The following is a 72089-nucleotide window of genomic DNA, read 5'->3' as shown; positions in this document are numbered from 1 at the left end:
ATGAATCAGATGTAGCCCTCAGTCACTCAGAGGTTCACATTGATCTTGGACAGAAAGAAGCACAAAGTAAGGAGTGAAAACTAAAACCGACTAAACATTATAAGAGAGGTATAGAGGACAGACAAGTAAGCTTGTCTGATAGATGACCTCCCCAGGTCCCAGGTAAAAAGTTAAATGGGACCGATGGCCCTCCCTTCCCCTAAATGGGAGACGTTGTACAGTGCCAACTTTCCAAAAGTCTCCAGATGCTGTCAGCATCTTCCCCGGGGAATCAGGTCACAGCAAGCTTATCCTCCCTTAGCAAGTTCTCTCTCTCTGTGGTCACAACGTCAGGTGGGTGCTCTCCACTCCCTTCCGAAGTGCCTGACACAAATGAAGCAGTGAGGAAAAAGTACAGCTGCTTCTGTATGAGGTGCTATAAGGCTAAGGAACCAGTGACACCTGCTGCTCCTCCTCCTGCTCCTGTGAAATTTGGGGGTTTATCCCAGCCTCTGCTCAACAGATCAGGAACAATTTGCCATGAGAGCTCAGAGGAGGGGCTGATAATTGTATCCTGGAGGAAAGATATGGCTTTGAAGAAATGACAGTCGCACAACAAAATGTGGATTAAATTCAAAGTGATCCAAGTGACCTTTGGAACTACTGCATCACTGGGTTAATTGCAAGCTCTGGAACTCACAAGTGGCTGCAAATGCTGACGTGACTGGGCTTCAGAAAACCTGGAGCGAACGAGTCTCTCCTCCTAACTGCTAATACTACTCTGTGCCCATCGATACTGTCTTCCTTTAGCTGGTGTTATTGTGCTAAAGTAATGATTTATTCTCCTCTTTCATTTTAGGAGGTTCTGATAGAGACTGCCCAGACGTTCACCAATCTTAGGTCCTCTGCTTGGGGAACAGGAAGGCTACTTTTCCCAGCCCCCCTAAATGTGAATGGCAGATATAGAACCTTCTGTGAATGTTTCTGTGCCGTCAATATTTACTGAGGATTTACTTCTCAGTAGCTCTTTTACTTCAATTTGGTATTTTACCTTGAACTGCAATTTGATATTTTGCCTTGAATTATTAGAACCACAAAACTGAGTTGCATTCAGTGAGCAGAAGGGATAGGCACACAGCAGCTTCAGGCTGGCAGCAAGAAACCCTCTCTCTTTGGCATGTACATCGCTAGAAGCAAAGGACCCTGACATTGTAAAGCCACAGGAAGAAATCACCATATTTGGAACAGTCATTCAACCTACACAGGCATTTGTATGCGTCAAAAATAAAAGCCTCTGAGATTTGGGGATTATTTGTTAGAGTATCTAGGGAATATTATCTTGACAAAAATGAAGACACTGATATATATATATAGATAGATATATACATTTAAGTTTTCTTCAAAAAAAAAAACAATTCCTTATTTCATCTCTAAAGGTTATATATAGTGCATATATATATATTTATCATGGAGCCATCCTGGAAAAAAAACAGGGCAACTTCTTCGTCACAACTCGGTGTTATTTAATTCCCACATTTGGCCGAGGTTATCTCTCTGACCTTGTGATGTTCTTCGAGATAGAGCTGCCTGGAAAGGAGGATGTGAGCTATCGATGAGAACAATATGTGAAAAGCTTATTTCAGATGAGATTTAGAATAGGAAATGCCAAAAACAACACAAAAAAGTGGGGGCAGGGGTTCAGAAGTAGGAAAAGAGTAAGTGGTGGAAAATTTTGCAACGGATGAAAACATTAAGTGAAAACAAGTGGACCATACAACATGTATTTTCCATTCACTCACTTTGACTCAATTTAAGGCTACATCTCGTATGGATACAAATACTGTGAGGCTGAAATTGGTCAATTGCCAAGTAAATGTCAAGATGCCAAGCAAACGCAGTGTGGGCCCTGGAAAGCATGTGTGTGGTTAAGGTGGAATTCAGACAGGAAGTGTGAATTCCATGCATACCAAAGAAGTGAACTCACCAGGGCCAATTTTCTTGAGACCAAAGAACTACTTTGAAATAATTTATCCTCAAAGAAGAGAGTTTGTGTGATGTATAAATGGCCCTAAACCCAGTGGGATGAAGTGGTAGAAGCAGGCTACTCTAAGGACAGCAGGCCCCTGACACTCTTACTGCCCTTGATGCAGCTCCGAAATCTGAGTGAGAGCAATGAAAAGGGAACAAACACTAAAAGCACAAATTCCCTGAACGTTCTGTAAATCTGTGAGGAGGACACACGGGAACAGTGGATTGTTTTGGTGACGGTGAAGCACTCTCCCCACTTGGCGTTCGCATGAGAGTTCTGACAGGACACAGCACACTGAACTGGCGTCAGTCCGCGCTCATCTGGAGGGAAGGAGTGGGAGAGGGCACGGTGCTTCAGTAGATGCCCCCATCACTGCTGGCAAACATTTCTGTAGGTGTGATGGTCTTGAATGGGGCTCTTGAAGAAGAATAATGTCCTTCTCCCTCCTACCTCAGGTTCTGATGATTTGAGAAGTAAAATGGAATGAGGCGGAGGTCAAGATACTACTGATTCGGCTCAGCTTGAGAACAGAGTATTGGGAGGGAGTGAAATGGTCTCTAATACAACCCCAGAGAAAGATCAAATTGCTACCCAGCTGCAGGTAGTATCAAGCAGAAGCACAATCTCTGCACGGTGTGGGGAACAAATGTCCAGCTGTCTTGTCTTGATCAGAACAAATGTGAAGTCAGCCCAGCTCAGAGCTCCTGGCATGTGATGGAGTTTAATAGAGGCGGGGGTTCTGCTCATTATGAGCTGGGTTCCATCAGACCAGCAAGCCATAGATCTCAGTGCACTGAGAGATGGAAATGAAAAATCCAGGACCCAACATGAGCTTACTTGTGCCCTGTGGCAGCTTAGGGCTCCCTTATGACTAATGATGGAGGCGGGAAAAACACTGTTTCTATGCACATGGTAGGTAGGTGAAAGCTGAAAACATACTGATACTGCATTACAGTCCTGCGAAGGGATGGACCTAAAAGACAGCAGGGAGGAAAAGTCCTCCCCATGGGCAGAGTTTGGGGCAACAATGCACCTGATCATCTACTTCCTATGGAAAGAAAAGTGACTTGAGACTAGAATAGATATTAACTCATGGACAGTGGAAACTAGCTTAGCTGGCAGATTAGGACCTAGATGGGAATAAGAAGGTCTACAGAAGATGCATGTGGGTAGACCTCTAAGAGGACTCAAAGGTTTGAAGGTCTTTGTATCACATGGTAATGCCCAGCAGAGACCATTCACCACACAAAAGACATAAACAACCAAGCAGAGAGAATGACTGTGCCAGCTGACTCGTTAGCCTCTCTCATCAGCCAGCCTGTGATGGGTTCATGAGCAGGACAGCCATGGTGGCAGAGATGGATATGCATTGGCCCAACAGAATGGACGTCCACTCATGAAGGCTGATCTCTCACCTACCCTTGCCAAAGCCCAACCATCAAGAAAAAGAGGGCAATGCTGAGCAGATGATATGGCGCCCTATTTCAAATGGGCCAACCAACCATTTGATGGCAAGTTCATTACACTGGATTTCTTCCCCTCCGAAAGAGGCAGTGATTCATCTTGACTTAAATCAACATATATCTGAAGTTTGGTTTGCCTTTCCTGCTTGTAGGGCCTTAGCCAGCCAGTTTTTGATCTGCTGATACAGGATCCCATATGACATCACATCATACTAAGGTACCTACTTCACAACGGTGGACACATGGCCATAGCATCCATGGGCTATATCTCATGCCCTTCTACTCAGATGCTGCCAGCCTGATGGAATGATGGAACGCTCTTTTTATGGCACTGCTAAGGCACCATTTTGAGATAATACCCTTCAAGGATGGTACATCATCCTCTAGAATAAAGAATATATTTTTAATCAATGACCCATTATATGGTACAGTGTCCCTAATATATAGAATATGTGGATCTGAAAACCAAAGAGTCAGAATAGGGGTGGCCCTATTTGCTATCACTCCCAGTGACCTTGTTCCCAGAAGGTAAATACTTCCATCAAGGCACAAAACCAGAGTCACAGGAAACTTTAAATTCCACCAAGAGACCAGCAGACAAAGAAAGGAGTCATCATTCTGACAGATATAATTGACCTTGATCATGAAGAGAAAATAGGGCTGCTCTTACAGATGAGGATTAAGGGAGGATATTTTTGACATTCGGACAATCCGGGAACTTGAACATGGACAAGTGTAGCAGCCAAGCCTCAGAAGCTATCTTGCCAGGTTTATGTCCTTCTTTGGGAGAAGACTGCGGTCAATGACTGGTCAGTGCAGGGTCCAAAATTCTGGCCTCTTTGCTCCAAGTGGGTCCACTATGAAGTGCTATTGCACCTGTGTCATCTGAGACCTCTGATGCAACTACATCCTTTAACTGTTTAAGGTTTATAACCCATCTACTTCCAAAAACAGAGCTGCATCAGGCTATAATATTAGCACATTATATAATAGAATCAATTACAATGAAATAAGGCAAAACAATTTATAGAGAATATTCATTCATTACTTACAACAAATATATTTTAGGGCTATCCTGCAAATAGGGTCCTGGGTTCGACAAGGTGCTGTGATCAGCCAAGCACGTATTCTGCCATCAGTATGACTACAGTTTGATCTAGAAGGTGGCGTGTGCATAAGTCAGTATAAGGTGAGGAGACGAGGACCATTCATAATATTCATGACTAACTTATATCATTTCATCGATTCCAGCTAGAGCTATAAGACAGAAGAGCTGTAACTAGTCCCATTTTATAGACAATAAGCCAAGCTTCAGCACGGAAAGACAATCAGCTCGGCTAATGGCAGAATTACTTTCTACTTTAAATTCAATTGTTCTTTCGCCACGTTATGATAAATACTGTTAGTTTAGATGATGGTATCACTCAAAGAAATGATAGGTTTTCTCTGTCATCATCAAAAAACCTCTAAGGGACATCTATTTTCTATCATTTAATCATTCAGAGAAACTACTTTATCTTGCTTGGAATCCTGCATTATTGTTTTAAATATTTTTAAAATATAAAATATTCTCCGGGTTACAATGGATATTATCTGTTAAATGAATTTTTCAAACTTCCTAGCTTAGAATGACAACTTGGTTATTTGCTGACTCAGACCCTAGATATGTCCACTATTATGAAATTGCTCCTTCACAGAGGATGTTCACTTAATGATAATCAACTGTAAAAATAAAGACAAGAATTCTGTTTTAAAAAGACTAGATTCTAAGGTTACTCTTTTGACAAAGAATCTTGCAGTGGCAAGTGAATCATCAAATGGAGAAGGCTTATTTGACTTCCCAAGAAAAGGAAAAAGAGTGAAAAAAAGTAAGAAAGAAAAGGAACTGCAGGAAAACTCCTTATTCTAGAGTTAGGCTAGAAAGAAATAGAACGGATGCTGTTCTAAGGTAAGGGAGAGTTAGCAGACACAGTAGCTGACTAGAGGGTCATTGTGGACAGGGAGATGGGGCCACCTCCATGGATAATAATTCAAGGCATTCATTTGGAAAACAGGCAAGAGATCAGGACTTGGAAATCAATGAGAAGAAGCAATGTGTATATAGAAAGAGCATTCAAACTACTTCTGAGCAGGATCATGGGAAACCCCAGAAAGGGGACGTGTGATGAGTTTTGTGACACGGAGTCTCAGACACTTGGAGCATCCTTTTAACTTGCTGGTCAGGGCTTTGTAGTAAAGTTTGTCAACTTCTCAAATGTAATATATATATTTATATATACATATATATTTGTACAACGACCAGCTACTTCTGCTTCAAGATGTTAAAAGTATGGGAGACACAAGCAATCCATTATAGATAATGTCATTACAAGCTCTTTCCTGTGGACAAAATGTCCAAGAGGCTTTTCAATTTATATATATATATATTTCTTATATATATCTCTTATATATATTTATTTATATATAAATAAATAAAATGAACTTATGTTCATGCCACTATTTGAAGTAAATATTGCTAAAAGCAGTGACTGTCTGTTTGACTCAGTTTATACAATCTTTTCCTTATAAAAAACCATTTGAATTTATAACACACCCCAAATGGCCCATCTGCTGGTCATCTAAATACTTAAACATTCCAGTCCAGTCCAAAAGATAACTAAATATCTCATCAATAAATCTCGTAATTCCTTACCCATGTGCTTGTATTTCTACAATAAACATTATTAATGAGCCAAATTCCAAGTTAGTCCCAGAATATTGTGTTAGAGAGTTTTGAAGCAGCCTTTTTCTCTTACATAGAATAACTTCTATTTGCCATTCAAATCTTACCATTCCTTCAAAATCCAGCTCATATCATCCTTCCCAATAAAGCCTTCTTAGATGATCAAAGTTCATGTACCCTTTTCTGAATTACTGTGTTACTTTCTGTCTCTATCTTTCCCCCAGAGAGTTATCTCTATAGGAACTTGCTTTGTGTCCCTTCTAGTGTCAACTTAAGCGGGTATTTTTTTTTTTTCTGAGTTTCTATCTTCTATGGGAGTTTCTAGAGGAAAAAAATCTGTTAATTTATTTTAATCTTCTAAGCATTTAGCACAGAGTTTTCAATAACAACTGCTTATAAATTTTACTTTGACAATATCCGAGAAAGTCTAGCTGTTTAATTAATAACCTGGCCTTTGTAGGGTAAAAATAAAGAAACATGTATAAAAGTGCTTATAAACTGTAGCTGCTTCTTATTAAAATAGAAAGGAAAAATGATAATCGTGCTGGAGAGTGCTAGGTATTCAGCAGAATCTGTTCTCTCCTCGTCCTGGCCAGTCAGGTGTGGCCATGCTCAGTTCTCTAAAATGAACTGTGAGAAGTGCTGGTTCCACTGATGCCCAGGGTATACGGTACTGGGTGGGCTTCCTCCACGCTTTGTTCCACTTCCTGCCAGCTGGAACCTAGACAGGTATCCATCCAGTTTTAAGTATGCACATGATGACAATGGCCCAGAGGAGGACACAGTTACCCTTCTAGCCTAGGTCCCTGGATGACTTTGGGAGGTAGGGGATGTCCAGTTGACCTATTAATTGAAAATGTTCCACCATTGCCTCTGGAGTCTCTTTGTTATAAACTTTACTCTAGACAGCACTGTAATTTGTTTATTATTGTTGCAAACTTTCAAGTGAATAACATCTTGGCCTTCAAGTATGGTCAGGTTCCAGAGCTGGCTTATCACAGTTGACAAGGGATGTCGCCAAGCATTCACCACAGTGACGTGGACAAATTTTAACTTTAAGTTTTGCACTATGATGTGAAAAGAATAGGAAGGTGTTAACTTAGAGTCTCTAAACATGTCCCCAAAATTCTTAAGGCTCTTCTTTAAAATGATGACTTCGTTTTTATCCTTCACATCCCTACCTCACCCATCATCCTCTGTGACATCCATGCAACCTCATGGCAGACGCTGCATATTAAAACAAACAAAAATACTAGGTGAAAGCCATTCTCCCTTCCAAAGGTCTTTCTCGTCTTTTCCTTGATTTTCTCTCTTTTCTGCATGAGTCATGAGCAACAGGGAAGATTTCTCTTTTGACTATAAATGGCAACTAAAAGACCCCACATAATTCATTTCCTCTCAAACAAGCTCCTTGGAAACTATACAAAGGGAGATTTCATGACTCCTCCTGTGGTCACAATTCAAGTTCTTTCTTTCACAGTTTTCCTGCTTCTGGTGGTTCAGAGCCTTGTTCTATCACCTGTGGTTTCTGTTTCTCTCCTGGGTATTTGTTCATCAAGTTTCTAGATAGAATGGCGTTGCATTTTCACTAAGTTCTCTTTCAAACATGAATCTCCTTGGTCTGGATTACTTTACTTTCCCAGTTACCAAAATAAAACCATATCCCAGCCTCTATAACATAATTATAACAGAAAAAAAAATCTAATTACAGCAGTTCAAATGTATTCCAGGAAAACTTGTGGCAAAAACAATTTTACTCACATGCCTCGAAAGCTAAATCCATGCTTTTAGTTGTAACATAAAAGGGATATCATTGATGAAATAATACCCTAGACTCCAAATCTGGAGAATATTTGCAAAACTCTATGAGAACTTCTGACCATCTAGAAAGAACATCACTTGGTGAACAAGGACCTATTAAATGTCTATTCCACTCATATAGGAAATCATGAGATGAGAAAAAATATAACTAGCTTTCTATCTTGCCAAGTACTCTCTCATCTACTCTGTAGGAGGGAAACAGAACCCCATAGCATTGTGCCAGGCCGTCAGGAATCACAGACTGTCACATCCAGTGTTGCCAAATTTACCCTTCCTCTTTGTAGATTATGAAGTCCGAGCACAAAAAAAAATTGAAGTGGTTTATCCATGGAGACCCAAGGAATAAAGACACAAAATCGAAAATCCACAAGTAAATAGAGCATAGGAGCTGGCAGGTGATCTGAGAGTTTTATAAACTGCCCCATGCTATCTACCTGATGAAAATTGGCACATATGACTGTAACTTAGGAATATTTCAGTAACACTTTAGTAAAACAATACCACAGTCATATGTCAGCAATACAGTACCCCAGTAATACTTCAGTAATACAGTGCTGCCAGCCCGTCCTCTGTTTCCATTAAATGAGTTAGAGATGACAGTTTGCCATGTACAGAATTACATGTCAGTAGCAAATCTGTGACCTACAAAGCTTTTCAAGGTGGAACAGAAAGCGTCAATAACACTATATGAATATTCTGTTGAGTAATAACTTATGGAGCCTCTATTGTGTGTCCATCCAATGACTCTTCTGCATACCAGCACCCTATAAATTGCCCTATCTTGACTCTACAGCCACCAACAGCAAGTGTGCTAATCTCCACTTTCGTTCCCCCATGACCTCATACACGGTCAGTGCAGATTTGCTGAGCTTTATCCTCAAAGCTGGAAGACAGAAAAATTCCACTAGAAACTCAGAGAAGTGCCGCCAATGGCTTGAATGTGTTATAGCAGACTGAATAAATTGAGAAAATTTTCTCTTCCCTTTCACGTTTCCTTCATCTTTAGTCTACCTTTCTGTTGTCTCACCTTTATCTACACCTGTCCCTAACTTTAATACCCACCTTGATTCATTAGAAAGCATTTCCCATTTCCCCAACATTGAACCGCCTACCTTCAGAGCATTTAATAGTTATTTATTTTTCAAAATGGCCTGTGTGGCCTGTACCCAAACAATGTCAATGAAAAATTGTATAGACTTTTTGGGGCCCCTCTCTACTCTAAACACAGGCTTATCATAGCACTGACAACATATATCTGTATAACTTGTTTGAATGATAATCATTGGACTGCAATGTCTCTGAAGGCAAATGTATTACTGTATTACTGATTTTTGCATCTCCATTCCCTATTAGCCCTGATAAATATGCGTGATTGCTGAATAAATGAAAATATCATTCAATCCATAAGCTTGAACAAGAGTGTTCACTGTTATATATTGTGTAGGGAACACGGGATAGGAAGACAAACACTAACGAGTCCTCATGGGCATCTGAAAAAGAGGAGAAAGAGAAACAATTGTCTTGCCTCCTCTGGTTCAAGAAATCTCTCCTTTGTCCCATAGAAGAGGAAATGATATCTTCTTTATGGGAATATTACATGTTTTTCTGGGTGAAAATCGTATTTAAGGTTGCATTGTTTTCATTATTTATAATAAATATGTGCCCTTTTCATTAGGCAGTCTTTGCACCTAATATCTCATTGTTCTTTTATGATAATTATAGTATATCTGATAAAAAGTCAGTATTTTCCTTAGAGGAGATTAAAGTCTACAGAACTAGGTGTCAGATGGAATACAAGAGAGAAAAGAGAATGTTTCATGGACTAAAGGGGAGGAAGTTGCTATGATAGCTCATCAAAGGAAGTGGCAGCTGTAAATGCAGGAGAGAGAAACTGGGCAAAGAAGAAAGAAAGAAGCAAAACACAGATGGGGCAGGGAGAAGGCAGCGAGGTAACAGGGCACATTTAAAATCTATTGTTCCATTCGGGGTTTGACTTATGACATAAACCCCTCCATTACATCTAGTTTCCCAGACGTACATACACACAGTCGTTCGTTTGTCTTCCTCCCCAGTAACATCTACTTATTTATCTAATAACTGCTTTGTGTAAATGGCCAAAAAAAAGTTTGTCGTTGTCACAAATGAGGTGAGGAGGAGTCTGAGGTTGTCTGTGTGGAGGTGATAAAGGAGAAAGCCTACAAATGTAGGAGAGAAAAGTTATAGGAAGCAACTGGAATCACGAAATTTAAGGTCCTCAGCTCTCCTTGACCTCCCAAAACTCCCAGAAAAATTCGAATGGTTTTTAGATTATACTCGCTATGAAATTCAAGTTTCAGTGACATTTTTTTTACCTAGAATTCAAGTGGGAAAGAAAGCCCCAAGAGAAGTGTGATTTGCACATGGTTTCCAAGCATGAACTCACATGTGAACTGAAATTAAAATGCTAAAAGATGGTTTCAGAGACATGTGTAGATTGATGCATAGAAATTCTACGAAACTAGACTTGGAACTTTTCTTCCCTTTAGATATCGAACCCAAATTCCTTTCCACATTGAAAAATGATTAGAAAAGGTGTCTAAGAAAAGTATTGTTAGTAAATTTTGCAGCTCAGGGCCTAGCATGTGGAAAGTTAGTGGAAAATAGTAGCTGGATTAGATATACTTTAAAGCATTTTCAAGCCACACAATCTTTGGGATGACAAGTTCCCTAAGCAGAGTAACCACTATGCTCAATAATACTTCCTCAAACTCATCAACGCTCACCTTCATCAGGCGCAGAGGATTATTTCTTCTTTTAGGATTTGCTCAAACCATTAGCTTCTCTGAGGGAAAATCCCCAACATGTGATGTTAACATGATAAAGAGAAATTTCCAGGAAAAGAATAAATACAGATATATAGAGATAGGTTTATGTATCATTGTGTGTATATATTAACTTATAAACAGTAGGTATATAGAGGCTCATGAGAATCACAGGCTATTGGATGAGAAAGAAGTACCAGAGACCATGTAGATCTCACTTCGTAAAAGTTTAGAAAAGCAAAGTAACTTCTCTAAGGGTACTGATTAGTGGCAGAGTGATGACAACCCATCAGTTCAAGTTCAGAGATGGGATCTTTTGCCTATAATTATCTCAATAACTTTAAAGATAATCGTCATTCAAAGTGTTTGATGCTATTCCCAAAACAAGTTCTCATACTTAGACTATCTCTGTAAAAATTAAAAATATAACATTTATTTTTTCATAAAAGTCTCTAGTCACTGCAGGGGAGGCACACAGGAATTATAAATGGGGTGGCCAGTCTGTCTGCCAATCCCATGTGCCAGGCACTACGCTAAGGGCTTTGTCTGTGCTTTCTCATTCAGTCCTCGCCCACAAGCCTTTAAGATGCATTCTTTGATGTTTAACATTATCCAGATGGGTTAACTTGGGCTCAGCAGGGTTTGGTCATCTGTACAAGGTCACACCACTACCAAGTGGAAAGGCAAGATTTGAAGCTATTCAGCCTGACTCCAGAGGCACAGATATGGGAGTTTTGTGGTACTACAAATTGCTCGGTTTCTCTTTTATCTTCTTTTCCAGTGTTCTGACTTCCCTGTACAATCTATGATAATCTATGAAGAGTTTTTTACTTGATTCTCTAGATAGCTGCCTGGAGATCAGTCACCTAAATCAGAAGAAACCAGGGATTTGTGCTGATGTAGCAAAGGGTGGCGTAAAATGCCCTGGGACTTTCCTCCCGCAGCTGGTGGCACAGGCGTGCAGCCCAGCAGGGAAGCCCAGTGTACTGCGGACCCAAACAGAATCAAAAATTTCCCAGACGGCTTTTAAATCACTAAGGAAATAGCATCCTCAACTGTCTGTAAATGGCCACTACCTTTAGCAATTCTCTTTGTTAATCCGGTATGCTACATGCAAACAGAAAATGGGTGAAGAGTGTAATGAAGGGGTCTTTTTCTTCATCTAAATTACAGAAAAGTACAGTGATGTATCTTTTCAGTTGTCCCCAACCTTCTTGGCACCAGGGACCAGTGCTCCTATGAGAATCTAATGCCTGATGATCTGAGATGGAGCTGAGGCGGTGATGCTAGAGCTGGAAGCGGCTGCAAACACAGGTGAAGCTTCGCTCATTCACCTGCCACTCACCTCCTGCTGTGCGGCCCAGCGACCACGGGGGTTGGGGACCCCTGTTTTACGTAATGGAATTGATTTCATTTATCCTTTTTTTTTAAATAGAGGTAACATTGGTTTACAACATTATATAAATTGCAGGTATACAACATTACAATTCACCATCTGTATATACTACATGGTCACTACCAGAAGTCTAGTTTCCGTCCATCACCAATTAATTGAGCCCATTTACCATTTGCCCCGCCCCCCTCATCCCTCCCCTTCTGGCACCCACCCAATCTGTTGTCCGACTCTTTGAGTTTGTTTTTTTGTTTGATTTTTTTTTGTTTCTTTTTTTTTATATTTCACATATGAGTGAAATTATGTGGTATTTGTCTTTTTCCATCTGACTTATTTCACTTAGCATAATACCCCCAAGGTCCATCTATGTTGTCACAAATGACATGCTTGCCCTCCTAAGATCAGAGCAGCATTATTTGCAATAGTGAAGATATAGAAACAACCTAAGTGTCCACTGATGAATGAATGGATAAAGAAGATGTGAGATTTCACACACACACACACACACACACACACACACACACACACACACACACAACTACTCAGCCATATTTACTTAATGTGTTGATTATGCCCATCAAATGAAGATGTTTTGGTCTTGGATACAAAAAATAGAAAATGCTGTACAAATATCTGATATTATCATTAGTAATTCGCAGTACTTGGAGGGACTGTTGTGAAATGTTCATCATAGGTAGTTTACTCAGGTGGAGGTGTACCAGTCCTGCACCAGCTGGGAATGATACAAAGTGCCAAGGATATCGTTGTCACCAGTGTTACAGGGAAGCACTCCTGTCCAGAGCAGGTTACAGATCTCAAGTGGGAGGGCTAGTACGGACTTTCAGAGATGATCCATCCAAATCATCTGATTTGACTCCTAGGGAACTAAAGGCTTAGAGAAATGCCGGGGTTTGTGCAAACCCTCCCGCTTACCCAAAACAAAAGGAACTAAAAACTCAGCTCTCTGGCATTTCAGTCTAGTGTTCTTTTAATGTTGTTTTACTCTCTTCTGCAATTTGATTACTAAAACCTAATTTTCTTTGGAAATAGTCTAAAAGGAGAAATTTACATGATTAATTCAGTGGCCTCTAATGGCCAGACAGCATTTTCCAAAAGCTTCGCAGGATAAGCTAGATAAAAAGAAAATGACATCAGGATAGCTATGGGACATGGGCCCCCAAATCGTCACCCAAAGATGACAGCCATTAATCTTGTCACTGAAAGACGTAATCACAAACAGTATGACTCTCTTCCTTCTCCTTGTGGTTATTCAAGAAGTAAGAAAGCATCAGCCCTTGGGAAACTTCTGGGAGGAAAAGGAGACTAGGTGAAACATTTTTTCCTCAAGTTTATTTAAAATCCAGGGGTGGGAATTGGCTTTTGAAGGGCATTAACCACCAACTTTCTGCCTCAAACATTCTATTTTACCTCCACCCACCCAACACTTTTTATAAATAAGACCACTTAGTCACAGCACAAAAGGAAGTAACCAAGACTGGAGGTTGCTCAATTCTTTCATGTTAAAAGCTTTAAATGAGTCCAACAAATATACAAATTTCCAATTGAAATTTTTAATAGTGCCCATAAATTCTTAAAGTTGGAAGATACATTACAAGGTTCTCTCATTCGATCTTGCACCTAAAGAAAATATTCTCTCTGTGAGATCCTTCAAAGAAAGCCACCAAGCAGCTCCTAGAGCAGACCCAGTAATGAGGCACTTCTTACTGGAGGACCCAACTGGTCCCAGAACCTGTGGCGTAGGAGTTACTGTCCCAGGATGTGCCTCGGTTAGTTAAAATCCCCTAAAAAATGGGACAAAGACTAGGAGGAGACGATCCCAGCAGAACACAATGAAAATGGTCTCCCTTGAGCCCACTTCGCCTCTGTCAATAGTCTGTATTTGTATACCTTTCCCATTTAATCGCATAATATTTGTGGACTGCCCTGCATGAAGGCCCTATTCATTTTCACATGAATTGATGTGAAGGAATCTCTCCCTATTGTTGGAACCTAAATCCAAGATTTGAATTTACTTACTTTCAGTTCATATTTCATGTTACTGAGGATAGTGTTTACTCTTGATTCCTTTATTTTTTTTTTCCTGAGATGTCCCTAACACTCCCCACACCTGTCCACATTGTTAGTGTCATATGTACCCTGAAAAGGACTAGAATTGAAGGAAGTGATCACGCTGACATTATAGAATCATAACTTTTCAATTTACCTTCAGTTTTAGAGAAAGCTGTTCCCATCGTATGTCCAGTATGGATGTCAGCACAGTCCTGTGTATGAAGTCCCCAGGCAATGCCAACAGTCATGAAGCACCATTCGCTTCCTCTGTGAGAGCCCATCCTTCTACTCAGAACACCCCTTCCCTTCTAAAAAAACTCAGGCACAACGAGTGCAAGTTACATTATCTGTCAAAAAGGTGAAGCTTTTTACATATGATAGCCCATTAGAGATTTTTGTCAAATTGCACCTAATCATTTTTCTATAAATCTGCATCACTCTTTTAATATCCACTTCTATTCCAGGATTTCCCCACCAGAATTGCAAATTAGAACCAACATTTATCTTTTACTATTTCCTGTTTTCATTGCCTTAATCCACTCTGTTACCAAACCCTGTCATTTCATTCTTCAAAATGCCAGTAAGCTTCTTTTTTTATTTTCAAATTCTAGGTTCAATTTATTTAACTTACTTAACAAATACCAATTAAGATCTTATGCTGTGTAAAACAATATATTTGGTGTTAAGGTATAATTAATTTATTTATATCCCCATCTCATTCCAGAAAGAAATATAAATGAGTTATTAGGTAAGATTATGAAAGAAAGAAAGAAAGAAAGAAAGAAAGAAAGAAAGAAAGAAAGAAAGAAAGAAAGAAAGAAAGAAAGAAAGAAAGAGAGAGAGAGAGAAGAAGGAAGAAAGAGAAGGAAGGAAGGAAGGAAGGAAGGAAGGAAGGAAGGAAGGAAGGAAGGAAGGAAGGAAGGAAGGAAGGAAGGAAGGAAGACATGACATTAAAAATAGGAGCAAATGGGAGAAAAATAAGACTAAGCCCATAAAATGGAACCAAGGAATAAGGTTTAAAATCTAATTTGTAGGGCTCTATAAATTTCATATGGCTGGATTAGAGTTAACTTTGAATTTTTTGATAGTCAAAGCAAAATGAAAAAATCTAATCAATTTTGCAATAAAAAAAAAATGTTTCTAACATAAAAACAGAATTACTCGAAGTACCTTTTTTTTTTGTTTATCCTAAAAGCAGAAAAGTATTTTTCTTTAAATGTCCTATGGAAATAGAAATGGTCACACCTCTCTCCTCTTTAGAAAAAAAATCCTATCCTGAGTTCCTCTCTCACTGCTTCCCTTTCATTTTTCCTTTCACCCAGGCGTTCTCTTGACTCACTTCCTATTCACTTGTCAACCCACACAGCCCTGAAACTTCCATCCTCACAACTTCTCTGAAGTTACTGTAACCCACACGTATATTTACTATAAAATATGCTCATCAGCTCAGCCTCCCTTTTCCAGTCATCTCGTACGCTCTCGCCAGAAGAAGTGGCATAAAGAACCAGCTCCGTGTGGTTGCCCCCGACGCTGAAGAACCTATGGGACGCCAAGCACTGCAGACCTGAACTCTTCTCCCCCATTTAAGGTGTTCATATCCAACGTCATTTCCCATCCTCTAACGCATGCTCTCAATAGGCCAGTTACGAAGAATGGCATGTTTGGCTCCTTGTCCCTGGATCCCTCGCACATTTGAAGTCTCGGTATCCTCACTCACATGTCCAACCCTGCCTCCCTCTAGGCTCTGAGCAACCCTACACTTAAAACAAGGGAACAGAAGAATCCCACTGCTAATTTTCTGGAGTATGTGGAACTGGTCTTGCTGCTCATTTCCTTCTTTGGCATGAGTACCTTTTGTCTTTTCTTCTAATGACAAGTACCTCACACTGCCTTAGTCTACTTTGTATTAAACCCCATGCACCCAGGCACCAATACTAGATCCCCTCTACTGGATTTCCACTAACTTCCAGCCTTCCTGGGTTTCTGTTTGTTGACTGCCACTTCAATCTCTGTTCATAATTAGCCTCTTGACTACTTGACTTGAACTTGTTTTGGACCCTTGATTACAGTTAACCGCTTTGCTTTCTCCCAACAGTCAAACATCCTGGTTTCACACACTGACCAACATGTCCCCTTCTCAAGATGATCTTGACTTACATTCTAGAGCTGGCTTAGACTTGAGCCCATCCATTCTAGCTCCTGGAGATCTTCAATCTAACCCATCCTATAAACAGACAAACTCAGCCTCTTAATCATAGGGCCCACCAGAGCATCTCTTTCACTCTCATGTGTTTATTCTTTCTTTTCCCCACCCCACCCCGTAGCTTTCATTGAGGTAGAATTGAAAATTAAATTTGCACACATCTAAGGTCTGTAATGTTGATGTTTTGAGATACATATATCAAATTATTTCGCACATACTATTGTGAAATATTACCACAATCAAAATAATAAACATATCCATTATATCACAGTTATCTCTTTTTTGGGGGGCAGGGGGAGTGAAGACAATTATGATCTACTCTCTTAGCAAATTTCAAGGAAACAATGCAGTATTATTAACGGTAGTCACTGTATTGTCCATGAGCTCTCTGGACATTATTCATTCTGCATAACTGAAACTTTGAACTCTTTAACCAACATCTCTACATTTCCCCGATCCCTAGCCCCTGGCAGCCATCATTCTACTCTCTGCTTCTCAGAGTCTCATGTTATTTTTTGCTGTTCCCCATTTTTAAAATCCCATTTTTAAAATCTTCTGCAAAGCCAAATCTAGCCTTCAAAGCCCACTCCAAGTTCTCCTTTAACAAAAATATTCCAGTTTCTGACTAGTATATCATCTCTGAACCTTACGTTAGTTATAGTCTGTACTATATAAAATGATGTAGTCTGTACTACATATTCTCCCAAGTATATAACACAACTGTTACTAGTAACATTGCATTTACATAACAAATGTTTTATTTCCACGCAAAATTACATTTTGATATTTAGAATATTTCAAAATAGAAAAGTTATGTGCAATTATTATAAAATAAATTATGAAGTGTTTAACAATAAATTTAATATTTATATAAATGGGTGGGTGGGTTGATGGATAGATGAATGGATGCTAGAAAGATATCTAATTTGCATGTCACGGCTACAGAAAAATTTTAGTCTCAAGCTTTCAAACATCTTCTAACAAATTCTATTCTGTTATTACTGTTCTCCTAGAGAATGTATATTAAGCAGACTAAAAACAAACTGGGAAGAGTAAAATATAAACCCTTTAAGGCAGCAAATTTTAGATGAACTTCTATAGGTTATATTCTCTCTTAAGATAATATAGTGACTGTTCCAATATATGGTGTTGTGATTTTCTAGTACATTAAAAACAAGGATTTAGCATCCTATGGCCAAACTTGTTACAAACTATGTTTTAGTATTTTTTTAGATAAATATGAACAGTTAAAATTTGGTTTTAATAGATTAACAGAAAAAAAAACTATCATTACAACATAAGATAAAATTGAGATAGCCAGATTGGGTTTCTGGGATATATCTAGCTTTACAATTGCAGGATTTTACAAAATACTAAATCATCTGCTGACAACAAGTTCTTGACATAACTTTTATTTCAATAATATGTTGGCTGTGTGTTAAAAAAAAAATACATATGAACCTGGATAATGTTTCTTGATGGTTTTTAACTTTATTCCAAGACTGTAGTCTCGGTGATTACATGACTAAATTGAGGCTAGGCTCCATTAATAAATAGTTATGTGACCTTAGACAAGTCACTTAATCACTCTGACCTTATTCTCTCCTTTATGACATAGGAATAAAAATAATTACCCTGTCTTCCTCAAGATAATATTATGAAAAACATGTAACACATTAAATCGCTATACAAATAATGAACTTTTACATAAAATTTGATTATTTTATGAATGAACCATCTAAAAACTAAATCTTTCAAGATTATATTCACTTGACTTGAAATAACTAAAATTTTGCATTAATATCAGATGACTGATTCCTTCATAGGTTGCTGGTAGCCAAGCTTGTTGCTGTAAACAAATGGGCACTAGGATCTTTTGAAAAAATACATGTGGAACAAGATTAGACTTCTTCCTCTTTGTGGTGTCACAAGTCTGACCACAGTAACTATTTTTAATCATGGCCTATGCTTTTTAGTGACATCTAACTCCACACATAAGAGTCATCACCCTTATCGAGACATAGAGACGTATGACGTGTTTGATTACAACATACTTCTTTTTTGGAGTTTTTGTTGTTATTATTGTTTTTTCTTTTTGTTTTATCATTTTAGCATGTGTTTCTACTTTGGTAATTTTGAAACATTCTGATTACCTCACAATATTGAGACAGGCACAGACCACCAGTTCCTCAAGTCTGTAAAGTTAGGATATGAAAATGAGCCATCTGTTCTCGACCCAGCGCATTCAACTAATAAAAACGTTTCCAAAGAAAGTTTATAAAATGACAAGTTGCCATTATTTTCAACTCTAACTGGATTTTAAAAAAGCACTAAAGGCTGAGCAATAATGTTTTAATAAATACCTGGGATCTCAGCTTCGGTTGTGTTTCTCATGCTAATGAATAATGCTGCTCTTTGCCACTTTAGCTGCTTATGGTCTTGATGGAGAAAATGCGTCAGACTTGTGAATACGTGCAAAGTTGAACCGGTTAAAACATCATCAGTATTACGTATGCATTACACATTGTGTTTTAGAGTGAACGAAGAGTTTATATACACAGTGCTTTGTCCTGGACTGAGCACCAAGTTGAGGGTCCAAATCCCAATCATCCTACCTCCTAAACCCTGTAAATTTGGGCAACTTAATTGTGTGTATTATTTGTAAAAAGCAGATAAAAATATTTACCATAAAAAAATATTTCGAAGAGTCAATGAAAAGCTGAGTTAAGATCACTTATAGTAGGGCTTAGTATATTAATAAAAGGTAATCTTCCCCTTCTACCTATTATCTGTAGAAATTAGGAGTTTAAAGAGGTAAATGTTCCTATCGAAGTTCAATGACTTGCTCAGTGCCATACTGATTGGAAACAGAAATGGGACAAGATCCTAAACTAAGTTTCCCAGACGAAGGCCAGGGCTCTCTACTATATATCAGAATGCTAACCTATTTTTCTTAAACTAGTTTTGTCATTTTACATCATATAGCCCCTGCCCTCCCAGTGTAACTGTAAAATCTACAAATGAGCAAGGACTCAAAACCATGAGGGATGCCTGATATTTTCATTTGTGTGTATAGAGGTATTGTAAATGGTTGTGTTATGAATTATAATAATGTAATACAATTTTGTCTTTATTTCTATTCTATTTGTAAGAATTGATATAGAAACCATGTCTCTATTTTAGTGCTATTACATGACAGTATAAGAAAACGACACCTATTAGAAATAAATACATCAGAGACCCAAAGTTGTTAAGTCTCAGAAAACCTTTTCTGATAGAGTTTTACAATGTGTAAAAGCATCTATTCCTAAAATTTCATTATTAGGAGCGCTATTAAATTTACTGCTAAAATATCTGTGCAGATATGCCAAACGAATAAATTTCACACAGACTAACACAGAAAAAAAGTTGTTTTGATAAAACTGTCTGACATGCCAGAAATAACCTGTGACCCCCCAAAAACTTTCTACCATGAGCGTCGAATTCCCTACCAACACAGGGTCATCTGCTTCTCTCTCTATATGTATATGTCCCAGAACATAGTAAAGCTATGAGAAGAGAAGTTAGCTTTCTAAAATGAGTGGCCTCCACAGGTAAACTTAACTGAGAGGAAAGTGGGGGTTAGCTGCCCATCCCACATGATGGGATCAGCTTCCAAGGCCATTTTGACCCCAGAGATAGAACAAGGCAAGGTGGGGGTTGGTTTGTCAGCACAGAGATGTTTGCCATTGACTCTATTTCTTCAAAATCACACTCCCAACTGCTATGGTCTCACCATAAATATCTCCCAAAAACCTACAGTGCAGTTCAAAAGAATTTTTATGGGTAAAGGTATCATCTTTCTTACCATGTATACAGTCCTTCTAAAGACAAGAAATGCACTTTTTTGAGGACTAACAAAAACATTAGAAAAGTTGATCACAAAAGAAAAACCTCGATAAGTTTCCCAAAATAGAAATTTCATAAACCGAAATTCAATAAAGATTTGATGTTAAAATATACATTTAAACAAAAAATAGTTGGTGATTATAATATGTTTAAAAATCTCTTAAGTAAAAACAATAAAATCAAGGACTAGCTGTACAATAAAATACAGGACTATTTAGACAACAAAAATGAGAATACTATATATTATATCACAACTTCATTGCTTATTTTTAAAAAAGGAAAATAAATGTATTAAATATTTACATCACAAAAAGAATGAAGAGCTAACCACAAGAGATAGCAGTTATTCAGGAATGATGAAGTTATTCAATGAAGAAAACAGATTAAAAGCTGAAATTAATAAACTGTAAATTGATGAATTTAGGAAAAGTTAATTAGAAGAAATGAAAATTAAATAGAAAAACCTCTGTTAATTCTCATAAAACAGAAAAAAATAATTATATTTGAAGAGAAATATCATGACAAGGTTATGATTCATCCTCCGTTCATTCATCTGTTCAAAAAGTCTACTGGGCACGAAGTATTAAGTTTAAGTGTTAGGGACATAATAAAGAATGATGCTGGAAAAGTCCTAACCTTCCTGAGCCAATATTCTAAAGGAAAGAGATACTTAATAAGAATAATAATAGAAACGAAGGAAGGGAGGAAAGAATGGTAGTAGAGAAAAAAAAAAGAAAGAAAGAAAAGAAAAAAGTGAAATTAATTGGCAATGAGTGCTAAAATTAAAAATAATGAGATTAAAGGCATAGAAAATGAAGGGTAGAAAGGTTTGGATCAGGTGTTTATGAGGACACCGGAAGCTAGCGGAAGGGCAAGGGGGAGCTTCGTGTATCTATGGAAGAGCATTTCTGGGAGAGTGAAGAACACTAAGTAGCCAATCTACCAAGGGCTTGGTGGCCGGGGAAGAACATTACAAAATCTCCAGGTGGTTCTTGGGAATCCAGGTGTTGAGGGAATGTGATGGGTACAGCCTGAAAAAGCAGCACCTGTGGCAGAGATGGCCCACAGCCAGAATGACACTCAGGTCACGGGCAGCTGAGCTCAGGCAGACTCACGATGCCCATCTCCTTCCTTGGCCGTGGACATAGGGGGAGCTGGACTAGAAGGGCCTTGCCACCCGGGATGACAAGAATTTAGTAGTTACTTCTCTGGACCAACAACTGAGACTAGACAGGTCCAGGGATGACCAGGCCATCAAGGTGGCTCAACCACCTAGGACCAGGCGGTCTCTCCTGCTAAAAACAAGACAACAGGCTTCAAGTGGAGTAGCTTATTCCATGCCCCTTGTCACCAAACTGAGACTTAATTACAGATTCAGCTCTTCCAGAAATGGAATCTTAAGTCAGTCAAGCAGGAATCACCTGATCAGCTATAGTGAGGTAACTATCTGGTAGACAAACCCCTGCCATCTGCTAAAGGAAAGTGACTCTGCAGTAATCCACCCACTTTTTCTCGGTGTGACTTCTTCCTGTCTGCCCGCTTCGGCCTATAAAATTTCATCATGTTTCATAGCTCCTTGGAACTCCTTTGTATCTGCTAGGTGGGATGCTGCCTAATTCAAATCAATTTTGCTGAAATAAATTCTTGAAAATTTTAATATGCCTCAGTTCATCTTTTCATACCCCCTACCATAATACCACAGTTCTGTGGAAAATCCCAAAACAACCACAGGTTTTAAAATCAAGTCAGAAGAGGTAAGAAATTTCAATTTCTTGATTACTTGAGTAAAGGGGCTGAAACTCTTAATCACCCAACTGTTGATGGCAATGAGAATGGAAATACATATATTTCTATACAAATATAAAATACACATCTGGCATGGAAGATGTCCTTGCTTGTCAAGACATCTTATTTCTTCTTCCTCTATTTTCTGTGGGATTAAGTTTTCTAAACTCTGGACAGACCAAATCCTGGATGTGCTAGGTAAATAATATTCTACTCTAAGAAATAAACTATAGCTATGAAACTACTATGAAGAAGTAGAGTGTCGTAGGAGCAGACAGTACGGGAATGTCCTAGTCTGAGCGTCAGAGAAGGTGTCCCGCGGCCAGCAGTGTTGTGACCCTGTTGTTTGAGTGAGGAAATCTCACAGCAGCCTGTCGGATAGTTTTTGTCACACCCATTTTACAGGTGAGGAAAAGGGTGATAACGTTTGCCTCAGGGGAAGGTCAGGCTCTGGGTGTCAAGGAGTTATCTATAACTGTTCACATTTTATAAGTAGAACAGTTTTGTGTATTACTTGTATAATTAAAAATCCATTTTACAGAAGTTTAAGCAGCTCATGCCTGAAATCATCTAGCAAATAATTGCCAACGACAGGATTTGAACTCAGGTCTGCCAGACCACAACGCTCTTAACCAGTATGGTCTAGGAGACTTTTGATGTACACAAGGCCTTCATTTATCACAGTGGAGGCATCCATGTTTTCCTGCTTTGGAAACTGAAAGTATTTAATTCAGAATTCTTTGCTGTACAGAAAAATAAGACAAAACAAAAACCTCACTGAACATAAAAGGAATGCATGTATCAGAAGGCTCCTGGGTAGCTCTCACAATCTCTAGGAGGCCTAGAGGTTGGAAGCTTCATCCCAAATCTTGCTGCAAAGCTGTCCCACAGATTGGCTGTCACCACCCCATACCTGGGCACACGCACTGCTATTTATAGCACCTGTGCTCCAAACACCAGGCGTCATAAATTGTCACCAGATGCCACAGCACTGCCACTCCCTCACCACTCTCACTGGAAGGACTCTGCATTTCCCCCTTTTCCCTGTGACTAAATTCTGATTCACTGTCATGCAGACACATCTGACTGGCAGGTGCTATGACTTGTGTCCATGCCCTCATTACAAGGGAGGCTGGAACATTTTTAAGTTCCATTTTTAAAATGGGAAATGGACTCTATCTTATTATGCAGGGGAGTCTACAGGCGGTTCCGATATGGGGAAATCAAATAAAATGACAAACATCAACCCAAGAATATGGTAGAGATGAAGAGAACCCAAAATGTCTTTTTCTATCTTTGTTTTCTTTTCTGAAACAAGTGACTCAAAAAGCAAAGAAGTCAATGATGGATGTGACAGACCCATTCTGAAAACGCCTTAACACCTCCAGATTCATGGAAGAAATGGATGTTTCACTTGAAGAAAGCAGACTTTCACACAGAGGTGAAGTATAGCGTTGCAGGAGGGCAGGGGGACCTGGCTGGCTCCCAGCCAGCCAGACCCAGTAATGTGAACTTCGGTACCAAAGCTGCAGCCCTGCAGAACCATCAGAGATGACATTCCTCCTTTTTGGCACTTCCCCCCAAAAAACAGAACACTCAGGGCAGATCTTGGTCTCCCCTAGCCTTCCCTCTCTGTGAATTAGCAAGAAACCGATAGAATCCCAAGATGAGATGTATGTTGCCATTATTTAACATTGATAAAAACACACTTTGGTCACTAAAATCCTCAGTACTGCAGTTACTCTTAGTTAATGGACTACAAAAAAAATTATATTAAATCTATTCCTAATTAATCTATCCACCTAGGGCTTAGATACAGAATCGCAGAGCTGCGTTTCAGCAAAACTTTTGCTATTGACTTTTCCTACAAAATTAACTTGCTTTTAATTAAAGTGGCTTATGGTGACACCTAGTGGCTAATGGGCATATTCCGAAATCCTCGATTTGATTAACAATGAATTTTCTAATTTCATAGTCATATTTCCATTTGTGGATTCTGACACATTTAAAGAAGAAGGTAAATATATGACTTCCCTTTTCCATTACAAAGATAAAAATGCTCACAAGAGTGATCTGGAATTAAGAAAGGCCACCTTTTAAAATTTTTACTTAAATAAATCTTTAGATATTAGCTACCAATTTCAAATAGTTAAAAAAAGACAGAAAATAAAATGACATAAGCTCAGAATAAATGCATGTATTATCATCAGCTAACCCTCAAAAGTATAGGAATATGAGGCAGAGTCGTTTTATATAAAATTACTGGGATAGAAGACAGAATTATAGTCTTGACTGTGCCACTAATTGGCTATTTTGAACTTGAGCAAATTGTGTAACTTCTCTGCGCCTCAATTTCATAGTTGGTAATGATATAAGGAGGTTAAATTTGGATGACTTTTGAGAGACCTCCAACATGAGTTTCTACAAATTGCTGACAGTCACACGGTCTTTCTCATTTTCACTGAAAAAAAAAAAAAAAAAATGACGACGTGAAGGAATTATCTCATTCAATCAAACATTTTCATCTAAATGAATATGACATGTCTGGTGTCCAATTTACTTGTTTCATTTTGTCATCTCTCTATTTATACAGCTTTTGCCCCTTTTTAGTTCTGTATCTGTGGTCTCTGGACAGAATTTAACCCTTAGTTTTATCACTCACCTCTGAAAGGACAATTTAACCTCACCTTCTCTAGTTTGTCATATTTTCAAAAACAAGAAACGTACTTTACTGTTTAAAAAAAGTATGCAAATTGTTTCTCAATAAAGCTGTTAAAAATAATAACAACTTGAACCTTTTTAATAAAAATCTATCTCTATACTATTTATATTTTTGTAGCCAGTACAAGGAGCTATAGACACAGAAGATGAACAGAGAAGCTTAAGGTTGTTTTAAAAAGCTGTTGCCATACAGAAGATCTGAACAGAGATTTTTTCCAAAGAGAAAATACGGACGGCCAACAGATATATGAAAAGATGCTCAAGGTCACTAACCGTTAGAGAAATCCAAATCAAAACCACAATGAGAGATCCCCTCACACCTGTCAGAATGGCTCTCATCAATACATCAAAGAACAGCAAATGCTGGCGAGGATGAGGAGAAAAGGGGCCCCTCGTTCACAGCTGGTGGGACTGCAGATTGGCACCGCCGCTATGGAAAACGGTCTGGAGGTTCCTCAAAAAATTCAAAATGGACCTACCTTTTGACCCAGCAACTACACTTCTGGGTATTTACCCAAAGCAACCAAAACAAGAATTCACAAAGATCTATCCACCCCTATGTTCACAGCAGCACAATTTACAAGAGCCGAGATATGGAAGCAACCTAACGCCCATCAACAGATGAATGGACAAAGAAGTTATGGTTCATATAGACAATGGAATATTACCTGGTCATAAAAAAAAAAAAATGACATGGATGGACCTAGAGGTGATTGTACTAAGCAAAATAAGTCAGAGAAAGATAAATATATGATTTCACTGATATGTGAAATCTAGGGAACAGATAGAACAAATGAATCAAAACTAGACCCACAAATATAGAGGACAATCGGGTGTGATGGCCAGAGGGGTGTGAGGTGGGGAGACTGGGAGAAAGTGGTGACGGGTTAAAGTACAAATCAGTACTTGACGGAGGATCATGGGGATGGGGAGCACGGCATAGGGGATGCAGTCAGCAGTAAGGTAATGGCTACGTGTAGAGCCAGAGGGAAGACAGAGTGATCAGGGGAATTGTTTCATAAACTATATAAATGTCTAACCAATGTATTATATACTTGAAACTAATAAAAAATAAAAATAAATTTTAAGTTGTTGCCGTAGTACAGTTAATTAACATCTTTAATATCCATCGCATTCTCCTCTATTACCCAAAGCATCTCTGGCCGTCGTCACCACGGACACATTCCTAGTACTTGATTACGTGTGTTATTTAATCGTTTTACAATCTTTATCTAAGAAACAGCTAGTTGAACTCACAGAGGGACTGATTACCTAATGTTTAGACAGCACCCTCTATATTTTACGTTCGAGATATTGCCGTTTGAGAAAAGATCATTTACCATGACAAATCTTAAATGGGAAATGAATCAAAATTTAACTAGAAAAATGTTTCTACGCCAGAGTCATCTGTGCATTGCGAGAGAGAAAAACAAACTTCCCTTTAAAGTGGTTTTAATTATTCAGCCTCTGACGTGATTTCAACATAATCCGACCCAAATGCTGCCTGACTCTTCTCTGCCAACTCGGATGAGCAGGGCAGCAGTGCGCCCCGCTGTCCGGGGAAGGCTGTTTTCCCTTCCCGCACCTTGTGGATTCCACACTCAAACCCTCTGACGGCCATGAAAACTGAGTCACTGAACTGGAGCTTACGTTAATTGAGCTTCCTAAGTGTCCCCGAAACCCCTTTTACATCTGTTTCTTAGAACAGACGTTTAAGGAGTAGATCGACATTGTCTAAAACCCCCGGCTGCTGGTCTGCCATCTACCCGTGCTGGAAATCTCTACTGCTTCCCTAGAAAGACACAAAGTCCCACACTATCATCTCAGTATTATATCACACAATTATTTCTTTTCTTTTCTTTTTTTCTTTTTTTTTTTTTTAGATGAGGAAAGCCTTGGTTGACCTCACAGATTGCAAGGACCTTGTCAGCTTACAGTCCTTTATTTTTTTTAATTTTTTTACGCCTACAGCACCTGCTCTTCCTACGTGGTCTCCCATCCAAGTACTAACCAGGCCTGACCCTGCTTAGCTTCCAAGATCAGACAGGATCGGGCTTGTTCAGGGTAGCATATGGCTGTAGACCATTTATTTCTTAATTCTTTCTCTAGCCTACTGTTCTCTGATCTGTATCTCCTCACTCAGTACTCATTTCTGCCGAAGTCTCAGTGATTCTTAAAGGCAGAGACCATGTCTTTGTTCATCTTCAGATGAAACCATTGGATCCCACCAACTTTTCAAGAGCCATCCCAATGCGACCCCTTCCATAACATATTTCTATCACCAACCAGATATGATGTCTTACTCTTTTGATAGCCTCTCTATATTGTACATTTGTTATATACATTGAATACATTTGTTATATAGTAATTGGATTATCCTCTTATTCTCACAAGCTTATACTGTAAGCTTGTGAGAATAAGAGGCAAATTGTACCACTTCATCCGCTATCATTCTCAGAATAAGAAATTGGTCAATAATGTCAATTAAATCCAATAGTAATGGTTATGCTATCCTTAGCTATAATTACTTATAATTTCTGCCATTCAAAATGGCAGGAACATTGAACAAACATGCCTTATCTAGCTTATTTGTCTAAGGAGCAATTTGTACTTAATCAAAAGAACTTCTCTGTGAAAAATTTGAAGGGGATACACCTCCTTACCAACATCCCTTTGCCAACGTGTCTACAAACCTCCCCATCTTTCACGTTTTGCTACTTTCTGTCAGCATCTGGAGTGATTTTCATATCGCTCTCCCTTCTGATTACAAAGCAGTATGATGTGGGAGATAAGGTGTGGACTTTGCAGTCACCAGGACCCACTTCCAAATTACATGGCTCAGCGGGACAACCTAAACATGCCACTTACCCCGTCTGAGTTTCAGATTTCTTATCTGTAATATAAACACCAAAATAACCACCTCATATGGTTACTGTGAGGACAGCACACGGGAAACTAGGTTCAAGGTGCCCTTTACAGTGTCTGGCATACAAAGTGCACTAAAACATATTAAATTAAAGGTATCAGTTCAATTAAACAAGTGCTGATCAGGCGCCCACTGAGGGCCATGCACAAATTTGTTCTGAGGGCCCGATAATGAACAAGATGGACATGGGCCCTGTTGTTCAAGAGCTAAGTGAAGAAAATAGGTATTTGAACATGCAAATGCAGTACCTTGTGACAAGCCCAGCAATTCAGAAATAAGTACAAAGTGCTTTTAGGGCATCTACAGGATCAGAATAGACTTTTTTACTCTTCTGATATCTCCAAATCACAATGAAAACTCAGTACCTGTAAAGTGCAGTCATTATTCACAATGAAATGTATCTGATGGTCTGGTGCTAGGGGCACAGTGCCAGATGCTAGGTACCATATAACCACATTACAGAATCATCACGCCGGTGGGACATGCCATATTCTAGAATCCACAAGCACAGTCTCATGGAGAAACCAGAATCCAATCTGCACACCAACATCCATCCTTTAGATATACAGGAGAGTCTCAAGATAAAAGCATAATCAATACACATATCTTACATTTGCATATTTTCCTTCTTCAGGTGATAACTTAAAACTCAGTGTGAAGAGACAGGGACTCATGCAAAACTTCTGCAAAGCAGATGCCCTTGTTATGCTTGTAAAGCCTGTCCTCCTTCTTTTCTAAAATAGCACGTTAATTTTAAAAGGCAAAATAATAAAAGATATGCAGGGTAGTGAATGGAAAAGTTTCAAAGCTCGCACAGCCAATGTCTCATTATAAGTGGCCCCGGGGGAGTGATGAGAAACTCACACTCATCTTGTCGAACAGAAACCTGTGTGGCCTCTTTACACTTGACTGTACTCACAGCAGCCTTGGCCAACCAAGAATGTTAGGGGAAAAACAACACGAGTTTAGGTAAATGAAGTCTAGTGGCCTGACTGGTTCATACGAATGACAGCGTTGACAGAGGGCCTTGAGTTCATTTCCAGGGGCCACGTCCTCTGCCTCTGGACAGGGTGACAAAGAGTTGCAGGAGGAGGGCACACCACACCTGTGACCCCTTCCCCAGACTGGTATCTATTACACTCTTAATTGTGTCCCCTCCTCTCTGCATCCAGCAGAGAGGTAAATGCATGTTCTGACTTATAGCCTAACTCTAAGCGTCTTGGACAAACACGGCCTAGAAAAATTTGACTTCCCTGCGTCTCCTTCAATTTCTGGCCAGCTCTGCTTAAATTGATTTCAGATATTGTCCTTTCTTATAATCGAAACACTTTGCTTGACTACGCCTTCCTGAAGGTCGACAAATATACACACGTCGCCATTCTAATTCCATAAAATGACATGGCATAGTTCTTATTCACTCCCATTTCTCTCACCTCTTCTCTTTGTTAAAGTGAGTTCGTGCTCCGACTGAGTGATTTGACCAGGAAGAGCAGCTCGAGTCTTCTGTGCATCGACTGGAAAAAATAATAAAATTAAATATCATGAGTTAATGCAAATAACGAAAGACTAAATGCTGTAAGGTAAACATCCTTGTAGTTAGCGCTCCAGGTCTTGCTCAGCCAGGAAGGACGGCCTGGGAGAGCTCCTACCAAGTGCATGGAGGCTGCTCAGAGGTGAGCAGCTGCTAAAACCTTCCAGAAGGCTGGTGAAGTCCTAAAATCCATCTAATTAAGAGCCATGTGATACTGAGTCCCCATGTCCATGAAGATAATAAGATCTACCTCTTGTGGTTGTTGAAAGAATTAGATGAAGTTCAAGTTAATTGTGTGCATTGTAGGCCCTATGGGAATGGTCCTTCTTATTGTTACTCTCACTAATAAACACTCCATAATAATCACCGTGGAACATCTGTAAATATGGAATGCAACAAAACTTCTAGGCAGACCCGACTGCCTAGAAGACACATGTGGTATAAGGGAAAAACCCTGAACCAGAAGCTAATAGATCTGGTCACTAGACTCGGCTCCATGCCTTTAGGTGTGAGAGCTGAGTCATTCATTATCCTTTTCTGTTTCAACTTTGTCAGCTGAAACTTAAGAGGACGACCTAAATTGTTTGCAATGTCTCCAAGAGCTCACAGACTATCATTTTTACGGACCCTCTAGATTAAGCAGGTCCCCTCTACGATACCTGAGAGACTTACTGTCTTAGGTCTGACCCCATACTTAACTTTACAAGGAACTATAACTGGATAATTTACTTGAGCTTTAGGGACAGGGAAGTGGCCATTACATATAAGATATCGCCCCAGAGAACACTAACTACAACATTTAAACTCCTAAACTTCAAACCACATCCTCCTTGGCGACTGTAGCAGACCCCAGATTCACTTATTTCTGTCGATCGGAACAAACTGCTGTGCTGCTTGATAAAGAGTCTATCTCTTAGGAGCTCGGAGCATTTGACAGATGCTATCATGTTAAGGCTGTTAGTTATTAGAGGGTAGCTAGTATGAAAAATCTTTCTACTGATAAAGAATCTGAAACACGGAAAGTCAAGTGACATTTTCTTAAGCACCAGTGAGTCAAAGGCAATGTAACTTGGCTAATTTTATGCACTCATCAGGTCTTTTAACTAGGTCAATTGCAACTGCCCAGGGAACTCCGATGTTCCCTGTTCTGGATCTCTCACCTGGAGCGCACCTCTGTGCTGCTCCCCTGAGACCCCTCCACCTCACCACATCATCAGGTGAGATTTAGTGCTGCCCTCGGTTCACTGGGAGCATCGAAGGGCCCTTTATTTAAAAATCATTAAGGATTTTAAGACAGTGGCAACAGAGCATTGAACCGAGCTCTGGGTCCCATGTAACTGTGGGACACGCCACATGCACACGAAGCTGGAGCTGCCTTCGTGTCTCGTCTTCTCGAGTTCTAAACATCTCCTCTAAAGATGCACACTATGCTGTCTTCACCAACCCTTTCGGTTTCTTGTCTTGTGTTGTTTTGTTTTTTGTGTACCACTGGCATTTCTTGATCTCCTGTCTCAACCCCTCAGAGATCAAGCCATTAGCAAGTTGATTCACTAGATTAATCACATCATGTGCTGCCCAGGGAGTCATCCTCACACCCCCATTCCAAGTATGGCCTCCATAATCCTGACTAATCCATCACTCATTGGCCTGGGGGAAATTATGTATGGACAGTGTGAAGCTCACTATTTGTCAAGTAACCTTGCACGTGGTCCACCTAGCAATAGGGCTTCACCCTGAAGAAAGACTCCTCAGCTGAGTAACTGGTTTCTTCTCTCCAGGATGACAGACATATACTTTCTTATTATCTAGAACCAATAAAACATCTGTAGGCCAAGAACAGAGGCTGCAGCCTGAATCAATAAACTGTAGCCTAAAAATAAAGCCACATGGTCCCTCTGGAGCATGGCTTGACTTAAAACAGACCTCAGTGGAATATTCCTTAATTACCACTGTTTCATAATAGTTGTTTGACCCTCTTTTCTCAGGCATGATTGACCCTCTAGGGTATTTCTAAGCATTGTAATTTAGCGATTTAACTCCGTCCCCAATCTACAGATGGTATCATTCATCCTACCAAATAACCATGGGCCTTGGCAGAAAGTAACAGTAAAATAATAAGAAATACATTGGGTATGTGATTGCTTATATTATCTAAAATAACTAGTGTTTTGAACTGTTGTTAGAGTTATTTAGAAAAGTTGGGGTGTTTTTCATGTGTCATCAAATTCAAATACATTTTCCTTTAAGTTATGTTCTTGAACTACTGAACATCAACTGAATTTCAGACATTTAAACTAGAGGCATTCCATAAAGAAATCCTTATGGGATTCTTCTGTAAAGTAAATCATTATTTTCAACATAAACCATTATCCCTTAACCTATATTTTTCTGTCAGATATTTTATTATATTCTGGTAGTAGGCAGCATATGTTGTGTTTCTTTAAAAGATGACACCTGAACTGAGTCTTTTGAGACAGACAAGTTACATTTAGAATAGAAGCATTACATTCCATTTATTCAACTCAACAGAAACCATGTTAACAGCCCTCAAGTGGAGAGACCAGTTCTCAGTATGAAGTTAATGAATTACAGTGACTATAATACAGCGAGAGTGGAGCAGAATTGTGTCCTACGACATCTGTGTCACATATCTTTCTGGTAAAGAAAGAAAAGGGCGTAGACACAAAAACACATGTGCCTAAAAACTTTTGGCTATTACATCAATTAAAAGGAAAATTTAAGGTATAGATATACTTTTCAGTTTTCAATCAGAAGTCAATCATGAAAGGAATGTAAGAACTTACAGTAAAAGGTATACAGAACTCATGTGTTAGGAGGCCTGGGTTTCAGTGTGATTTGGTGACATGCACAAGAGAGCCATGTCTTGGTCAATAAAATGAAAGCTTTGAAATACATCGTCTTCAAAGTTCCTTTAAATTCTAAATTCCTATGACAGAAATTATGGTTTAAAATAGGGCTGGAGAAGTAGCCTCTAATACAAGCCCTTCAACTTCCCACACAGACAACTGAGATTTAAATACAGAAATATCGCTCACTATAAAAGTCTCTTTTGAAAAGCCATTCAGCAAAGGTATTAAGAAAATAATCAATTGATATAAATGTCACACTTCTATTTACCCTCTGCCTACCGACAGAGGAGAAGAGCAATAACATGAGATAAATGTTCACTAACCTGAAAAAAATGACGTTTTTCCTAAATTACTGTATTTGAAATTTTTTCAATAGAGTTCAAAATTTCTCAGGTTTTAATAAATATTATTTTCTGCATTATTTGAAATGTTTTTGGAGAAAATGAATGTTTGTGATTACCGGCCAGAAATTTTTCCTTTTCAAGCTAAAGTCATTCATTCCCTTTGTCTTTTGGCCCCTTGTCTACATCCCATTCTGTCCCTCTCTTTCCTTGGGTCCCTCTATAAATATCACCCAGATAATCTCTGTTTGTCTGACAGAACCCCAGGATTATATCTTTTATGGCAGCATTACTTTTCATTTTACTTGAGATATGATTTTCTTTGGGCCACATTACTTTTCTTTGATGTAAAGATATTTTAAGAATCCATTTTTTATAAAAAAAACTAAAAGAAAAACACATTTATTTGATGGATTAGTTTTCAAGTTGTTAAAGCAAACCCCAACTATTCAACCTTGCAGGAGAAAAAAACATGAATTTTTTTATGGAGCAAAGCACATCAAAGTAGATTTCTAAAGCTCTGGGATTGCATTTTTTTTTTTTTAATTTTTTGCCTTCACTAAAAATGAAACGTGTTTTAACTAATCTCAGTTGCATGTCATGTCCTTCCAAAGGTTTTAAATATAGTTACATTGTGTTATTTTCAGATCCTAAGGACAAAAGTTGGCTTTGTTTTATTCTGGTTCCTTGTTTGGTAGAAACACAAGAACTCCATTGTTCAAATTTGCATGCTTCATAAAAACACTTATTTGAGTAAATTATACTTACATAGCGTAACATCTCATTAGCTGTTACACAAATTGTAGGTTATAAAAAGGTTACAGGAGAGACACAGGATTATCTCTAAGTAAGGTTCGCAATATGGTAAAACGCATACAATATAATCCTTCTTTCTAATTTTTATATTCGTGAAAATTGGTTAAAAGAACATTAAAGGTAATTTTTATTTTGGATGAATTTTGTTAGAAAGAGAATATATTTATTAATCATTCAAATATTTATTGAGCATCTACTATGCCAGTCTCGGTGTTATGTCGACACATGCAGTAGAAACAGGTATGACAGAAGCCAGAGGTCCCCTTAGAAAAGGAGGAAGCTGCCATGCAAGTTAATCCTGACTTCTCCACCCTCTTTTGTACAACTTACCGGCTGATGAGAGGTCCTATTGCTTCTTAACTTATCTTTGCCTCTGAGTCACTGCCTGGCCGTCTGCTTTGCTGAATCCCTGGAACACACACAGACCTCCATGAATGGGGCAGATGGGGCTATTTGTCACCATTCGCCATTGTTCTGGGGGCAGAGTTGCTACAAGATTGTCCACAAGTTTTTAAATAGTAATCTGCAAGAAAGCCATTTTTATCACTGTGATTTTACATATAATGAAATAGGAAATATGGCACAGGTGTGTTTGTTCTGCCCTTTTATGGCAGAAAATTCATGTACTCTGTGGAAAATGAGGGGCTCTCATACAAAGAATGAGAGCGAAGGATTGTTTAGGGGATGAGAAACCACACAGCTTTCAGCTTCACAACTCCGAGCCAGTGGGCCCTGTATGCTTGAGGCGTTCCTCACTTCCAGAAGCAAATAACGGTGCTTTCCATCTGTATATAGCAAGGAAATTCTGAAATGCCAGCTTCCTTGATATTTCATGGCATTTGGATTTCTTAAAAAATGAATATATCACATTGTACCATATAAAAGAAAATATGGATTATGGTAGATAAGAGATACCTTGAAAGATCTTACTATTTACTCAAAATGCTAAAAAAAAAAAATGTATATAACAAATACCCCTCATTTAAATGCATAGGTAACTTTGCAAAAAATAAGGAAAGTCTCCAAGGAAAAACAGAGGGAATCTTAAATCTGAGTGGCAAACTAGCATTTAACATATGGCTGAGCTCAGCATTTGCTAATCCCAGTTACCAGAAAAAGAGACCTTAGGCCTCACCGGGGAGGAAGATGGGCCAAGGACCCTCAAAGTGCTACATCTTCTGTAAAAGAGTAAACAGGAAAAACCAGTCACCTATAAAGATTGATGACAAGGAAACATGTTGGAATTGGCATTACACCAGATGTGTGCTTTCCTGGGTTTATAGTTTAAATTTACCTTACCTATGTGGTCTAGGAACCCACGATGCCAAAGAAATAGCAAAGCAGTCCCAAGTTGGAAGGCCCCAGCTAATGCAATCTTATTTAAAAGGAGGTACCCTCAACCTCGTTCTCAGAGGGTCCCACAGATGAACATGAACTTATGAAAAAGCTAATGGACACGGCCCTCTCCCAATTAAACAACTGTGGGCTGTCTCCTTTTTTGACAGCAAAAGAACATTGCTTTCCTAGCTATAATGATGCTGCCTAAAAAATACTGAGGGAAACAATAAGATTCCAACTGACCTCCTGAACTATTGGCAAGGGTAGAATGAGACCAGTAAGTGCTCAGGAGAAAGTGGAAACCCTGTGAGGCTGCTGTCTGTTGCCTTCCAGTTGCAAACTGGAGTTCATAAACCTGAAAGCATCACTGATTGCCCAGAAAGGCCAAGAGAGTGGACTCGGAGCTGCAGCCAAGTGGAAAACGATTGGAAGTCAGTGAATGAACGTGATAGACTGGCAAAACCATGATCGTAATAAAGGCACCTTTAGAGTAAGTCATTTGAATAAACACAGACAAATTGGTAGCTAATTTTAATTGCAATTTAAGTGCATTCTGGGCTGGCAGCAGTGTCCGGTGTTCTAATTTATGTTGTCACTATGTTTTTGCTTCACACAAGGCCACACAGAAGCCAGAGTTAGGTGGTTTCTAGTCAGCAGCAAGCCAGAGAGGACAAGACCTGGAGGTGAGTGCTTCTAGTCTCTGGGCTGTAGAATGCAAGGCCACGTGCTAAGACAGGGACACTGAGTCTGTGAAGACTGACAGAGGTCACTCTGAAGAGATGCAACAAGAGAGGGTGATGCAGGCAGAAGGGGCCCAGGGGAAAGGCTGAGAGGGTCGGGTCCGGTTTAGGGAAAGTAGAAGCAAACATCAATCACCCTGACAAAAAGCGCAGTGGAACATGAGGAAACCAAGAAGCTAAGATGCTATCTCAGGATCTGGGAAAGGCGATGGGGCCCTGACAAAACGCATATCATGCACATCTTCTCGAAGAAGCGGCAAGGTTGCAAATCTTGGTGACATAAGGAAGATTCGGATGAAGATACTAGCCATTTTGCAGTTTCTTGAGCAAGGTTCTATCCACAAATAAAATGCAAATGTTTCCTAAATTTTTGTTAAAAACTCTATATCTTTGTAAATAAAGACTTGAATAAAATGTTTTAAATCCTTACTGAAGAAATGTAAAGCTAAAATAATTATTGTGTAAGCTTCTGTTAAAGATTCAGGACATAGTCACGTCAAATATTACCTCTGACAGATTGTTCCACTATATCTTTCTTTTTGTTTTGTCTTCTTAGGTTACTAAGCAGGAACGAGCATTTTTATACAGTACTTAGCGTTAAATGTTTTCATAATTTACTATCTAACCCCTTGATTTTCAATTTAGTTAAAGGAAATGACAGCATGATCTGAGTTTACTTAAATAACAGATGTGCATAGCTAGAAATAGCTGCTGAGTAGCATTTTAAAGTCAGGTTCGAAAAGAAATATATTTCTGCAAGTGGGTAGAAAATGCAACTGTATAGCGTGTGCTTCCCCCTCAGCAGCAGTTCATGCACTAACCATCGCACAGCATCCCAAAGTCGGTGATTACACATATGGACACATTAGAAAATCTCTCCTACGTGGGAATGAAAATAGTGGCATAGCTACTGTCTACTGGATAGCTTTCACTGAGGACCCCACAAGTGGTTCATTTTGCTTCTAGAATATGTTAAAAAGTATAATATATTCATCATATATTCTATGTATATGTTTTAAATGAGTATACCATGATATTAAAGTATATTAAATACATATTATATTATTATATTCAAGTACTATATATTAATTATATATTTTGAGTACTATATATTAAAGTATATAGACTATTTTCATAAGTTTGTTGGGTACTATGAACAAATGGTAACTATACAATATAAACAGGATGCACGATAAACAATAGGTTTATTTCTTAAACCGCCATCACCAAAAACAACCAGTATCTAACACTTCATTTTGAGTAAATTCATTTTGGATTTTTAACCATACAAAAGTACAGTATCAAGTAGTCTTTCTTTTGCACATTTAAATGTGTGACTTTGGACTTAGTTTGGCTGAAATAGAAACAGAGTAAAAGTGCCCAGGAGCAGGCAGACGACAGCTAACAAAAACCACAGCCTTGCCAAGGCAAGGGCAGTGCCGAACTGCACCAGGGAGCCCCACCTCCTGCCTGCCTGCCTGCCCTGCCCTGGCATCGCTGACACAGTCCACAGGTTGCATTCCTCCGACCCCAGTCATCGGACATGGTCTACCCTTTGCCAAGGGCACTACAAATGCTGAGGTAGCTGCCACACCACCTACGCCTTGTTCTGGAATTCTTGCAGGACCACCTTCTACCTGCCCATCTGTCACTCTTTACTCCATGACACCCAGTTTTCACTCCATAGGAAGATGCTGTTTTACTCCATCAAGCGGGCTGTGAAACTGACATTCACTCTGTTAAGCAGAGCACTGCTTCTAGAATCTTCCTGTCTGCTCCTTGCACCCACACCATGAGAAAGAAGAAATAATCCTAAATCCCAGGCACAGAGCCTAAAGAAACTCCCAGAGGTCCTGGGGTAGAGAAGGAACTGGATCACTAGGACCAGTGAAAATGAGTTCATTCAGCAGACAGCCTGGACCCTCCACGACTAACCCAAGCCCCACCCTTCACCTCCCACATTGTCTGATGTGCTTCGGACTTTATGGAGTTTGTCTGCCTTTTCCGGTCCCAAATTTATGAACCTCAAAATCATGACATACAAGTCAAGATAATCTTCTACCTCATTAAGCTCTCGAACACTTTAAAAAACACTCCATCAACCACATTCTGATCTTCTCTGCTGTTTTATTGTAGCATTCCTCATCCACCACCACTGTGTGTCTGTCTCTGTCTCTGTCTCTGTCTCTGTCTCTCTTCACTCACACACACACACACACACACACACACACACACACACTGTTAGACTGGACCTAGGACACGGGCATTAACAACTCTTACCACGGGCATTCATTAGTCCTCACTTGGCGTTCATATTTTAACAGGTATATCAGCAAACTGGAGAACAATGGGGAATCTAGAAGCGGCCCCATGAGAACCAGTTGAAGGAACTAGAAAGATCTGACGAGCAAGGAGGCCTCTTTAGACCCTTCAGCTATTATAAGTGCTTAGGAACTTGACCATTCCTTAGCAAAATGACAGACTGATTTTCATAATTTTCAATAATTTGACAGGAAGTGTTGGCAGGGATAGCCTACTTATTGGTATTCGGTTTTCTGTTATTTTTAAGGGAAATTTTATTTGATGCTATACATTTCTAAAACTAGAAAAATAAATTATTTTGGAAAATAAAGTTTGACTATTCACTGATGAGTTCATGGAGCTTCTGCTTCCCCTCATCTGATCACAATAGATGAGCTGATACTGTTAGAATCTCTTTATCAGCAGTACCCTGGAGTCCCACAGCTCTCTCTGCTTTCCATATTCAACAAAACTTCTCTTTGCATAGATACATGTATAAAAACAGAACATTCAGGCAGAGGCCCGTGTGCCATCGAAGGCAATTACAGAGACAGTAAAGTTCTTTTATGCCAGGAAAAATAAAAGGCTGGGTGTCTCACGAAAGTTGGGAATCTGATTTCAAAAGCGTCATGCAAAGAGGAAATAAAATCCAGCATGGTTGACTGTTCTTCAGGATATATTTGTAAGTATGAGGGTCTTTAAAATAGTTGATGTATAAAATAGTATTAGCTTGATGTAAATGACTAGTAGGTGTTTATTTCAACAGCAGGACTGCTAGAAGTGTTAGCAGGTTTCTTCTAAGGAAAATAAATGAGTAAATACATATGTTTGCCTGGCCCAGGGTTTCTATACCTAAAAAAAAAAAAAAAAAAAAAAAACCTTATAGTCACATATGCATAAACGAAGCTTCTAAACTGGGCAGTAAAGGAAATATTACAGTTTTAGAGCAAGAACAGTCTTCCATTTTATGGGGTTTCTGTGTGTACAGGTGTGTATATGTTAAGATAAAGATATATTATAAAATCAGATATTTCAGAATTGGTTTTTTTTTTTCCCCAAAAATCATGCACTACCAAATAATTAGTTCTATCATTTAATTAGCTGTACTGATTCCAGGTTGTGAGGTTTATAGGAAGCATTGTTAATCTTAATTTTACAGGATGTCTTCATTCTTAAATGCTATACCTAAGCTCAACTACACATAGTACTTGTGTTTTAAAAGGCAAGAGCTTTGTGTGAGATGGTAAACCAAACCTCATGGAAATATAAAATTGCTCTAGGTTTTTCTAAATTTTATGTGACATGCTACCTTACAATATAAAGAAACACACTTAAATACAAATATTACATAGGAATGGAAAGAAGGCATCAATTGCCTATCAGGATAGTAAAAATATGTAAATATGTGAAAAGGGTCAGTTTAAGAAAAAATCATTTCTTTTCATTTTACTTTGAGAAATGTTTCATTTTAATGCTAGAAGAGACTTGAATCTATTTCTGGCATAAAACATATCCAACTCAATTCACCACTAGTATATTTATAACCACTGTAAGAATTAGATTTGCTAGATGAAATGTACACTTTCTTTAAAATAATCAGGAAAAAACATTGGAGGAGAAAACATTATGAAGACCTAAATTTGTTCTAAAAACTCTATGCTTAGATTGTAAAATTTACCAAGAGGAATTTGAAAAATAAAAAAATAATAAAAAAGACAAATTCATGCATGATGTTAACATAAAAAAATTTAAAATATTTCTTGAAAAACAGTGGAAAATACCAGTTAAAAGTATAGAATTTTTATAATATAAATCCATAAAATTAATAAACTTCTAGGTGGGGAGTTAATAAATCTAAAATAGGGATAATCATAATTCGGTGCTTACAAAGTAAACAAACTATTTCAGATGTAAGGCAAGGTATTTATAGAAATCTTTGCCAAATATGCATTTTCCAGGAAGCACACAATAATCTTTGTTTTTGTCTGTTTCCGTTATTTTTTATTTTTAGGTCAATGGAATTTTTCCACATGCCATACTACCAACATGAGAAAAAAATGATTACTGCTGATTTAAAGCTAAGTGAGTTTCTCTCATTTAAATCAATTCTATATTATATCAGTTCAGGTAATTCTTTCACAGGGAATTCTCTTTTTGCCAAAGTAGAATTATAATTCTATGATATATTTGAGGCTAATATTTACTTTTTCTAGAAAATGACCACATATACTATAATTCCAAGGGTATAATTTAACTGAAAATGGTCTTAATTGGATTTAACTATAAACCAAATAAATGAGTTTATTAATAGGATATTTCAATCAAATTCTCGTCCTGAAAAACAATACTTTTAAAAAAAAATTAGAATTTACTCTTTTTGGAATTACCAAAAATATTTCTTAAAAGTTCTCAACTGCAAATGTAAAAGTGTTTCACTCTACCACTCTTTATTTTGGTATTATTAACCTATAGATGCAAATGTATATGGAATGACAAATACTGTTGAATGCAGGGTAGCAGACATTTCTTATTAAACCACCAGGTATGTTAGAAATTCTTTGTTTTCAGACTGTGAATTATATTTTCTTTGTTTTGCTAGATGAAATTTCAAAGGCCGGTTTTTCGCTTCTCATTTTAGAAGTATGAGAATTTTAATTTCTATTCCTTCATCTGCTTTCCATCTTCCAAAACTAGCTTGAAATATTGTTTTCTGTCTTTTTATAATTTCCTTTTTTCCTTCATATTAAAGCCTTATACGTTCCTTTACTATAATTTTGTCAGTGTTTTGGTGGAAAGAGGTAATAAACTCAGGGGCTCGATCTGTTCTATTGCCAGAAGCTGGGGCAAATATTTGTGAATTTGTCTCTTGGTTTCAATGTAAAATGCATTACACAACATGGGGAGTGTTCTGTGATACCCCAGCAAAATGCGGTCTATAGTGACAGTGAATCTAGTAGTAATCAAAGAAGGAAGTGCCAGCATGTGAGTGGACATTCAGTCCCAGAAATCTTAGAGGATGGGGTTCACAGAGCTGAACCCCAGCTACTAAGACAGCTCTCAACAAGGTGCATTTTGTAATGGACTAGAAAACCAGAGAACTTTGTAAAACAAGGCTGCTTTGTGATCTATTTATTCTATGAATAATACATCTTGTCCATAATTCCACTACTAATTTTTATTAATTATTGTTTTATGTCATTCTATTGGTAGTCCATCATTTAATAAATCTGTGGATGTTAGACTTGGAATACTAAACAAAATATAAACTACTTATATACGGTTATCAAATAGCATTTGAACATAACACATTAGGGAATCTATAGTAGGATAAATAAATCAGAAATATAAATGACATTATTTCTGCATATTATATATATATGTATATGTGTGTGTGTGTGTGTGTGTGTGTGTGTGTGTGTGTGTGTGTGTACATTTATATTACATTCTTTTCTAATGTCACTCAACTAATGACCAGCTTGCGCCAGAAATCTGCCTCTGAACAAGTCACATAGCTGAGTCCAGGGCTGCTGCTGGTCTGTACAGAGGCTTTGCTGAAATTTAACAAGGTAGTCTGTCTCCACGGATGAAGCCCCACCTGGAGACTCAGCTTGATGAAGGGAGTGTGGATAGATCTAGGCCTCTTCTCTCCTCCAGACCAGCATCTCTACAGAGGGGACAACCTGCATAGTTGTATGTAAGGGGACACTCTGGCTAGGCTGTCCCCTCATCCCTTCCTCCTTCGGCACTCAAGTATGCCCAAGCTCTTCTGACCCAACAAACCTTTCCCATGGCTCCATCACATCAATATGATACATGTACCCCAAAGTGTCTGAACTCCTATAGTAGATCCAGCTAATTCCAAAGCTGAGACTCCAGCTACCAATATGATGTGTGAACAATAGAAACCCAGGAACACAAACAAAAATGAAAAGAAGTTGAAATTTAAAAAGAGGAAGGAATGCGGCCTGGTGGTCCGTGTTTCCTGCACATACAAAAGAGCTTAGGAAATACCTCCCGAGTGACATGGTGCGAGAAGCTGAAGGAAGATCGGATTAACTGGAACAGAAAGTTTCTGCAAGCCTTTTTCTGATGTTCACAGTTCCATTTTAGAGAAAAGGAAATTGAGAATCTGAAAGTATAATTGCTATGCCCAAGATAACAGAGCTAAGAGCTTGAACTCAGGCACAAGTCTATCTGGCTTCAGGGAACAGAATTATTTTAATACGCCTCTCAGGGGCTGTAGGGACTCCCTGAACTCGGGCGCATCTGGGGATGACTCTGCCACTGCTGTCCTTCGGACCCTAGCAGGTGTTGCATACTAAGATGGCTCAGCCATAATCCCACAATCCCATTAAAGTCGTAAAAGAAAATTCAATAATTTGTAGACAGACAGGGATTTTAGTTACGGAAATTACCGCATGCATACAGAGCTCTAGTAGATCCAGCGAGGAGACAATGAGATATACAGACCATTCGGGTCGTCAGGAGGTAGGAGAAAAGTCAAGGCCTAGTGGAAGACGAGGACGAGTCGTTACACTGACAGAGAAGACATATGGAAAAGGAACTTGACCATTCTCCCGCTCAGGAGATAAGCAGAGAGCGGTTAGGCAGCCTGCTTCTCGGAGGCAGTCCCAGGGCTGAGGAACCTTAATGAAGCTCGGGGCCCAATGCCACACAGTATCCATTGTGGACAGCCAGTCCATGGGCAATTTCCTCGGCCTCAGTTATGTCAGCACTAATCATCTACAGTCAGCTGTATCTTTCCAGTAAAGGACTCTTTTTTTCATCACACTATTCTTCAAAGACCTCAATGAATTATTACTTCCAACAGAATAGAGCCCAACATTTAAGGCCATCCAGAATCTAACTGCACCCACAAACATATCCTTATAATAAACTCTTGTACTTAAACTTAGATTTAATCTATAATTGTAATCAAAAGACTCCTATTTTGATCCTTCCTGTGGATATATTTAACTACCTTGTCACTTGGTCATCTTCATGGCAGTGATTCATACAGAAAATGAAGTCCATCGACCACAGTGCCCGTCAGGTCTTATGCCCAAACCTGCGAACGTGCACAGAACTGCACCTATGCTTCCCCCACCCCTTCCAGTGACAAGGAGACAGTAACCTCTTCCTGTGCTTCCACTTCCTGTGCCTCTACTTCCTGTGCCTCCACTTCCTGTACCTCCACTTCCTGTGCTTCTACTTCTCCAGTGTCATAGCCCACACAGTCTAATTCCAGCTCCCGCTAAAGGTATCTCAGGAACATGGAATTCTACAGATTTTCGGTCTTTCCTCTATGTCTTCAATCTCTGTTCATGGCCACTCTTTGTCAACCTTAAGGTGTGTCACTCACATTGTAGGCCTTATGACATGAACGATGCACAGAGCACAGACCAGCACGGTCAAATGGCATAGTCCTACCTCTATGATACCATTCTGTCCACAGCTTTCATGAGAGAGACACAGAGAGAGGACAGAAGGGGTCCACTTGTCTACTGCCACCATCCCAATGTGAGCCTGTAACATCCCTCTCCTGGACTCCTGCAGTCACCTCCTAACCGGTCCCCCAGTTCCATCCTCGGCACACTGCAATCCTTTCTACTCAAAAAACCAGTCTCAAATGCTAACAGGTCTCTTCCATGTTTTAGAACCTTCAGTGACTGTCCTTACTATGAAGCGGACGGTGCTTGAGATCTAACCCGCTCTGCTTCAGGCTCTCTTCACAACACCTCTTACCACTTTCTTGCTGCAACAAACATTTTGAACATGATTATTGGTCTGATTGTAACTCGAGCCTTTTCTCTGAGCTCTCTTCCTGCCACACTCTAGAATCATGTGGTGACTGCATCCCTCTCATTTGTGTAACTAAGACACCACCTCTTGCCTCCTGAGCTTTGCCCTAAGCTCTCTCCCCTGCACTCAGCACATTCCTGCACATCCTGTAGGTTCCAACTCAGCGGTTACTTTATTGGGGTGCCTTCTCTAATCACCCCAAGTCTGGTTACGTTCTCTTCTTGTGTATTCTCACGGGTCCTCCTACTTCCTGTATCAAAGTCCCATCACATGAATTTTAACTGCTTGTTAAAACAGTGAAAACGGGAAGAGACAGGATCTATGTAGATCACTGGCAGCCAGCATTTGGCACATAACAAGTGTTCAACAGATGTTTCAAATGAATCAATAAAGACTGAGATAAAAACTCACTATTTATCCTCAATAATTCATTGTATGTAAGTGTGAATACATGTGTAGCAAAATATTTCCAACTCTCATTATAAACTGTGGATTTCATTATTCTTAACACGTTTTTGAGTTGTCGCAAAGTCCTATGTTAAAAATGACATGCATTGTTATATAAAGCCTGGGTTGAGTAGACTGTATTTGAATTTTAAAGTCAAAATTATACCTCCCAGAAAGAGGAGAACCATGTAAGCAACACTCTCTCAGAATTCAACCTTAAGGAGGCTTAGGTTTCATTTGGATATTTACATGTTATCTGGCTAATTACAAAGAGGAAAATTCTTGTTCAATACCAAGAGATCTTTCTAAAAATAAGAATCCAACGATGAATAAATTCACTGTTGTGGGCCTAAATGGAATGACCGTTTTTCAGATAGCTGTATTTTTTAAATGCCATGATTTGACAAACAGGTGGGACAGATGGGTTCTAAGGGCATCAACTCTAAGCATCTACCTTCCTATAAAATGTGTATGAGTCCTTTTATTCTCCTCTCTCCTCTCCACCTCCACCAATAATTATGTCCCATTAATGTCAAGAATTCATCTTTCTTTTTCCATGATTTATAAGTTTGTGTGCTCTTTAAAAATTGATGCTAACACAATTATTTTAAATGATTAAATTATACTAAGTGTATTCTGTATTTCTTTAGAAAAATGAACAGGCGGAATTGTTGGATCTGTAAGATGTGCAGAGATGAATCGAAGAGGTCCCCTTCAAAGTAAGTAACATTTAAAGTCTATGGCCATTATAGAGCACTTTATTACATGATAAATAGAAATATGTGTATTCAACTGCTATCTTAGTATATTTTGTTCAAAAAGTCAAATTTGCATTTACACATGAGTAATTTCCCCAGAAGAGCAATCATCTGTCACACTAAGGTTCCCTTTTCATTATTCATGGTTTACACTTGAGAATTCGGCATGTTAAATGTTTTTAGAGAGTCTGTTATGAATAAATATTCTTAGATTTAAAAAAAAAAAGGTTTTATATCATTTATGTTAAAATGAGATCCTTTGATCCAAAATATTTTCATGTTGAAATCCTCCATCTGCAATGTGCCAGGAACCTTGAACCTCAGTTGGAAGAGGTGAGACCAGGACGGGTGACCCGATGCTTACCAAGCTCCTAAGTCTCTTAGACATTGTAGCTCTCTGGGTAGGGACAGTAACTGTAGCAAAATGGAAAGTGTAATGTCTCTGAGAAGAGTAGCAGGCCAAGAGATTGGATTCACTCGCCTCAGAAAATTCCTAGGGCAAGGACCCCGTTAGCTGATCCATGAGTGCCTAACCTAGTGTGTGTGGAGACCTCGGTTCTGGCCACATCGCCCTGCTGTGGTCAGAGCTCCCAGCACCAAGTACCAACATGTCCCCAAATGCTTACAAGTGGGGAGAGGAGACAGTGAGCCCCAAAGCTCAGCATGTTGAATGGCAGGTCGTGGCTGCTGCACGCACGAGCACGTGCAAGGAGGAAAGTGAAGTGGGCTAACTGGGGAATGGCTCCTTCTCTTCTGCTGAGGACCCCTGTAGCGCATCACTGGCAGGGCCCCCGTTTCTTTCTACCGGCCTTGTGGATTCACCAAGGGGAAGGGAAGACCAAGGAAAGAGAATTCGCATTCGTGGCAAGCTGCTAGATAACTGTCATGTGATAGGTGCTTTACATTTACAACCTAATTTGATTTCATGACACGGCTTTTGTGAGATAGATATTATTATCCCCATTTTATGGATAGTAAAACTGAGGCTTGGAGACTTTAATCAAAACCCAAAGCAATTCAGAGCAGCACTGGATTTAGAAGCCAGGACTGTCCAGCTCCAATCTCTCTTTTCATCCCTCTTTCCATCATGATGCCTCTGACTGTTTGCAGATCTGCTCATTACTCACTGTCTATTTGTCCAGAAGAAAGGAGGGGACATAAAAGTGCAGAACTTTTATTAGGAATCTGAGTGGGTGAGGGGATGACGGTATTTAGAATAATTCTGATAAAAGCCCCAGGATAGCCATGGGACAGTGAGAAACGTGTGAGATACTAAGAAAAAATTTCAAGCAAAAATGAGGTTAAACCAAAAACAAATTTCATTTCATAACTTGTCCCCAACTATAATTACTCCAATTATTGTCTTTCTCCACAAATCTCATGGATCTTAGGTGTAAAGGAATTCTCTTGCCAACAATTACCAACACCAACTTTTAAGCCAACCAAAGACAGTGATGGCATCTTCACCCATGTTGTAGATTTTATTCTATCCTAAATTATAGCAATGGGTGGAATGGACAGACATGCAATACACCTTGCCGGGAACTTTTTATTTCACCAAATTGAAAAGGTTATTTTAGGTTACCGTTTTTCAAGTTCTAATAAGAGAAAAGAACAATGAGTCAGACACCATTTCATGGAAATGTTTTTCTGAAAGCAAGCCTCCCAGCAGTACACTGTTAAGCCTCAGTACTGATGCAAATAGTCCTTCTAAAAATGACAAGAGCCATCTAAATTTTTAGAAAACAAAAGATATTTGACCTTTTTTAGGACTCCCAATATTTTTCCATGTTCTAGGTTTTTTTTAACCTCTTTTACTAATCTTCCTTTATTATATTAGGTACCTGCTAATGCTGATGCCTGTTCCTTCAACACTAATTATTGGGCTAAGTACACCAGATATAGCCAATGGAAAGTGCTTGCTTGTATCTATAGCTGTCTTTCATTAAGTGCAGTTATTGAATACAGGAAACCTAAGAATGTATCATAAACTGAATGGCGATGAACACATCGTATATTTTAAAGGAGGGAAAATAAGATAATTTATATGTAAGCAGACATCGTCACTTGCCAATTCATCTCAAAAGCCTGCCAATATGAACAGAAATGAAGCCTCAGAGCCAGTATCTTTCACAGATATTTTCTAAATGGTAGATGCTTTTTTAAAATACTGTTTAGGTCAAATGTAACGATGTGTTATTCACAGTAATAAAATTAAAACCCTTAACATATAAAAAATTATAGCCAATAATAGACTGAGAAAATAGCTATACATAATAGACATGTGGTAACTATATTATGTGAATGTATGCAAATAGGTTTTGTGGGTAAATGCTAAAATTCCAGTAGATAAATGGGCAGACACTTTGCTGGTGGTGGCAATACACAATGCATAACCCTTTTAAAGGTGACTCGAAGATTTGTTCCAAGAACCTTAAAAATGTACTTCTTCTGACCTACTTTGATTCTGCTTCTGCTAATCTCCTAAGGAATTACCCTAACTGGATAGGCAAGCTTTAATCACATTAGGGCTAGATTTGGTTTTTGTGGTGAAAAATAAGAAATCAAATACTCATTGAGAATAATTATGCAAACCATGGAATGCCCCTTTGTAGATACTCCACAGTCACCATAAATGATAGAGAGTATCATTGATTATAAATTATAACTCTAAATTACAACACTATAAATGGTTATTAAGACAACTGTGAAGACATCTGAGAAGGTCATTATAATAATATACACACGTCCACGCATACACATAAAGTATACACACGCACACAAACACGCATCCAGAGTATGATTACTTCTTGGTTAAAACATACTAACATGCACAGAACAAAAATACTAAAAAGAAAATCAAAATATTGATAGTAGTAATTTGGGAATCAGGAGATAATAAGGCTATAGTTCTTTAACTTTTTAAAAATGTATTTTACCATATTTTCAAGTTTATACTACTTTTATAATTTTATAATTTTAAGCTTTTAGGAAGTAAAATTATAATGTAATATATCACAGGAATATAAACTTCTAACCAAAACCAAACACAAATGGAGTGTGATTATATTTTGGTGTTATTTTCAAGATAGTCTATTTTTGCTTAGTTCAGCAAAACCAAGAATATTTTAATACAATAAGCACCTTTTGTTTCTTTTCAAAGCCTTACTTTGGAGGAGATGTTACAGTGGGCCCAGTCTTTTGAAAAGTTGATGGCTACAAAATGTGAGTATGATGTATATGCCATCTTTAAATAACTAGTCTGTTTCACTTTTAAGGGAAAAAAGAAAAAAGGAGATGATGAATGCATGCACTTCTCACAGCATTCTAAATGGCAACTGCCACATTTAAAAAAGGAAAACCTGAAAATAGTTTGTCGTGTCAACGATCATGACTTTCTTGGTGTTAATTAAAACAAGATTAGTCACTGTGAATATTTATTCTTCACAAGTACATGTGTAAAATCCCTTGGAAAATATGCTTAAATAGTAACACATACTGAAATACACTGCTTTAGCGTAGCCTTCTAAAGTTAAATTTTTAAAAAATATTAACAATTTGCTTTTCTTAGTGCCTTCGAAAGTAAGAATAAATTTGAGTCTCAATGCTATAAAACTCCTCAACATTTGCTACTAACTTGATCGGTGTCTCATTGAAGTGGGGCTTTATACAGTTGTATATTAGTAGCAGTACTCAGAAGTACAAGTGCAAGGTCACAGCAATGGATATGAGGGCAATAGCGTCACAGTCGCAGTGCCAGAAATATGAAGGAGTATGTGCATTCACATGAGCAATCAGCTGTGTTTGGGGTAGGCAACCGGGAAATTGTAGAAAATGATAAATACCAAAACTCGGGTACAGGAAAAAAAAATGTAGTGGAGACTCAAAGAAAACTCTCATTTTTGCTAAATTTGGCACCTTTTTTTAATGGAATTTGTTCCCATTAATCATTGTTAATATTTGTTCCCAAATGTTTGCTAACTGTTGCCTAGAGACTTCTTTTCATTTGAGACTCCCTGCTATCTCTCTGTGAGTGTGTCTTCCATTTACACCTGTGGACTGAGGAAGGGGAGTTAGTGCTACCTGATGGTTTAATTAGTGGGATGTGTGGGTGGTTAATCTGGATAGGATTCTTCCTGCACCCCCTGAGGTTGTCATGCTCCTGGGGCACCACTGTTCCCCTTGACTCAAGGGCCCTTCCAGGTCTGGTGACAGCTGTCACACCTGGCCAAGAGCAATGAATGGCAAGGGTGTGGCTGCTCCTACAGAAACACCTTAATCATTCTGGCAAGTACTTCACGGCCCCTCCCGAGTGCTGGCATCCACACCTCCTGCTGTGGGTCACCACCTGAGTGCCAGTCTTCTGGAGCAGGCCTTTCTGATAAGCATTTGAAACCCCTTATTTCTGATAAGCATGTGGAAACTTCTTTGCCACAACCATTCCTGTCTTTCACTTTTCAGTCTGTGATCTAGTTTGCTGGCATGATCATGAATATTTAGAAATACTTTTTTTTTTTTTTTGGCCAATTTTAGGGCACTGGAATTGGAGAAAGAGACAAAAGTATATGTTAGTCAGGTATATTAATTGACCCTCTGCTAATAATTTGGATTCAGGTCCCAATCCCCTGTAATCCAAGCTTTGCAACACTGCCAGATGAGTCTCCCACTTGGAGTTTTATATTCTACATCTATAAGATGAGAATAATATCACTTATCTTCTCAGTATTATTGTGCAGGTTAAATATAAACCCTCCTAGCTCAGTGCCTGGTGCAGGTTAGGCACACAACAACTGGTAATTATTTTTATTAGTATTAAAGTTCATGTCTCTATCATTCCTTGTTCTCTGCTGCCCACCAAGAAATCCAAAACCTCCATCATGGTATTCGGGCTCCACCCCCTAACCTAATATACTTCCTAAAGTTTACATCCAGCTCTGCCCCATCACGTACCACGCTGGCCCTTCTGCCCACATGACTCCCGCTCCACTGTCTGCATCCATGAACCACCCACTCCCGGCTTTTGTGCAAAGCCCTCTCTATCTCCTCTGTCTACTCCGCCCATCCTTAAAAGTAAAACCCAACTTCCACCTTTTCCATGAAATATTTTTCCTCTTCCTTCTATTTATTAGTATCATTATTTATTCTAATTACAGTTATTTTGTGTATTGGATGTTTTCCGCCACTGCTTTCTCACTAGATTGTGAATTCCTTAAGAGCTAGATCATCTTTCATTCACCATTTATCCCTCCCTCCCAGAGACTTAAAACATGCACTGTAACAAATGGACATTCAGTAAAAGTTCAGGGAATAAATACAAGACAAATATTGGTAAGGGAAGATCAAAACACTGAGCCATACTATGTAAGAGTTTCTGTGCCAGTCCTAGAGGTCTGATAAACAAAGTGAATACAGGTAATTACTCGGTAATGATCTCAAGAAGGAGCTTAGTTAGAATTAGCAATTTAGAGATTTAGTGTCATGAGAATAAGCAAAGTCTACAGAGGAAGAAGCATACTACTCTTCGTGAAAACCAGCAAAAACAGGGTAAGAATCTTACCAGAAATTAGATTACCGTGAAACTCACGTGAAAATTCAACAATCACATAATAAAAAGGTGACTAAACGAATCGTTCTGTGGACCATGTAATCAGGAAGATAACTAAGGATGCAAACATTAAATGAGCCAGAGAACAAAGTGTGTTTGCATTAACTAAGGGTATTAGCAAAACGTGCCCTCTAGCTGAGGTGTGCGAATGCCTCCTTCTACACAGATTAAAAGCCTCCTTCGAAGAACATGTGGTTCAGAAAGCCACACAGGGATGGCACATATTAGGCAGGAACTGGTTTAGGAGCCATTAAGGAACAGCCATCACAATACAGTTAAATTCAGCTTTCCATGGGAAAGGAAGATCCAAGAAAATCATGAATTTAAGAACAGAACCATGACAAAGTTAAGACGTTAGTTAGATATTAAGTATGCCAGTAACCTAGAGGCATTCTAGATGTTATTTAATGATACACTGACAAACAAGCTAATTTTTTAAAAAACAATCTCTATCCTTGCTTGATATATATTCAATAATTATTAAGCACTTCTTGGGTACCAGGACATGTGCTTTAAAAAAAAAAAAAATCCCATGTGTCCATGTGATACATAAAATAATAGAAAAAAAACAGATTTTTCAAAAACTGAAACTCTCCCAGAAAAGAACAGGGAAGGTAGAAATGGTGATTGAAGTGATCTATAGTAACACCAAAGGCAAGGCACAGGCGCACTTTTTAAAAATAACAGCCTTTGACAAAAGTTTTCACCAAAGACTGCATAATGAACTGACTAGCAGATATGTATATATTTATTTTTTCTTTTTTTTTAGCTTCTAGAGTAAAGATGGTTTTAGGAAGTCGCATCTTTCCCTTGAAGCGTCTACTGTTACATGGCACAAGCAGAAGGATGCTCTAGACATAGAAAGAAAAACGTCTACGCACACACTTTTTTTACGTACAATTCTTTGCAAGCTCCTAGCAGGACACCTAAAGTGCGGCTTGTGACCATAGTAATGTGTGTATGTAAAGTGCCAGGTGTGCCAGGCTGAGAATCAGAGGGCTGTGCAGGGCGCCCAAAGAACTGCTAAGAACAAAACGAAAAAAATTCTTTGCGTTTTAGCTGATACGTAGTGCAGGGGGACCTAAGAACAGAGAAACACCCATTGAGTTCTTACTGTATACAAAGTAGGGAACTCTGTCCTGCAGGGAGTGGTAGGGGGTGTGTCCAAAAGATGGCACAGTGTTTTCCTGAAGGCATCTACAATCAAAGAAAGATAAGACATCCGTGCACTCCGAACAGTGTGGGAACAGCCGTAGAGAAGGGAGACGAGGCGCAGCGGGGCCCGTGGCACAGGTCTCGTGTGTACGTGCTGAGGGGGGAAGCGAGGTGGGGATGGATGGCAGGCCTCTCAAAGGGCGAATTTTGAGCTGGGACTTCAATGACTCAGACTGTTGCAAAATGATAAGGGGATCTGACCGGCGGTGTTTTAAAGATAGGAATCTGTTTGAGAAGAAGCAAGCACAGCCAAGAGAAATGAGTTTTCTTTCAAGGAAGAAATGGAATGCAAAGGATTCCTCAGGATTTGATGTAAAAAACTGGTCTCATTTAAAAGCCTCCAAAATAAAGTAAAGTAGAAAGTACCCTGCAAAATTTCCAAGTTGACAGATAATAGAAAGTCCTCTACAACAGAATTAAATTATTTTCAAACAGACATAAAAGTAGTAGTAAGTTTTTTAATGAATCAGAAAAAAATGTCCGAGCTATTAGTCATCTCTTCATAAAAATGCATGAGAATTACTAAAGATTTTTCCTGGAATGATGGAGACTCAAAATACAGCACAGCTCTCCCAAAATATCATCAAAGTATTAGGCATTCACCAAGATGAAAAATGGGGAAAAAAAAATCCCATGGGTATTTCTGATGGCTAAACCTAGTAGAACTCTATTCTGATGACTAAACTTAGTAGAACTTAAAAAAAAAAATGATACAGAAACACATGCATTTGAAATGACAAGGAGACTGGCAATCACCTGAAACCCAAGTGTTCTTCGTACTGGAAAGGTCAATACTAAAAAATAATCAAAATCAAAATCTATAATGCCAGAAAAAAATACAGAAGGCTCATCAACATAGTTATTGGCCAAATCTCAAAAGATAAGAATACAGATTGCCCACCGATATCGGAGTAAAAAATATTTAATATAAACAAAAAAATTGTTCAGTAATAAGCTGCAATTCCCTTTAATGGTCCATTCAGTCGTGTCATGTGTGTCTGGCTGACTGGGACATTGGGGTGAAAGAGGCAGACAAGGTCACTATGTGCTCTTGTGCTCCTGAGGGAGGAGACACACAACAAAGCAGATTACCTAATAAAGTAATTCCAGAAAGTTGCACTTTGAAGAATGTAAAGCAAGGCGATGTGACAAAGAAGAGCAGGTGTAAGAGGACAATTGGGTTGTTTGATTAGAGAATAGAAGAGAAACTACGAGCAAAGACAAAAGCTTTCTGGGGCCTGAGGACAGAGTGGCCCCAGGAGGGGAACATCGCGTGCAAAGGCCCTGAGATATGAGTGGGGTTATGTCTTAAAATAACTGAAAGAAGTTAACATGGCAAGAGCATAGGGCCTACTGGCCATGCGAGTGGCCTTAAACTGCAGAGTGACGAGAGTCAACGTGCTTTTACATGATCCCTCTGGTTCTCTTCTGAAGAATAAAAGCAGAGTGACCAGTGAGAAGGTTGTTGCAAAAATCCAGATAAGACTGGACTCAGTAGGGAAGACTGAGCCTGGAGTCATTAGCAAATAGACCCCAATCAAAGGCAGAGGCTATGAGATCACCCAGGGGGACAGCTCAGGAAGAGGAAAGCAGAGACACAGAGATGGAGCTTAGGCACACGCAAATATTTCTAAATTTGGAGAAGAGAGACAGCCATCAAAAGAGACACGAAAAGTCATCAGGTGAGTTGAGGGTGACCAAAACTCTACGTCATCATGAAAGGCAAACGAGATTGTGGTGGCAAGCACGAGAAAGGAAGAAGCTGATGACACACAAGAGAGTGGGGACAATTTTAAGACCAACAGAAAAATGCAAAAGGAATGGAGAAAGCCAAGTTAGATAGGAGCCAAAAAAGACCTAGTCGGCCCAAAAGGGAACAGGGGCACGTCCCTCTCCAGAGGGATGTCAGGAAGGGCAGGCACCAGTGGAGGTAGGATGGTCGATTTGGAGGAGGGTGATGAGAGAATCTCCCCCTGATGAAATCTCCATTCTCAGCCAAGTCTGAGGCAAGATCATCTGCAGAGACCTGAGAAGATGTGCTGGCATTTTTCAAAGGGAGAACATAATATTTTCTGGAGATTTGGAGAGCCTACTGATACTCCGGAAGGGCAGTAGGATGAGTGCAGGATGTGGACTGCCCAGTTAAGTTCCTCAGTGATGATTCTAAGTGAGCAGCACAGAGGTGTATATTTCTGTGGCCCATCGCAGATGCAGAGCAGACATACAGCGAAGCCGTTCTGGACAGCCGAGGGTTCTGAATCACACAGACTCTGTATCAGTGTTTTAATTTTGATCCAAATCATCCTTGCACGTACTCTATACTTTCCTCCCTGCTAAATGGTCACAATCACCTGTAGACAGCCTTGCCGATGAATAGCACAAGATTTCAGAGCTGAAGGTGACAAGGACTGGCCACACAGACGCACTGCCTCTGCTGGCCGGGGCTTCTTCCTCATTGTAATGCCACCAAGTGGACATTAGAAGTTACTGAGAGATACTGTTGTACTCTCATGTGCATCCTGATCCCAGAGGCAGAGCGTTCTCTCAGCCCCCTTCATCTGGGAGAGATTCTGTGCTGCTCTATATGGACTGGCAGCTCCCTAAACTAGCATCTGTTCTAACCTCCGCCAACCACTGCTGTTGCCATGGTTCCCTTCACCACCCTCACGTTACCCACACGCCATGCCTCAGCTTTTTCCACTCAGCACGTTTTTCTTCGTTATTTCTTGTGCACATCTTCACCTTGCAGAGAAAAAAATATATATATATAAGAGATACATATATATATACATATATATATATATATACATATATAGCAAAACCTGGCCTTTTAGAAACCTCACTGTTCAATTAGGACTTGTGTGTGTGTGTACATGTTGCTCTCGGAAAACCAAAAAGAAACAGCATGCCCAGTTTACCCTGTGGACTTCAGTGATCCCTGGATGCTGAATAACTGGGGCCCACTTTTCAAAACCTATGGCGAGTCACCTTACAATACAGAAGCACGAGGGATCTAAAAGCGTGGGCCAACAAGCATTCATGCATTCAGTACCTGCCATACGTCAGGCTGTGAGCAGGCACTGGACACCTGAAAATGAATAAAATGCAGTCCTAATTCTCAGAGCGTGTGCAGGTCAGTGGGAGAGTAACAGAAGTAAACCAATAAATATAGTAGACTGTGATACAGAGTGAGACATAATTAAGATAAATGTGCACTCGGTGCTCTTTCTCAATTGACAGGGACCTGGAGGGTTCAGAGAAACATTTCCAGAAACTGAGATACCTAAGCTGAGTCTTAGGTCAGGGCATAAAGCCTGACACACAGAAGGAACTCATCTATAACATGAGGCTAACACAGTGCTGGACCAGAAACAGGCTCAAACAGAGACTGTGTCCAAAAGTGACAAGGGACAAGGCTGAAGAGCACTGTATCCTAATGGGCCCTGTAGACACTGGCTTTCATCATTAGGGCAATGAGAAAATATTCAAAGGTTATAAATCAAGGATCATGGCCAAATTTTTATTTTAGAGATTTTTCTCTTAATAAACATGCAGAAAGGATTGAAAGCAGGGACAGATAAATGAACTGAGTTTTTTTCAGATTAGATGGTTAACAAATGCTCCTCAAAAACCATAAACAAAAAAAAATACGTAAAAAGAGAAAAGAAGATAATGCAATAAATATAACAGGTCATGTCTCTCATACACAAAGAGATTTGGAAACTTAAGAAAACACTAACAATGCAAAAGAAAAATGGACCAAGATTCAAAATTCACAGAAAGAAAAGAAATGGTCAGTAAGAAAGAAAAAAATATTTAAGCATTAAGATTTTTAAAATACAAATTTAAATAATTACAAGTCACTAATTTAACCCCATCGGACTGGAAAAGACGGGGTGAGTAGATACTTTAATACTACTGTTAGTGATGAAAAATAATGAAAATATTCTGGAAGCAATTTCACAGTAGATGTCAAGAGTCTCCAAAAATATTACATTGTCAATCTAGCAATCCACTTCTTTAAATTCATTCTAACATAATAATTAGAGATGCAAACATTTATAAGCCAAAATGTTCAATGTAGGATAATCTGTAATAGAACAAGGAGAACAATCTAAATATGAAATAATAGTAGGGCAGCTACATAGCCCTGCAATGGGCTATTAAATGCAAAAAAAGAGAAAGGGTTTGCTACATGATATTAAGTATTTGTACTGTACGGCTTTCACAGTACAAAGCCGATAAGGTAATTTGTATGTGCAACCTGCATTTGTGTAGATGAATTAATACTAGTTAGGTAGGCCGCTAAACATGAACAAAAGATTAACAGAATTAAAGGAAATATACAAAATCATTAACAATGGTTATTATCTTTATTAGAAGTTTTCTGTATTAAAAAAGAAAAAACATAGTTCTTTAAGCTACTTTTATAATAATAAAGCAAAAAAAAGTTCGGAGAAAAACCAGAAATAATTAATATCACAGAAGCCAAATCAGAGAATTTCAATAAAGCAGAAGATTTACTTTAAATTTTCAAGCAGGCTGGGAGATTTATGGAATTCATTATCCTCAGTGATGCAGATGGAAAGCACAATAAATTTAAAATTGTTTTTGACACATTTCTGCTGGAAGACTGTGGCATAGCTCAGCTTTAGGATTCTAATGCATGTGGTGAGCCTCGCCGCCCTGCAGAAAACCACCCTGGAAGAGATGGGCCACTATTTGACTCAGACCAGAGGAATGTCATCTTTCCTTTCTGCATCGAGATACTGGCGTATTATCACCTCGTGTGTCATAGGAACACTAATTTCAGTGACTAGTTTTAAAAGCACAGGCTAGAGAGTCCCAAAGGCACGACTCTCATTCTTCAAGGAAAAAGCCTACGCTATGTACAGCATAAACTACTTTTTCCATTTCCTCAATTTAATGACAAATTCTGTTGTTCACCCCTATTCACTCAGCTTAAGCAGAATCATGGTCTCCTGAGTGTAAGGGTCGGGAAGGAGCACCATTTAAAACTTCAGAATGGGCCGCATTGCCTGATTTGGAAAAAGAGTTTTTTTCCAACCTCATAACTTACTTGTTGTGTGAGTCAACTAGAAATTCTGGACTGAGCAATTCAGTTCCGGGTTTAATAATTACTGAGATTCCTGGAACACTTTTAAACATACATGATCTCAGCTGCTAACTTGGCTAATTTACACACATTAGTCTAACGAAGGCAAAATGCTGTACAACATGCCAACCACGCGAGCACTTACTCTACACACCAGGATCATGTCTGCTATGTCAGAGAGGTTCGTGGTCCAGGCCAGCATTCACTGTGTTACATGCAGTGACACGTGACATTAGCATCCCAGTAATTTGCAACCAGGGAGGTTCCTTTCATAGTTTTGTGACACAAAGACTGGGGTCAGCTCTGGCTCCGTTCTAGGTCTTCATTCTGACTTCAGGCTAAAGACGCAGCTCTTTCCAGAACTAGTGCCTCTCCTGGCAGGGGTGGGAGCAATGACAAGACCACCTGGAGGGCCCTTAAACCCCCCGCGCAACATGCGTGGCACTTTGTATATATTTCATTGGCAAACACAAGTCCAATAATGGACAAAACTGATATAAATTTGACATGAAAGTCTAATCCTCCTATGAGAAAGGCAAGCAATGACTGAGAACAACCCTACAACCCCCCACACCCAGTATCTATATAAAAACATAGCTTGCAATGCATAGACGGCTTCATTAGCAAAGGATCCGGGTACATTGAAAAATGTTGAGCAATTTGGCATGATCAGGAGGGAAGTTAGAGAAGGCAGACATAGACGCAGGCTGGTTCTAGAATGAGAATCTCTAAACATTTTATTATACAATTAAGCTAAACATAAACTTAAACAGAAATCCAGAATACTCTATCAATTTGTTTCCAGATCATCTCCCTTCCCCTACTCAGCCATCCACTCAATTCATCCAAGTAGCCTGGTGGCTAACTCTCATTCCAGGATCTGTAGGTTTTATCCAATATCTCATTTGTTCCTGCTACATGGCTCATTTATTTATTTAAGGGTCCTTATTTTCTGTTCCTGATGAAGTACTCAGTCAAAATCGCTCTGAATACAAAGTATGTCAAACTGCTTTTTTTTTTCTTAAATAGAACTCTGTTTCTTTCAATACACACTGCAAATAATTGGCTTCCAGCTTTACTTGTTAGGCCAGAAATGATTTGCCTGTTCATCCAGCTATTTCTCTAAAGGGAGCGCCAATTCCTACATCTGTATTCTCTGACCTCAGCTTTCTGTGCCTGTGATGAGGCAAGGCACATCTTAAAGTTACTTTGGTAGGAAAATGAATTTCTCGATTGCAATCTAAGTTAAAATATATTCCTCTATTGGGTAGGGATATCTAATCTGTGTTGTTTCCTACCTTACGTTTATATATGATCCACCCACATCTTGTCTTCCCTCTCATCTCAAGTGATCTTCCTATGAACCATCTCCTGCCCAATGTCATAAAGGCTACATACACTTGCTCATGTGATAACAATGAGCCATACTCGAATTGTGTATATTCCTAGAATGGCACATTTCTTACAGACTGCCAGATATCTCCAATTCTACTGCCTCTTTAGAAGCGATCTGTCTCTATTTGAGCTTTTCTTTTGGATATAAAACATCTTAATTATTATCTTTATCACTGCTGAAAGATCCAGTAGAAGTTAAGGAGTCAAGGAACCTGGCTTTCTAGTGCTAGAAAACTTGATCTAATCTCTTACATGAAGGTCTAAGAAGATTGATTTTAGTCACCATTGCCATTCCATCTGATTATCATTATTTCTTGTAACAGTTAATAATACTGACCAAGATATTAGTCATCAAAATCCATGGCTTAGTCATATATTCAATGGGCCTACACACATATTTCTATTACCATCAATTGAAAGTTATGTTTTATCATTTGGGAATTCACTTTCTCAGAGCTGCCAAAAGACTTCTTCGTCAACAAAAGAAATTTAATATTCATCTCAAGAGTGTTCGTCTTGAATCCGGGGAATGGTTGGTCCTCCCAAAGATTTATATTAATGCATTAGATTTGTGAGAGCTTGCCTATCCCTCTTCTTCAAACTCTAGCACCTACAAAATAGTGCCTCAGTTGGAAAAGCTCCTCTCACATGTTTGTCCTCATCTTCCCACTCCAGAAAGGCAGTTTAAGACCAGAGCTGGCATCTCTGGCATCAAGTGGCATTTGATAGTTGTGCTGCATGTACCCACTGTAATTTTCTAGATTTTGAGATAGTTTCCAACACCTCATCTGAATTCTATTCTTTGCTCGGTCCTTCATTTCTTATTTGAACCGTAAACCATGAATTTTTTATCTATCCATGTTCTCCTGCTCTCATTGGATATTGAGAAACACCCCAGGCTGTACAACCTAATCAGTTTATCACGTCTACGTGGCTTGGCTTTTTCCTTCCAAACTTAACCTGTATAGTTAGAATCTAAACCTAACTCTTACCCTCCTGGTCAGCCCTCCGGGTTGGCCTACAGTCTTAGATTTTTCATGTCAGTTTTAGGCTCAAAGCTCTATCTACTGACCCAAAGTTAAGTCCTATTTCTGGATCCCTGTGACCTTTCCCATCCTGGAACCAGCCTCTCCAGTGAGCATTTGCTCTGTGACTCAGAATAAAACAATGAAGGGATGACCACACCACTGTTGGGCATTACCAAAACATGCCTCAATGCGGTACATCTATACAACAGAATACCATTAGCCATAAGAATGAAATATTGCTATTTGTGACAACATGGATGGATCTTGATAGTATCGTACTGAGGGAAATAAGTCAGACAAAAAAGGACAAGAACTATATGATTTCACTTATATAAGGGATAGGAAACAGAAAGTAACAAAACAAACAAATTCATAGACACAGACAACAGTATGCTGGTTACCAGAGGGGATGGAGGTGGCCGGAGGATGAAGAGGGTCAAGGGGGTGAAACATATTGTGACAGAATGAGATGGGACTTCGGGTGGTGAGCACACAATGCAGTATACAGATGATGTATTATAGAACTGTACACTTGAAACTTATCTAATGCTATTAACCAATGTCGCCCCAATAAATACAATTTTAAAAAACACTCTTCCGGTGTACACATCTAAGTGTGATGTGGTGTGCGTGTGTGTGTCACTGTATAATATTCACAGCTTTGATTCAGACTTTATTTTTAAATTGCATTAAATATTTTTTCAGATTTTTTAAGTGATTTTAACCAATCAAAATAAATGGATTTCTCTCTTTCTTTTAGATGGTCCAGTAGTCTATTCAGCATACTTAAAAATGGAGCACAGCGATGAGAATATCAAATTCTGGATGGCATGTGAAAACTATAAGAAAATTGCTTCACGAAGGAGCAGAATTTCTAAGGCAAAGAAGCTTTATAAGATTTACATCCAGCCACAGTCTCCTAGAGAGGTAACCACCTGACAGTGACAGCAAATGGAAACCGAGGTGTTAATACCTGTCGAGCACACATATGCACCAGACTTTTACACCCAGTATCTCCCATAATGCTATAAGGTCTGTATCGTTAACCTGGTTTTACAAGTGAGAAACCTGAGAATATGAGAAGTTAACTAACTTGTACAGTTTCACACGGAAAGTTAGGATTCAAAGTGAAGTCTACCTGGCTCTGAAGCCTATCCTTATCAAATTATTTTAGTTCTCAGGAAAGTTATTAACAAAGTCCCTCCAAGAAGAACTGGCGTTTTTAGAAGGAATAAGATACCTTCGACAGGCATGTTGACCTCCCTGCTGGTACTGGGCAAAGTCTGCCACCGCACCAGAGCTCACTGCCCACCTGAGTTAAAACCAGCAAGTTCAGCAAGCATTCACACTGCTGTCACTGCCAGTCATCTACGACCGTCTCGAGAAAGGAGTCGGGAGTGAAACAGAACACCGAGACTCCGCCTGGTGGAGAGAGAATGAAGAATGACAATTCCCTCCAGGGAAAAGGGGTGGGGACCGGTGTACGGGATTCCTATTCACCCACGACAGTCCTGCCGAAGTGGTTGGTTCCTCAAAACTCGTGTTCGAAACATACTTGGTTTATGGAAATCGCCACTTCTCGCCTCCATTTCTCCACTTCCCTTCACCTTCTTCCCATTTCAGGGCATATTCAGTTAAATCAACACTCGTGACTATCAAGAAAGATATAGTTTAAAATAGCACCTATTTCCCTTTTTTTCCTTACAAAAGAATGCCACCGCATAAACTTCCTTGTTTGTAGACTTGGCTGACAAGCCACTTACAATCTACTAAGTAAGCAGTGGTTGCAGAGATTTCCCTGGTCTTGGGCCTCATGGTATTTTTATCCAGATGTGGAGGTGGATGTTTACTTTTTAAAAAGCAAAGAGTTTATCTCCTATATCTTTGAGATATCTATGAAACTGCAAACAAAATAACCCTATTCCACTGGAAGGTGGGGGGGGTGGGGACAAATGAAACCTTCCTGTTATATGTTCATCTTTAATTACTGATGCTCTACATGTGATTTCGCCTTTCAGATCAACATTGACAGCTCGACAAGAGAAAACATCTGCAGGAATATTCAAGAACCCACTCAAACATGTTTTGAAGAGGCTCAAAGAATTGTGTATATGCACATGGAGAGAGACTCCTACCCCAGATTCCTAAAGTCGGAAATGTACCAGAAACTTCTGAAGACTATTCAGTCCAGCAGCAATTCCTGACGGCCACTCAGAAGTTAAAATTGAAGATGGTATATTGAAAGACTGACTGTGTTCTTTTAATTAAAAAAAAAAAAAAATCACACATGCAATGAGAAACAGAGTAGAAATGGCATAGGAGAAATCAAAAGATAAATTGATTTCTAGTTCACAAAGAGAAACAGATCCCAAAAGGGATGGACTTGACACCTCTTACCACATGAACAACAGAGTTTTAGCATGCTCTGCAGCTCAGCGAACACATAAGGAAAAGGAAGGTCTTGCTCCACGACACCAATATTACAAGGTTCTGACTGTACACATCAACTAATGCATGTTTTCTCATTAATGAAATTTTGTTGTCATGGTGTACTGACTAGCCTATAAAAGTTGTAGCTATGTGAGTTGTATCTCTAGCGTGACTGTATTCTCTCCTGCTCTAAATAATGTTAGTTAATAGACAAATTTGGTACCTATGGTGTAGTCAACTGTGTTATATCACGAACTGTATCAAAATGATGTGTTCTTGAGAGATATTTCATGTGAAATTTTCTTATTATGTTCATAACTGAACTTCTATATTTCATATATCTCCTACAGGTGAAAAATTCCTGAAGATTCTAAGCTATTAAAAATGTATGAATTTCTTCACTTATTTCTATACTTTTATTGCGATAAGGGTAGAAAATTTGGTTCCTATACTTTGAGATCATTTTCCTCACACTGTGAATTAAACATGATCCTGATAATCAATAAACCAAATAGATATAAATTAAAAACTTACAAATATGTGTTTTTTCAAAGATACAACAAAGTTATTTTTCCAGTTAAAGACTGTTTTTATCTGTCCTATCATAGCAACTTCTTAGAATTGGCCAGAAGATTCCAGAAGAAAGAACTCATGTCTACTTCAGCTTGTTTAGCACAAAGATAGGATAAATGCTCCATACAAAGGGATAAATATCTACACTTTTGATAAAGAACAAAATACCTAAAATATTTAATATCATTTTTCCAAAGAATTAACTTTAGAAAAATTTTGTTCAAGATCTTTAGTTTTATGTGAAAAGTGTTTTTTAAGTCTTGAATTTAACCGAAATATCATTACTATTTTTAAATGCCTAGGAAACTATGCTGTACCACATGAAAATGAATATTAACTGGAATTCTTCTCATTAAACAAAGGATTATTATAACAGAATAAATATTTGGGGGTTCATTCATTTCTGAAAAAGAAAATTAGCTGTGCGAAAGAATATTTTTGTTAAAAAGTACATGGTTGATTAATATACTCTTAGTTAAGTAAAAGGTGTTGCCACAATATTCCAATTTTACCTAAATCATTGAATTTTATTTACTTTTTCTTAAAAATGCCAGTATATGAATACAGGTTGAAGTCTTATATACCTGAACTAGATGATGATCTCCAGCTACAATAAACCAGAAAAAAAACATTTTTTTGCACATGTTTCAAAGAGTCTCCTCATCTCACTCCATCAGCCAATGAGTATATTTATGGGCAGGTAGGAAAGTTTACACGCACGTGGACATAATACACATGGTCTAGCAGCGTCAGAATTCCTTGGACCCTTCTCATTCAAATGGTACTAAACTGGCCAAACACTGATAGAACTAATAAATGAAATTAGAAAAGCCAGCATTCCTTACTACTTATTGCTCCCCTTGTATTCAACATAGGGTACCTCTGGAACATTCAGTTGTGCTTATGCACTGATTCTACCTCCCATATACAGTCCCTCTGCTCAGCTTTCTAAGCACCTTTACTTCATGTTGGGTAAACAAGGTGCCACATGGTGACATGAAACAAAAGGCTTTGGGGTGAGGTACAAAGCCATCGGGTTAGTGCATGTTCGCTCATCTGATGTCCTCGTACCTTTAGTACCAGTCAGCCTCAGTTTCCTCTCCTATAAAATAACAATGTGGGACAGCTAACTCAGTGATCCGCATGCAGTGCATGTCTTGTTACATCTCGTTCCTCCAAAAACTGATGTTATCGTGAAGAAGTAGATAATAAACTACTTATTTTGTGTTTAACACTGGTTAAGGCAGTTCTGAATTTTTTAACTGAAAAACAGAATTTAAACTTAAAGTGCTATCTGTTCAAGAATTCTACATGGAAATATGTTTCATGCTACTGACAATTAAATTGGTTTTCAGATCATTTTAACTTAATAATATCCTAAATCTTATTTATTGTTCTTAGACTATTTTTATATTAATATTTTATTATAACAATTTAAAAATTGATAATATTTATCAAATGGCTACAAAGATGTGCCCACAATAACACATTCTTACATATTTGTTTTATCCATAGTACTTTGAGATTAATTCATTAAAAACATATTGTTAGATTTCTGATATCATAATCCAGATGTATTTATGATTTTCTTCTATTTTTAGACAAATATTTTCAAACTCTGATGATGTACAAGATAAGCCTTCATTGTCTCTGCATAAAAATAAAGTCTTATCTTCAAAAGGAGATAGTGACAGAGGTTTGCACAATTCAGATTCAAGCATCTTGGCAGAGATGAATACTTTCCTATTTATAATTCATCAGTCACACTATCATTTCATCAACTACAAAGGGCTTTTTACCAATTTTGGAATAAAAGAGATACATGAGGCTTTCTTCAAAGACATAATGAGGTGTGATTTGAAAGAAATCATAAGATCCCACTGCTCAAAATATCTTCCCTATCTCTAGGACATGAAATTCCCATCACCGGGCAAAGAAAATGAAAAATGGCATCTGAATTCATGTTTTAAGTGAGGAGTGAAACCTAGTGCTGAACTTCACCTGCTGCTGAGCAGAAAGCAGGACTTGGGAAAATAGGATTCACACAGGTAGAATGGCATAAGAAAAGAGGCTGAAAGAAGAAAGATATTAGAGTAACTAGAGGTCACCAGATCCCAAATAGGATGTGGACATTTGAGGGAAAATGAAAACAAATTGCTTATTAAAATCTCTCTATGCTCTTAACAGAAAACCAAAGTGGAAGAGGGTGCTTTCTTTAAAAAGCAAGTATTCAAAATTGCTTATTATATAATATAGTTCAGTAGAAAAATGAATAGCCTTCCTATAAAAGAGTGTTAAATTCCTCAGCAAACAGTATTGATAGAAGTATTCCTTTAATAAAAATCGAAGTGCAGATATTATACATACAAACATTAATGAGATAAGGTTTCTGTGCTCGAGGATGTGTGAGCTGATAATTAAAATACAAAATAATAAGGGCTAAGGTGACAGACGTACAGAGTGCTGTGGAATCAGCAGAAGCATTGACTTCTACCCAGCAAAATTTGGAAAGAGCAGAAGAGGTGATGTTCAATATTATCCCTGATGAATAATGAATAGATTATTCAGAGGAAAGGAGAAGGCAGTTGGATTGGAACAAGCGCTGAAGAAAAGAAATCCTGTGGCAATGAGGAAGGTCTAAAAGATGGCAGAGGCTCTGGAATCAGACAGACTGAAGTTCCCGTCCTGCCTGTAACAGTTAGCAGCTTTGAGAATTTAGGAAACTGCTAACCTCTCAGAACACTGTTTTTTTCTTCATCTGTAGAATAACCGTATCATTAATAACATCTACCTCATGGCCTCTTGGATACTTACGTGCATACAAAGTCCTGATACTGCGTTCAGTAAAACTTGACTGTGTTACGAGCTACCATGAAAGTCCAAACGAGAGACAGTGATAGCCTGAGCCAGGCAAATGAGGAAAGAGAGACATTTCTGAGAAAGTGTGAGCTGATCAGATATGGTAAATGACGGCGGATCCAGGCGGATTCACAGTTCCTAATTTGAGCATCGGGTAAAGCCAGGTAGCACTAACTGAAAAGAGTGGGTGGGGGGATGGGCAGGTTGAGAGACACGCTGAGTGTGAGGCGCCTGCACGCCTGAGCGAGACCCCAGGGAGAGGCAGAGAGCAGAAGTGTCGGTGCTGGGACTGAAGCACGGCCGCGTCACTGACCAGAGGAGATATTACAGGGGAAATGCAGAACAGAGAGTAGAAACCCAAAGGACCCCATTAAACCTTAGGAGGAAAAGAAAAACCTATTACTGACTCTTAAATTCTCACCGTAAGCTCCGATGACTTTTAGAGTAATGCTAAATCACCGTGTATTTAGTTTTGCTATAGGACGGATATTGTGCTTAGTGTCTGGATACATTATTCATGCATTCAACAAACAGTTACAGAGCACCTACTGTATGCCAACATGGTTCTCAGAGATAATCACCAATAATTCAAGAAGAAACTACGGCCTCCCCCACAGAGCTGGCATTGCCATTGTGTAACAACGTAGTGATCAAATAAAGAACATCACATCAGATGATGATGGGTACCATGAGGACAGGAGAGCGAGACCATATGATAGAGAGAGGTGGGAGCAGAGTGGGGTGCACTGGAGAAAGTAGTCAGGGGTCCTCTCTACAGAGGTCAAATGCTCCCCCTTCCTGATAACCCAATTCAAGCGTGAGGAATCCAAAGCTGTGAGAAGTTAAATAACTTTTTCAGTGTCTCTCGCCTGAAACCAAGATGTTCCTGGTCCTAATACCTTAGCCGTTATAAGTACAACCTCCCACAAACAAGCCAAATGGAAAAGAAATATAAAATGATGTGATATATAACAATATGTATTTGAATTTAAAATGCCATTGCCTATGCAGACTGTCGTAAATTGGAAGGTCACCATTATAGCTATTTCTAATTAGCACTGCTAATAAACTCATAATTGGTTTAAAATGCCATTGACGCTTAGGTCTCTGAGAAAAAAGAATCGCCAGGTGACGGATGCAATGACATCCAAGTGCCACTGAGAGGATAAAGCACCTTCTCTTTAATTAGCAAATGTGTGGATTAAGCCAGGCATTTAAACACACAGATCTGTGGAAGTGAGGGGAGGCGAGTCCCAAGTTACCAGCCTGTCAGGAGGCTAGAGGCCGCGGTCCTCACCATGCAGCAGCCCGTGGCTGTCACCACTGTCCTGGATGAAAAATGAGCAGGAGATCCAGGCTCAGGGCCACAGCCATGAAAGCTCAGTACTAACCGGCTGCACCTGCAGTTTGAGATCCTGGAGGAATGAGTGTGGACAAATAGTGGAAAATGACATTAGAAGCACCAAAAGCCAGAGAAAGTGTTGAAAGAACCTAGAATGTATTGCCAACGAATTTAGAGAAGATAAAGTAGGAAATCATGAGAATTCTTTTATTTTGTTTATTTTGTTTTAACAAGCAGCATCGTCCTCCTCTGCGGTGTTTTGTTTTGTTTTGTTTTATTATTATTATTATTTTTATCTGTCAGCCACACATGAAACAGCATTTGTCACTTTCTGAGGACACCGCCCAACACCCTACCAACTGTCACCTTGCTCTGTGGTTTCGCCGAGAATGAGAAACTGGTCACTTAGTGCTTAGACCACTTACCTAAGTATTAAAAAGCATGTTTACAAAAAGAATTTCACCAGTAGCATTTTCGAATTTTAACAATTGTAGGCAAAATGCCTTAGAAAGAAAAATATATTTTCAGAAATGAATAAAGTCTGCACGGTTCGTGAACAATATTACTATGTATTTTATTTGAGCATCAAAACAATCCTAATAGGATGCATGTTTAGCCCTGACGTATAGAGGAAGAGAGTGGTCAGACCCAATGAGCTGGGTCTGATCATGCTACATGGGCCTTTGGTTGAGTGGAGAGATTCAAGCACTCGGACCAAAATCCAGTGGCAGGATGGTAATAGCAACTGCCCTGCAGGGTGCTGCATGAATTAAGTGAGTTGATGAATTCAGATGCCCGAGCATGTGACTTTAGAGAATAATGAGAATCAAACCAAGTGAAAGCAATACTCAAGATGTAAGAGAATAACAAAATGAAACACGTAAGGGGAAACAGAAGAAATAAATAATGGTGCAAACTAAAGCGAGCAGCATCCTCAGATGTCAAATGCTAGAAGGAAGGAAAGAGAAGGGAAGAAAGAAGCTCCAATGCGGAAAGTGTTATGGTTGTAAACAAGCCACACTTACAAGGAAAAACACCCTTCATTAGAGAGATTCCACTCTTCATGAGGAAAGTTTTCAGTACAAGCAAGGAATATGCCATACCTATAAACACACTTAGCTTGAAACTTATACTTTAAAAGGAATGGTTTACAGAAAGAGGTGGGAAAATCTGCTGGATAATCTGACTTCTTGACAGCCCATCTTGTGGCTTCTAATTAATAGTGCATTTAGCTATATTATTAGACACTTGGATGTGTGTCTCTGGTAGCACTTGCAACTGATTTCTTTACCACAGGGCTCTGCTAGTGAGAAGGATAATAAAGGATGATTAAGGTAAATACAGTCTGCTCTTCTGCTATCATGCTGTTCGATAGCACCCCAGCCCCTTGGTGATTCATACGCAAGTTACATCCCAAGCAACTAAATCTAAAATTGGAGTGTATGTGCTAGCTGAACTTTTATGTCTCAGTGTGGCAGTTAGTTTCTAGAATTCCTACAAATGAATGTTATTATTAGCTTACGGTTTTGGCAAAAGTGTCGTTAATGCTTATTCTTTGAGAAGAGAGAAAAAAAGATTCTGAAGTTCTGTTTTCAGGGGGAAAGAAAAGAAAAAGAAAAATCTTGGAAGCTACTAGGTGACAGACGCTGTAATGGTCATTTTGCATGTCTTACCTCATTTAAGTCTCACAATAAATGGGCAAAGAAATTATTAACTACATTTTAATCTTGAGAGAACAGGTTCAGAGAAATTAAAAAGGTGTCTAAGCTCATTCAAGGAACAAAGAAATCAAGCCAGGACTAAAACAAAGAACTTTCTGACTCTGAAATCCATGTTCTTCCTATAAATCAAATGCGATTTTGCTTACTGATGGCCAAAATTGAAACTATGTCCAGCCACATGCTTGCAGATTAGCTTCTTACACTGAGGAGACTTTTGTGTGTTTGAGTAATAATTGATTTTCTTGATAAATCTCAAAAAAGCTAGCATCATCATTCAAATGACATCCTGAAGATACATAAGTTGGAAAATTCTTTCTATGCAATATGTAATGGTTATTGATATGTGTACTCTAATGTGCACATATCCCAATTTTTAAAATCCCAATTTTTAAAGTGATTACTGTTCTTGGCAATTCCCCATCTTTCCAAAGGCAGGAAAACTGTTCAGATAAACGAAACTGAATAATCTGCATATTCTGAACTGAATCCATTCAGATAACAGGAAGATAAATCAGAAACCGTCAAGCCTCTCCTGCTCACTAGACTTGTCTGTAGTAACCTGTCACCCAAGGCAGGAGCATAGGTCACCTACACCCCAGCCTAATCTCTTCCCTGAACTCCAGACCTGAATTGTGTAATGCCACCACTGTTCAGAACCACCATTTGCGGTGCACCTTTTTGGCTAGTTTTGGTGCTAAAATACATACTACATTATCATCTCTAGTCCTTGATCACTCTGAAAAGTGGGTAATCTGAATCCATGTTTCAGATGAAGAAATTATTACTTATCTGAAGTCACAAACCTAACAACTGAGAGAAACCAACGATTTAAGCCCAGATCTCTCTGATTGTGAGGCTGATGCTCACTCCCCCAACCCTCACTACCTCTCAGTAGAACCCCCAGCTCTAGGTCGTGTTCCCGAGTTCTCCGAATCTTCCTTGTGTCTATATACAAATGCATCGTTTCTCTTTAATACTGATCTCTGCTTTCTTTCCTGCCTGTATGCCTTACCGGAATGAATGCCATCACTTATCAATGGTAATAAATGTGTATGTTCACTTGTCCCCCTCTTTCATGGCACTGTTAGTTACCTTTATGTGCCCAGAACCTGTCAGAGAGCTGGACAAATAATTTAAGACACACTTACTATATAAACGTTTGCTAAATAAATGATGCTACTCAGTCCCCGTAGCCAGAATCCTGGAGTCATCCAAGACTCCTTCCTCTCTATTCCCAAGACCATTTAGTAATCGAGTCTTGTCCATTCTACTTTGGATGCCTCACGAAGCTGTCTTCCTTTTGCATCTTAGTGGCCGCGCCTTAGCTCTCGTTCCCATTATGCTCACTTGGATTACTGCAGTTTTTTTCTGAAAGATGGAAACGCCCTTCTATCTGAGGGGCCACCTGTCCATAACACCACAGACCAAATCCCGCCCAGCTCTCAGTTACTCCTCGTAGACGTGAGTGTGGTCCTTATCTCTTCAAACTCCTGCTCTTCCCTACCACTCTAATCTCAGCATCTGCTGGCTCTCTCATGCTCTCATGCTTGCTCCCTCTCTCTGTCTCTGTCTCTCTGTCTTTGTCTCTGTCTGTCTGTCTCTCTCTGTCTCCCTCTCACTCACACTCTCTACTCTAGCTCTCAGAAACTGCTTACAAGCTCACAGTAACCTATGTTGTCCATCTTCATATTCACCAGAGATCACATCAATTGTTTGCAAGGAGTACATGCTAAAAGTACATTGGATATGGTATTTTATCCTTTGGTGATGATGATAATAATAATAGCAATAACATAATTTATAATGTTAAGAATTTGCGAGGTGCTGTGCCAATCACTTCATGTGGATTATCTCCTTTAACTCTTATGACAAACTTATAAATTTGGTTCTATTTATATTATATTACCTTTCTATTATAGCAGATAAAACGAAGATTTTAGACCCATTAATTAGTGTCTGTAGAACATATAGCTAGCCGTGGAAAAGCCAGAACTTGGTCTTATTTTCGATGATAAATTTCTGCTCGCAGGAATCCACATTCTTGGGCAGACAAAATTTTATTATCTGTTTCGTGATGTCATTCTTTTACGAAAAGTATCCTTTATCAATAACGAACTTTCATTCAGGTGTCTATATCACTCACTCAAGAGCAAGGCACTCTGAAATAGGCTCCTTAATTAAGAAGTAGAGGATGTTAAAGTTGTCTCATGTATTTAATAAAGTGATATGCACTTTTAGGGAAAAATTCAATCACATTAATAGAACCCATAATGAAACAGAACTCTACAATAAATAATGATAAATATTAGACAAGGATTTCTGTTTCATAAATATTAAATATTTATAATATTTAATATTAAATATTAAATATTTATAATATTTAATATTAAATATTAAACAAGGATTTTTAAATATCAGAGCTAGTGACAATTCTGAAAAACAGCTAGGCAGTTAAAAAGTACAACATGGAATGAAAGAATTATTGTCAACTAAATCACTGTAAGAGAGAAAAGTGTTGTTTAAAAAACCTCCTAATAGGATCTGGAGTTGGTGAAATCATTTACATGTGAATCAAAACAAGGGAAGCAGAGACAAGATTATGAAGTACTTTGAGTACAGTTCTATCTGTTCTTGGTTTACTGCTTTTGATGGACAAAGAACTCTTACAAATAAAGAGAGTACAAAACACTTAAGAGATTGTAAATACTTAGGATGTGTAATAAGACATTTTGAAACTGATATGTCCAAAAATGAATTTTTGATCTTCCTCCAAAATCCATTCCTCCCCGATTTTCTTCATCACAGGACAGAGCATTGCCTCTTCCCACTTCTGCACTGTTTCCTTAGATTTCGCCTGCCTGAAATTCCTGCCCTCTCTTCACTTTACATAAAAATCCTGTTTCTCCCTCAAGGTCCAGTTCGAATCTCACCATGTTTTTCCAAAGTCTTCCATGATCAGCCCAGGTTAGAACGCCATCTCCTTCTCACCTCTGAATGCCCACGGCAACCATTATCAATGCAATCCGCAAGCCAAAAAATTTAGGCTCCCACCCTTGGAGTCTTCCTGAACTCTGCTCTTTCTGTCACATCTTACACTCAAGCCATCAGTCGTTCTGGTCTTCTCTTCCTTTAAAATATATCCAGAGCCCTATCGCTGCCCATCATTTTCGCTCCTTTGACCTACTCCGAGCCACTCTTGGAGTACTGCAATGGATGTTAGCTGGCTTTCTCTCCAGCGTCTACCTCTCCACGCCCACCACCTTCTCTAACACATGCAAACACACAAGCCAGAGTGTTCATTTGAAAATATGTCAAATTATATCCTCTTTAAAACTACCATGATTTAATGGTGCCCAAGGAAAAAAATTAAATCCTTTCTGTGGACCACTAAGCCCACCAGTTCCCCCCCACCACGCCTATCAAATCTGCCTCCAACCACTCCCTCACACCACCACCAAAAACCCATCACCCTTCCCTCTACTCCAGACCCTGAGGCCTCCTTGCTTTTCTATGAACTCATCATTCCTTCTCCCTCCACCCCAAGCATTTGCACTCACTAGGCCCTATGCCTATGGCTCAGTTGTTTTCTGCAGAATGCCTGAGGGAGATGTTCTCAGGTCGCCCTGTATATAGTAACACTATCATCACCTCCTTCTACTCTCTGACTTCATTATTCCTCATAACACATGTCAATCCCTACCATAGCATTTTGCTTATTTTCTGTAGACCTCTATTATATAAAAGCTCCCCAAGAGCAAAAACTCTGTTGAAAAATCTGCAAGATGACCAACTAAGCAGATGGGCAGAGCGCAAAGGATTTGGGGGGCAGTGAAACTATTCTGTATGATACTATAATGGTGGGTGCCTGTCATATTCATTTGTCCAAACCCATAGATTGTGCACCAACAACCATGAACCATAAGGTAAATGATGGACTTTGGATGATAATGACATGTCAAAGCAGATTCATTGATTGTAACAAACATACCCTCTGGTGAGGAGTGTACATAGTGGGGGAGGCTATGCATGTGTGGGGCCAGGGTATATGAGAAATCTCTGC

At 38.9% G+C, this 72089-nt stretch overlaps 1 protein-coding gene and 1 pseudogene across 3 annotated transcripts; one reads left to right on the top strand and one right to left on the bottom strand.

The window, feature by feature from the left end:
* Window positions 1–26837: 26837 nt before the first annotated feature.
* Window positions 26838–26958, bottom strand: LOC120619354 (uncharacterized; annotated as a pseudogene).
* An 11301-nt stretch (window positions 26959–38259) lies between these two features.
* RGS13 (regulator of G protein signaling 13) lies at window positions 38260–62232 on the top strand. 3 transcript variants are annotated; one of them, XM_039883355.1, is made up of 6 exons: window positions 38260–38420; window positions 39750–39820; window positions 44638–44706; window positions 47909–47970; window positions 59865–60031; window positions 61123–62232. In XM_039883355.1, exons 3-6 carry the CDS (start codon window positions 44642–44644, stop codon window positions 61306–61308), a joined length of 480 nt encoding a protein of 159 aa, XP_039739289.1. In that variant the 5' UTR covers window positions 38260–38420; window positions 39750–39820; window positions 44638–44641; the 3' UTR covers window positions 61309–62232. The 3 variants fall into 3 exon arrangements, with proteins under 3 accessions (XP_039739289.1, XP_039739288.1, XP_039739287.1); XM_039883354.1 differs by having other exon boundaries at window positions 39750–39824; XM_039883353.1 differs by lacking the exons at window positions 38260–38420; window positions 39750–39820 and adding an exon at window positions 44145–44398.
* The last annotated feature ends 9857 nt before the right edge of the window (window positions 62233–72089 follow it).

This window comes from Pteropus medius, unplaced genomic scaffold (genome assembly GCF_902729225.1).
Source record: "Pteropus medius unplaced genomic scaffold, Ma_sr-lr_union100, whole genome shotgun sequence".
Classification (NCBI taxonomy): Eukaryota; Metazoa; Chordata; class Mammalia; order Chiroptera; family Pteropodidae; genus Pteropus; species Pteropus medius.
Note: the sequence above shows the minus strand (reverse complement) of the source record. Positions and strands in the feature narration are given on the sequence as shown.

Bases quoted from the DNA above. Each gene is read 5' to 3' on its own strand.
- RGS13 (XM_039883353.1), top strand. From the start codon at position 44,313: ATGAATAAATTCACTGTTGTGGGCCTAAATGGAATGACCGTTTTTCAG. The intron at 44,399-44,637 runs GTGGGACAGATG...GTATTTCTTTAG, and splicing joins TGCCATGATTTGACAAACAG to AAAAATGAACAGGCGGAATT. The intron at 47,971-59,864 runs GTGAGTATGATG...TCTTTCTTTTAG, and splicing joins AAAGTTGATGGCTACAAAAT to ATGGTCCAGTAGTCTATTCA.